Genomic DNA, 70,951 nt, shown 5'->3' with positions numbered 1-70,951 from the left:
TAACCAGAACCCATTATTTGCGGATTCATGAATTGAATCGTGAAATCCCCAATGTCTGGCGATTTTCTTCGGACATCGTTTTCTCTCAAGATCGCAGTCTTTTTCTTCATCGCCGTCACCTTCTTCTACTTCGGCAAGCATTGGTCCGATGGCTACAACCAGCTTGTGTTCTTCAGCACTCAACATTCCGACCCAGATTCGAACACGAGCCCGGTCGTTACCACGTCGCCGAATTACGCTAAATCTTTTAACCTCTCCGCGCTTATTGACCAGAACATAACCCAAGCGGTGCCGGAAAATGTTCCGCCGCCTCCGGTGCCGGAGGTGCCGATCGAGCAAACGGGGATCGTGAACAATAATGGCACGATGTCCAATGAGTTCGAGGTGGGGGATTTCGAACCCGGTATGGTGGATCAGTGGGTGAACGAGTCCCAGGTTGAGAGGGAAGGTTCTTCTTCTGATTCTGAATTGGCAAGGAAGAAGTTTGGGTTGTGCCCGCTCGAGATGAGGGAGTATATACCTTGTTTGGATAATGAGGACGCGATTCGGAAGCTGCCTTCCACAGAGAAAGGGGAGAGGTTCGAGCGGCATTGCCCCGAGCAAGGTCAAGGGTTGAATTGCTTGGTTCCTGCACCCACTGGGTACCGTACTCCTATTCCATGGCCCAGAAGCCGAGATGAGGTCAAAACGTCGCCTTTTTGTTTTTTTTTCTCTTCCAGTTTAGCCAGATGGATGTTTTGAGATTCAATTAGGAGGATTTTAAATTTGCTTTTGGTTTTTAAGAGATAAAGCTTAGATGCTGTTATATGAGGTGCTTTTGATATTGTTCTCCTGTCAGAGGTAGAATTTCACCTTAGTAATCCACTTAGCCAAGGTTTCCAATGTCATTATCGCTTCTATTTTGATAGGAGAACAGCGTCAAAAGCTCTAATATAACTTCAGATATCCTTTTCTTTAGGTTTTCATGAATATAAGTTTTTTGTTTTCGTTTTTGGTGTAGGTATGGTTCAATAATGTTCCCCATACACGTCTTGTTGAAGATAAAGGAGGCCAAAACTGGATTTCTAGAGACAAGGATAAGTTTAAATTCCCGGGAGGTGGCACTCAGTTTATACATGGGGCAAATGAATACTTGGACCATATTTCTAAGGTTATTAATTTTGTTGTTTTTGTATGCTTTGATTTTGGTTTTGCCTTACCTTTTTGTTGGGAAGTGTAGTTGCATCTAAGTGGAATCTGACATTAGATTTTTCTGATTATAGATGATTCCTGAAATTACCTTTGGTCGGCATATACGTGTTGTTCTTGACGTTGGTTGCGGGGTTGCTAGTTTTGGTGCGTACTTACTGTCACGGAATGTTGTCACTATGTCTGTTGCACCCAAAGATGTTCATGAGAATCAGATTCAGTTTGCTCTTGAGCGTGGTGTACCGGCAATGGCAGCAGCATTTGCAACTAGACGATTGTTATATCCAAGTCAAGCTTTTGACATGATACATTGCTCACGCTGTAGAGTTAATTGGACTAGAGATGGTATGTATTTCTCTTTCTTATATGATAAGCAACAGGCCCTGGTAGTAACGTGGAGACATGTTATATTGAGAGGTCTATAATGGCCAATCAACCTATAGAAAGTATAGAATCCATGTTGGAACTGCCCCTTTTCTTGGTAGTGATATGTAAATAACATTATTTGTGTTATGATGCTTAGAACTTATCTTTATTTGTGATGAAGATGGGATACTGCTGCTTGAAGTTAATAGAATGCTAAGAGCAGGAGGATACTTTGTATGGGCTGCCCAGCCAGTTTATAAGCATGAAGAAATTTTAGAAGAACAATGGGAAGGTATAGCTAAATTTTCTGAAGCTTTTTAGAAATGGAGTTTATCTAACTCTTTATTACCAAGAATGCTGTCTAAACCTGTGGTGAATGTAACCTTTGATTTGGTTATCTCCAGTGATGCTTAATCTTACAACTCGACTCTGTTGGAATTTTTTGAAAAAAGATGGATACATTGCAGTATGGCAGAAACCATCTGACAATATTTGCTATACAAACCGTGAGGCAGGAAGTACACCTCCATTGTGTGACCCAAGTGATGACCCAGACAGTGTTTGGTATTGTGTTCAGGCCTTCCTGTACATTGATGATTGTACATTTCCAAAAATGATGTGTAAAATTATTACTGTCATTCTTATACGTGATTGAGTTTTCTGGGATAAAATTAGAGTAGAAAATAGATGCATTTTGCTAACACATAGGTTTGCGTTCCTTCATGAATGTTGAAATGTTAAACCAAGTTTTCCATCATAAAGAAAGTTGGACACGATGTTCATTTAGATTAATATTATGAAGTTTTTAGCTCAATTCTAAATTAGAACTACTGAACTGTAAAAATGACGATGGACTATCTCACCACGATCAATAGATAATAGTAGCAGCCTTGTATGTCATCAATTTCTAATTTTAATCTGTACTTTCTTCTAATAGTTAAGATTTATAGGTGGATTACTGAAGCATATGCCAAGTTAGAAACAATTCAGTCCTCCACTCAACCCACCTTGGGAAAAAGTAGAGAGACAATATGATATAAGAAAAACGAAAGGAATATTACGTGGTAGTCTATATAAATGAAAAAATGGTTATTTTTCTGTAAATATGGATGTGCTGCCCCCTGGTTATATGTGTATTTTGGATTTCTATCTGGAATGCTGTATGTCTTTTCTAGTTACGCACTCGGAACCTATGTTGCTTATGGATAACAAAACATTTAGCCAGTTATATCAATCAGTTTGAGTGAAGTATCATAATAGCTTTTGATGCATTATTATTAAAATTTAATGGCTCATTATTGGCAATTTTGTTAATTAATTGATTAATCTAGGTATGTTGATCTAAAAGCATGCATCTCTGAATTGCCTGAGAACGGATATGGAGCAAATGTCACTGAATGGCCGGCTCGTTTGCAAGCCCTTCCTGACAGGCTTCAAAGCATACAGCTAAATGTTTTCTCATCCAGAACTGAGCTATTCAAGGCAGAATCTACATATTGGAAGGCAATAATAGCAAGTTATGTTCGTGCTTTACACTGGAAAAAGATCAGACTAAGAAATATTATGGACATGAGAGCAGGTTTTGGAGGGTATTGTTTCTCTTATTTACTTTCTTGTTATAAATTTGCATTTGTGACTTTTCCCTATGAGAATCTTCAATATATCTGTGTTTTGCAGATTTGCAGCAGCATTGATTGAGCAGAATTTTGAAAGCTGGGTTATGAATGTTGTTCCTGTTAGTGGTCCAAACACTCTTCCAGTTATATATGACCGTGGATTGATTGGAGTTATGCATGACTGGTATTTCACTAAGCTTATTTAAGATAATATCAGTTACAGGTGTTCTCAATTTTGTGCTGTGGTTTCTTAATTTCAAGTACCTAACAATTCTCCTTTTGTCCAAATCCTCTAAGTTACTGTCAACTTGTCAGCATGTATTAACATTTTCATTATTTTTAATGTAGGTGCGAGGCATTTGACACCTACCCAAGAACGTATGATTTATTGCATGCTGCCAACCTCCTTTCTCTTGAGAGGAAAAGGTAATATTTTCTCCAATTATGGGCATTTTATCTTTTCCTTGCCAATTATTATTATATTTGTATCAGTAGAAAGGAAAAAATGGAGTATTGCACCAGGGTTTGAGCATTTTCATCTTATTTATGCATGATGAAACATTTCATATTTCATGCGTAGCATGCATTACTAGAACAGAGGAGGAAATCTGCCACAATCAAGAACCAATAAATAAGCCTATAACCTATGATTTGATCATAATTTAAGATTTTATCCAAATCTAATTTTGAACCTATTCATTACAATATCAAATCAATACATTAATTAGGAAATACATGATACAAAATTTAAGGGCAAACTTGCAACTGCTTTAATATTTCATTAATCATTCAGAGCATGCACCATGACTCTCTCAGTTCTTAACTGCTTATTGCAAACACCAAACATGTTTGATGTCTGCTATCAAATGCATTTCTCTCTCTCAGATGCAATGTCTCATCCATTATGCTTGAGATGGATCGGATACTAAGACCTGGTGGACATGTATACATCCGTGATTCTCTTGAAATTATGGATGAACTTCAAGAGATTGGCAAGGCAATAGGCTGGCACGTGATGTTGCGAGACACAGAGGAGGGGCCTCATGCAAGTACTATGGTATTGGTTGGTGAGAAGCACTTACTACGCTCTTGAAGCCAAATAGGGTAAATTGCATGACTTTTCTTTGACCTTGCAACTGGAAGTTATCAACAGAGCATGGGAAAAATTGGTATTGGAGAGGTGCTGGAAGATGCAAGTGCAAGTACTACTAAGTGCCAGAAGATGCAGGTGCATGCACTTCCTTACAAACCTCAAGAGGTGGTTAGCGTTTATTTATCGATACTACTGTTCTTGAGATCCCTAAAGCTGGATAGGTCAGGTGCATCATCTAACTTATTTTTAAAATTCAATTTATTTGTATATTCCAAAGCTCTACGTAGCTTAAATATATATATTTTTATTTTTCCATGATTATAAGCACATTTGGTGTTAGTCTTTATAACAATTTTCCGTCTGTTTGTATCTCATTTGTTGAAAGTCCCATTTGGAACCAAGCTAGTGGGGATACAAATCAACCAAAAAAAAGTTATAGAATTCGAAATCAACAATCTATAACTAGTATGAGTTTACCCACTTTTGTCTCTACATTTTTGAATTATTTTGTTCCTTAATTAATACTAGAAATTAATTTAGTATTGTTTTAATTACATGTAATAAAAATACCACATGAACTACATTTAAAGTTGAAATTTAAAAGCAACTGCACACAATTGTCTCCTATTTAATTTCTATTCTATCCACCTTTTATTTTATTTGTTTAAAATATAGAGGCACAAGTCCCCTATTACTCAAGGATTCATCAAGAAGATCATTTAAGAATGTATTGTTGACATCTAGGTGTGAAAGATCCCACTTGTTAGTGATGGCAAGAGTAATTATAATCTTGATTGTGACTGATTTATAACGAGATAACCGTGTTGTTGATGAAAACCTTTTTGCTAAAAGTTTAGTTTTATACTTGTTAATAGTCATCTGCACTTTCTTTTACTCTAAAAGTCCACTTGTTCCAATATTTGTTTTGTTTGGAGGAAGAGTAACTAATGCCGAAGTGTTGTTTTTAAGTTTGGTGATAAATTGTAATTTTGCCATGAATTTGAATTGTTGAAAAATGGTCAAAGTTTCAAATTTACTTTTTAGTAGATTAATCCAAGTGAATGTAGAATATTCATTTGTTAAAGTAATATAGTATAGGTAATTATTTGTGGATGAAATGTTTGATGTTTCCTAAAGATGTACACTGATTCTAATGAATAAATATAAACAAATTCATGCACCAAAGATGGAAAGTCTGTGCTACTTTCTAACATAACTATCATTGCAAAAACACATTTTTACTACTAACAGGCATATTATACAATCCTAAAAGAAAAGTGATTTTTTCTATGTCGTGTGATCCGAAACTTCTAAATAGAATTAGAAATTTCTGGATTCAAAATAATAATTGTGGCGTTTGAAATTATATTTTAAATTGTACAACGTTCTAAATTTTGAATTGTACAGTTACAAACTATTAATATGCATGAAATAAAAATCTTTTAAGCATTATATAATTAAAAAAATATAATATGCATGAAAAAAAATCTTTTAAGCATTATATCATTGAGAAGACACTTCAAACTCAAAATGCATCCAAATTATAAGAATGTAATTACTTCTCATAATTTATATTATTATTATTATTATTATATTGATTTTAATATATTGTTATCATCTTTTAATATACTATATCAGTACAAATATAATTTACAAAAGTAATGCCAGAAAAAGTGAGAAATTAGCATGAAACTAGAATAAAAACATAAATAATAATTTAAGAGAATAATAAAATAAATTTATTGTTCAATTTTTAGTGTCAAGAACAAGAAAAAAAATGAACATATGATCACAACTCTTAATTTACTATAAATTATAGTAAGCAAAAGAAAAACATAAATAATAATTTAAGAGAATAATAAAATAAATTTTATTGTTCAATTTTTAGTGTCAAGAACAAGACAAAAAATGAACATATGATCACAACTCTTAATTTACTATAAATTATAGTAAGCAAAAGAAAAAAAAGAATCAACTACGAGTCCTTTATAAGTTTTTAAATTATAATATACAAACAAAAAACATATGGTTGATATTTTTTATAATATGCTGTCTCTAATACTAATTAAAAAAGCTATACGATAATACAAGTATATTAGATGTATAACGTATAACTTTTATGTTTTTTATACATGTAAAATAAATAAATATAGTTTGTCAATTTAATTTATATAATGTATGTCATAAGAAAATGGATTTTAGCTATTTAAAGTTAATAAATACTTTATAAATCAATATATATATATATATATATATATATATATATATATATATATATATATATATATATATATATATATATATATATATATATATATTCTCGACGTCAATGTGAATCTAAATTATATATATATATATTCTCGACGTCAATGTGAATCTAAATCCATTAATTTATATAGCAGTCTATTTTTCAAATATAAATTAAAAAATTTAGGAAACTGTCACCGACTTTCTATGCTCAAAAATTACAAAATTAAATATTATTTTTCAATAAAATTATAAATTATTCATCTGAAATTATATGAATCTAGCGTTTTAGTTTTTGACATTTGAAACCACTTATTTTACTTCTCCTAAAGAAATATATTTATTTTTCTTTTTTTTTAAATGTCAATACATATAAAAAAAACTATTATTAAAGAGAAAAAAAAAAAAAGGGAAATATAGCATATCCCAACATAAGCTGAATATCGTGAATTTATTAATTTGAGTGTCCATACCCAAAAAAAAATCAAAATATTAATATTTAAATTATATAATTTTAATTTTAATTATTAATATATATTATTGTATTATCAAAACTCGTTGTGAAGCAGATTTTTTTTTTCAAACTATCATTTTCCTGCTAAATTTTACACCAATAACAATTATATTAATTCGTGTTTTAATAGTTTATGAATTATGTAACTCAACTTAACCCGATCTCTTCTTTTTCTGCCTCTCCATCAAATGTTCCAAGTAAAAAATTTCTTTGAATATGGTCTCAACTTAATGTTGTTTATCTCGAGTAAAAAAACAAATAGAATTGTTATATTATTTTAAGTAATATAGTTTGTACTATATGTATAGATAGAGTCTAAAACATCCGACCACTCGGTTTAAAGGAAGGTCCATCGGTTATTTTTGAAATCGGTAAATCACTTAAGTAGTCCAAATAATTCAATAAACATATTTTAAAGGAATTAGACTCTTCCTGATCAAAAGTCCATGAAAAATAATATAAATATATATTAAAAATATAGTTGTCGAAACATTAACTATACATTTATTGTAACATTAATTGTTTTGACCGATAGATCTTAAACAAAATTTAGCATTAGATATCTTTAGTAGGTAACATTAGACTATTCTAATATAAATGAGAAGATTAAGAGATTGTTTAAGTGGACGTTTGACTTTACAACTCCAAAATATTAATATGCATGAAATAAAAACATTTTAAGCATTATATAATTAATATATATATATATATATATATATATATATATATATATATATATATATGCATGAAAAAAAATCTTTTAAGCATTATATCATTGAGAAGATACTTCAAACTCAAAATGCATCCAAATTATAAGAATGTAATTACTTCTCATAATTTATATTATTATTATTATTATTATTACATTGATTTTAATATATTGTTATTATCTTTTGATATACTATATCAGTACAAATATAATTTACAAAAGTAATGAAAAAAAAAGTGAGAAATTAGCATAAGAGTAGAATAAAAACATAAATAATAATTTAAGAGAATAATGAAATAAATTTATTGTTCAATCTGTAGTGTCAAGAACAAGAAAAACAAAATGAACATATGATCACAACTCTTAATTTACTATAAATTATAGTAAGCAAAAGAAAAAAAAATCAACTACGAGTCCTTTATAAGTTTTTAAATCATAATATACAAATATAAAACATATGGTTGATATTTTTTAGTATGTTGTCTTTGATACCAATTAAAAAAGTTATACGATAATACAAGTATATTAAATGTATAATGTATAACTTTTATGTTTTCATACATGTAAAATGAATACATATAGTTTGTCAATTTAATTTATATAATGCATGTAATAAGAAAATGGATTTTAGCTATTTAAAGTTAGGATAATAATATTATGATTCTTATGTTTTGATTCTTATCTTTTACTTCCTAACATAATTTAATGTGGATCATTGATTAATATACCATTATTTTGTATCTTGAAAAGATTAATGACACACACTAAATCATATTAGAGAGTAAAATATGAAAGTAAACAAATAGGAGTCATCTATAACAATATATAAAAATAATTTCCTCTTTTGTGTCTACATTCCAAAATACCAATTTTACCTTTTAAAATATAATTATTTATTATTTTTAAAAATTGACCGTTATTTTTACAAATCTTTTATAAAATCGTCTATCTTTGTTTATTTTCTTCTTCTTTATTTATCAACGATTATATTTAATTTTATTTTTAATAAATATAATTTAATTTTATATATTAACTTAATAACATTAGAATATCATTACCTACTAATATAATATCACATATTTAAAAAATCATACATAGTGCGATAGCGCCTATGTTTATATTAGTATAAATTAAAAAATTTAGGAAACTGTCACTGACTTTCCATGTTCAAAAATTACAAAATTAAATATTATTTTTCAATAAAATTATAATTATTCATCTGAAATTATATGAATCTAGCGTTTTAGTTTTTTACATTTGAAACCACTTATTTTACTTCTCCTAAAGAAATATATTTATTTTTCTTTTTCTTTTAAATGTCAATACATATAAAAAATTATTATTAAAGAGAAAAAAAAAGGGACAAATAGCATATCCGAACATAAACTGAATATCGTGAATTTATTAATTGGAGTGTCCATACGAAAGAAATCAAAATATTAATATTTAGATTATATAATTTTAATTTAAATTATCAATATATATTATTGTATTATCAAAATTTGTTGTGAAGCAAATTTTTTTTTTCAAACTATCATTTTCCTGCTAAATTTTACACCCATAACAATTATATTAATTCGTGTTTTAATAGTTTATGAATTATGTAACTCAAATTAATCCGATCTCTTCTTCTGCCGCCTCTCTCCACCAACTATTCCAAGTAAAAAATTTCTTTAAATATGGTCTCTACTTAGTGTCGTTTATCTGGAGTAAAAAATAAATAAAAATTCTTCTCATTATTATTTTTGACAAAATTTTAGAAAATATAAAATTGAGAATTTTTATATTATTTTAAGGAATATAGTTTGTACCATATGTATCGATAGAGTACAAGACATCCGACCACTCAGTTTAAAATGAGATTTATCAATTGTTTTGGAAATTGGTAAAACACTCAATTAGTCTAAACAATTCAATAAACATGTTTTAAAGGAATTGGACTCTTCTTGATAAAAAATCCATGAAAAATAATATAAATACATATTACAAATATAGTTGGTGGAACATTCATTGTAACATTAATTGTTTTGACCGGTAGATCTTAAACGAAATTTAACAATAGATATCTTTAACATGTATCTTTCATTGGTCCACGATTAGACTTCCTAAATATGGATGAGAGGATCAAGAAATCGTTTAAAGAGATCATTTAAGTGAACCTTTGACTCTAATTCCAAACATAATTTATTTTTCCTTTTGTTTTGATTGTTTTAGGTGTTTTCTTATGTTATTGATTGAAATAAGGAGGTTGAAAATGGATGTGACTACAAGATAGGAAGAAGAGAAAAAGAAGAGATGGTTGGGTGGAAGTGGTGAAAAGAAGTATACATGAGTAGCAAAGAATGGAGAGGGAGATGAACCTTTGAAAAACATAAATCACCAAATTCTTATTATAGAAAATAAGATACTAAATTAAATAAATCATAAAAAATATTGTAATTTAGTCCAAATATTTATAATTTAAAATTTTATTAATTTTATTCAACTCATTGTAAACTTTAAATTTTTCATCTCTTAATTTATAAGGTAGAAATTATCAATCCGCTTATAATACAAAGGTAATGCGAGAAGTTATTAATTCTAACTGCAAAACTTCTTTTTGTTAAATTATTCAATGAACGGTCTTTGTCTTGTGAAATTTGAGATTAACTAATTATTTTTGGGGTTGAATACTTAACTTTCAGTTAATTTTGGAATTAGTTTATTTTGAAATTTTGAATTAATTTAGTCCATCATCTTTTGAAATACGTGGATTTAGTTCTTTTAATCAAATTTTGTAAAGTTTATTTGACATTTCAAGCGCGTTTCATAATAGTATTTGACTTAACATTAAAGCAAAAATGTGTCAAACAGTATAAACAACTTAAATACAATCCTAAAATGCGTACGAAATATCAAATAAACCTAACAAAATTTGATTAAAAGGACTAAATCCACGTATTCCGAAAGATGAAGGACTAAATTGGTCCAAAGTTTCAAGATGGACTAATTTCAAAATTCACTGAAAGTTAAGGGACCAAAAACATATTTAACCCTTATTTTTGTGATGCAAAATAAGATTATTTACAGACTTAGGGATTTATTTATAATTTTACTTTTTCATTGAAACAGATATTCATCTGGCTAGGTTTATATTTGAATAATTTGGGAACAATAATTATCTCAAAGAAAAGGTTCTATCGTAGAAAAGTTCTGTCTTAAAAAAGTTGCATTTTTTCAAAGTGGAAAACCCCTCTTCTTAAGTTTGCTCACTGCTACTTCAACTCACTGCCAAGTTTCCTCCTTTCTCACACAATAAACAATGCCAACGTAAGTTTCATCAATGACCCTTCATTTCTCTTGTACAGCTTCCTCAAATCTGATTTTTTTTTCTTGTGCGTTTCTTTATCTCTTTATACATTCATGGTTGTTTTGTTTTGTTTCTCTCTTCAGTCGTCTTGATTGCTTCTACCATTGTTGCTTTCTATTGGGTCATGAATTTAGGTACTTGAATAGGGTAATGGATAGATGTGAATGAATTCTTTGAGATTTCTGTTATTGCTTTTCTGCTCGGTATGGATTTGAGTTGGATTGCGCTTCTGTGACGTTGTATTGGATAAGTCAGGCATGATTAGCGTATTTCTGAGTTGTTAATTGTCTCTGATGCTTGACCTAGGGCACTAAACAAGACCAAAAGGACATATGAATTTGAATTGTGTTTTTCTTTAATTTCCTATTGTTGGGTAGCTTCAGGTGTTAGCATTGTGAGAGGAAACCAACAAGATTTGGTCTTAAGGAAATTTATGAACCATCAACTATGAAAAAATATTTACTTCCGTCTAGTAATCAGCCTTTATCAATTAAAGAAAATTTATTTAATTTCTTATCTGTCTAATAATCAGCCTGTTTAAGTTGATGGCTTGGTATTTTACCATGTTTGCATTTTATGATACTCTATAAATTCTACACTATTGTTGTCCAACATGTATTTGGTATTGGTATCATCTCATATCTTCTCTTGATACATATATGTTTTTTTATTTTAAATGCCACAACAGAGATCCATTTCAAATAAACACAAACTCAAATAGATGCATTCAAATCATGCTGCAAAATTTATCGGTGGTCACTGCAAAAATTATCTTTTAAATTCTCCTTTACACTCTAATAATCCACATAGACACCCCAATCCACTGCCCCGCCTCCGAATTTGTGAACAATCTGCACTGAGCAGCCACCTGCATTTGCTAGAGTCGCTGGTGGTTCTAGCTCTTCTTTCATTTCCTGGGTCAGTGTTCACCAATTTGCTATTGGTTCTTACTACTCTGTTAGTTTTCAAGTTGTGCAAAGTTGGTTCTTGTTAATGCATCTTAGCTTTGTCGCATCTTGACCTTTTTGTTTTTAAATTTTACATAACCCCATATCTCTATTGTATCTAGACTTCTTAAGTTTTCACTTTACATATATACTTGTTATAGGACTCGTGTCTATGTATAATAACTAAGTGTTAGATAGATCACATAATTCAATTTTTTAACAACTATATCTGGTCTGGGATACTTTTCCAAGGCTTTTGAAATGCTTGTAGATTGTGATCCTCTTGCCTTCATATTTTTCCATTTGGTGTTGCAAACCATTATTGCAGACTGTCTCATTGTCGACTGCTACTCTGATCTTTTGAGGGGCAAGAATGAGTACGCATAGTATGTTGGATACTGCTTTAAATGATATACTTCAGGTGGTCACACCATTACAAGAAGATTGGCAGATACGATTTTCAATTATTAACGATTTAAGAAGCATTGTTGAATCTGTGGAAAGCTTGAGAGGTGAACTTTCTAGAAGTTTTGTTTCTGCTCTCAATCCCCTCCCCCTTTTATCACTAGTGTTAATAAGGATTTTTCTTCACTAAATTACAATTTATACACGTGAACATGTTTGCCAGCTTGAAGTGGATATCACTTATTGTAATGTTGCATGTTGTAGACCATCTAAAGGCATGATTTTTGTATATGGTGGATGAAGCTCCAGGAAGGGGCTGATTTCATTGTTCTAGTTGTTTTGGTTAGCAGTAATTCTTCCTATACATGTATTCTGTTTTTGTTTTACACTTGTGATTGAAGAATATGTTCTGTATATCTCTGCTACATACCAGAAACTGGGTAGATCTACACCAGTATGTTGTAGGGAATGTCACGGGACTCCCAAATTTTTGAAATCTCTATTTTTTCGTGTTGTATATATAATGTATATATAATGTACCGCATCCACAAGTTTCGTTTTTTCTTAAATGCCCTTAACCAATATTTAATTCCAGATCTTTCTTGATTAGTGTGCCAAACCTTTTAGCACCAGATCTTATAGAGAAAAGTTTTTCAAATTTAAATGGATTGAGTCATTAATCTTTTCATTTATTAATGGTAAAAAGAAACAAATTTTCTGCTCTTAATGATTTGCCTTGCTCTTCAAACACATCATCCATGTTTGTTGTTACTTTTATGATATAGTACTGTATTTAGTCACGTTTCAATCTATCTTACAGTTCTATCAGTATTAGAGTTACATGATTGTGCTAAATTGGTTTTTACCTCCTCTTCAAAGAGGGGAAAAGTAAAAGATGCCAATTTGTGGGGCAAGCTTTCAACGAGCACGAATGTTTCTCCAATAAAATAAGATGAATTTAATTATTCTTTATGCATAACTTTTGCATCATTTAATTTCTGTTGTTCACCTTGAGTATCACGGATGAGGTCAAAGGACATACTATGATATTTTCTGCTCTATACGAAGTCATGTCATCAGATGACTTAGACTTCTATACCTTATAGATATAATTTTTTTAATTCATTCCGTTTTTGAAATCCAAGTATTTAAAGTTGTACTTCACTTTTGGAACAGGAGCAACTGTTGAGCCATTTGGGTCATTTGTATCTAATCTCTTCACCCGATGGGGTGACTTGGATATTTCAATTGAGCTATCAAATGGTTTGCATATTTCATCTGCTGGGAAAAAACAAAAACAAAATTTATTGGGGGAAGTTTTAAAAGCTTTGAGAATGAAAGGTAAAGTTCTTATGCTTTGAAGCTTGTCACTTATAAGTTAGTATAAAAATGTGTGTATATTTTTTATATATAACAGATTTATTTCTCGGTCAATTTGTCAATTTTTGTCTCTTTATCTTCACATAGTTAGAACAATAGAATGCATAGCTTAGTTTTTTTTTTTCCCATTTAAGTGAGATGCAATAAGCAATGAGATGCCAGAAATTGCTGTGATGGATACAAACCACTGTATATTCATCATATGAGTATTCATGTGTGTACTCTCCTAAATTTACTAATACTAAGATATCTAACAACTAGGTTACTGTAAATATATTATTTGTTTATTTTAGGGAGCACTCATTAGTGGCTTGTACAGGGTACAAATATCATGATGCCACCTGGAATTGTTATTTACAAGAAACTTTAGAAATACAATTGAAATGGGTAGGGTAATGTATTTACATGACTCCTGTTAAAGATTATGATACGAGGAGGTGATTTCTGTTCAAAAATTTTACTGGATTGGTATGATGGCTATGCCTTTTCTGTTGACTTGCTTTAAATCCATACAAAGTTATGCTTCAGTGACTGGAGAAAAACTGGGTGAATGCTCTTATATGGTTGAGTTGTTCTATATTATCCATTTTAAATTTAAGATTGAGTCATGCCAGATAGCATGATAATTTCACATATGCTGTAAAACCGTGTATTTACTTGTTGAACCAATCAATCAGGAGTTCAATTAGTGTTAGCAGTTCAATTAGTAGTGCTTATTAAACTCGTGATAGCTTTCCTTTTACTTTCAAATTTTAAGAAATTTGTGAGTATGTTTAATTTGTGCATTCTGTAATAACATAAATTTACAGGTGTAGGGAGCCACTTGCAGTTCATCCCCAATGCACGAGTTCCCATTTTAAAATTTAAAAGCAACCGTCAGGGTATATCTTGTGACATTTCAATTAATAACTTGCCAGGCCAAATGAAATCCAAGATTTTGCTTTGGATGAACAAGATAGATGGCCGCTTTCATGATATGGTTTTACTGGTACATTCTTGAGTCTAGAGAAAGGTTGTTGTGCTTGGATGTGCTTGTGTTTGTTTCATTCTTTCTGGTTTGCGTAGGTCAAGGAATGGGCCAAAGCACACAAAATCAATAACTCTAAAACTGGAACTTTCAACTCCTATTCCCTAAGTCTACTTGTCATATTTCATTTTCAGGTATTTCTTCTTTTTCATAATTCTTTTGTGGTGTTATTTTTTCCTTCTTTTATTTGGAGGTGGGATGAGGGGATGCTGCTAATTATTATCTTGTGGAAAATATTAGACTTCCCCCTTTTTTTTCCATTATTTATTTTATTCCGTTGGGTCTCACTTTAATAAAAGTTCTAATAAACTGTCAATTTTTAAAATCGCAATAATGTAACCACTTTCCATCCAATTATCAGTAAAATCGTAAACAAACAAATGTTAACCATTTTAATTTATGCACTATCAATTTGTATAAGCAATGCTTAGTGACAATATATAAAACTAACGACATCCATTTCAACCAATGAAAGAGTCACATTGTTGAGTTTTTAAAAGGTAAGGAACTGATTGAACCTTGAAAGGGTTATATTTTTCATTTTTTGAAATTTTGAGGACTTCATTGAACCTTTTATTATTATTAGTGGTACCAAATTGAACAAAAGAAATAAATAATGGGACCAAAATAAGTAATTAACCCAAAAATTTACATGGTGCTCATTTCAGTTTGAACATTTGACATTAGCCTGGGCTTATTTGGTTTGAGAAAATGTTTCACGTTTCTGTTTCCTGCTTTCATAATACTTACAGACGGGCCACCCTATTTTCACTTTATTCACTGTTAGCAAAGATTTCTATTGGAAATGATAATTTTTTCCCTAATTTCTTATACACATTTGGAAGGAGGAAAAGCAGTGAAAGTAAGGTTACATACAATTGTAGATCTGATGGACCTAATATTTGCCTTCTTTTTCAGACATGTGTTCCTGCAATCTTACCACCACTCAAATATATATACCCTGGCAACATGGCTGATGATCTTAAAGGTACATTTTATCTTTTGTTTGAGCATGAAATGAAATGTCACTATTCTAGAAATTGAGATATTGAGGTGAGCTATGTAGAAGCTAAACCTATTCATAGAAAGCTATATTATTCACTCTCTTTGGTTATCCTTTCCTTTTGCTCTCCCTCATGGCTGTGCTACTTTGTCTATACAGCTTGAGGTATAAGTTAGGGGTGCTTAAAGTAACCGGTTGGAACTGAAGCATTTTGAAACTGAATTGGTTTAAAACAAAACCTCTTATAAAAAAATTAACTGAACTGTTTTTTTGAAACCAGTCCAATTTTATCCCAACTGTTTATTTAAACAGGATTAATACTACTGAAAACAAAGCTTTTTTTTTTCTCAGACATTGTATATTTTGCTTATCCCCACAAAGTATTTACCCATTTTTATGCTAAATTTTCCCATCTACGGAAGAATCACCCATCTATGCTCACAGTTCTATTTACTGGCCAAGTATTTTTAAGCTGTATAGGTTGTGCTTATTGTCACATGGATATAGCCTTTTTGTTTTTATTGGGCTAATTTTAAGTTGTCTAGGAGTGTTGACTTTAGACTCATGTTTATCTTTTCGTCATTTATTATCCTTAAATTTGCAAAGCTGTTACAGAAGGTGTTATATTGATTTTTTTGTGTGAATTTAAAAAAAAAAACTTTATTCATGTGCAATAAATATGATCTCATTCAATCATGGAACTAAATTTAACTAAATATATAAGCTAGCTAAATGACTAAGTGTAGCTGGTTGTCCTTAATTAAATCAGGACTTAACTTTGACTACAATGTTGTATACTAAATAAAAATGTCAATTTGAGGTGCTCCTACGAGCTGGTGCTGCTTGGTTTTCAACTAGCGTGGATTATAAAAACGGGCCTCCTTGTGGGTTAGCAGATTGGATATAACTTTTATGGGGACAACTAACATTTTCTGCTGTGTAAGTTTTTAATTTTCAGATAAACATTGAACCTTGTATAGTTATCCAGAAGCGAGAGCATTCAACTTTAGGCCTTCGCAGTCATGTTATCTTTTCTGCAGTTAGTGATTATCCATTAGAAAAGAAAACTAGTTCAGTTTTTAAAACTGGTTCTAAAACCCGTTTGGTTCAGAACCGGTTTAAAACTAAAACTGAATAAAACAATTCAGTTGAGAACCAGGTTTTTCAAATGATTTACATGTGTAGATCAATAACTGAACATTTTTGAAATAGTTCTGTACAGATTGTTTAGTAACTATTTTTTTCTCAACCTATAATAAGTACAAAACACTCGTTCAACATGATTCCCAGACAGCAACCTTTTGCTTTTTTGTTTGAATTTATGAGTTTGGAGTGTTGAAAATGCTTCATGGGTCTAGATTTGTCAATTTACTTGTATATTATACACTGGAATTAGAATTTTCAGTTAACTTGTATAAAAGAGTTGTGTAATCTTTACCTTGTTGTAATTTATTCAGGGGTTAGAGCTGATGCCGAGAATCATATTGCAGAAACATGTAATGCTAGTATAAACGAGCACATATCAAACAAGGCAAGGTCAATTAACAAAAAATCCGTGCCTGATCTTTTTGTTGAATTCTTACGAAAGGTAAATATTTCTTTAGTTGATTTTTTACTTTTTTGCATTGGTATAACATGTTTTATGCTGTGTTGAGTATCTGGTATTTTTGTGTGCAGATCATACACTTTTAAGCTGTGATGCAACATTTTACACAACGTTTTTTGTTTATTTCTTTCAGACATTTATTATATTTCATAATTCTCTCACTTAGTTATGTAATTTGTTGTTGTCCAAGTGCAATTTCTCTTTTAAAATTGTACCCTCTTCTCCCCGAATAATACCAGCGAGAATGTTGTAGCGATGCATATGATGTATTTTTAATGATAACATGAGATTTTGTAGCATCTGTTGTTGAGGTTCTCTGGCAGTGAATTTTCTGAATCTATAGCACTGCCCTCTAGCATTATTTACACTAAACAATTATTACACCATGTTGTATGTTCGTGCAGTATGCTCAGATGGATTCATGGGCCTCGAATTTGGGAATTTGCCCGTACACTGGACAATGGGAGCAGATAGAGAACAACACGATTTGGTTACCCAAGACTTACTCTATATTTGTAATTCTCTGCATATGTTCATTTCTACTTTTTGGAGACATTATGGTTTCATTTTGGGGATAGCCTGTGTTTGTTTATTCCCATGACAATGCTGTGGTGGCAAATGCTAGATTCTACTGTGCATATTTTCTTTTGCTCTGTTCTGATATTTGTATCCGAATTTTGATTGATTAGGTTGAGGATCCCTTTGAGCAGCCGCAAAATACTGCAAGATCTGTCAGTGCAGGACAACTGAAGAAGATAAGCGAGGCCTTTTCAAAATCATACTCCTTTCTTTCTTCGAACAATCATAATTTAAATTCACTTTTGACCATGTTAGCACCACCACATGTAGTAAAATCTATCACAGGTATCCAAAATTACAACGGAAGTTACTTTCACCCAACTCAGCCAAAAGTACAGAGAGTGATGCGCCCTCCACCGCAGTCACAACATCATTTTCAATATGGCAGTCCAGGAACAAGCTCCAACAGTTCAGCTTCAAATGGACATATGCAGATGCCTAGAGGAACAAACTTTAGCATTCCATCTTCAAATGGGTATACACAGATGCCTAGAGGAACAAGCTTCAACATTCCATCTTCTTATGGGCATATACCAATGCCTAGAGGAACAAGCTTCAACATTCCACCTTCAAACGGTCATATACAGATGCCTAGAGGAGCAAGTATGAGCAGTTCATCTTCAAATGGGCATATACAGAACCCTAGAGGAACTAAGAAGCCTAGAGGAACCAACTTCAACATTGCATCTTCAAATGGGCATGTACCGGTGAATAAAGGCCAGCAGATGTGGAGGCCAAAGAGTTAAAGAGGATCTTTATATATCATTCAACAGGTTTTGACTATTTTCTCGCTGTACTTGTTAATACAAGTGTTTGGAAGAATAGGATTACGGTCTTTTTGCGCCCATGGGGATCAAAATTAAACGTGTAAATATTACATGAAGTTTTGGTGGGCATCATATTGACATTTATACAACTCTTATGTACTTGTTGTAATATTCGTAGCATGCACAACTTTGCATATGAAGGAAGCATTAAGTGTTTTGCTAGTTTATCCTGTGTTGCATTACATTAGCATTGTATGTAAACAACAAGGATATAATACCGAAATAGAGGCTTAAAAAGGTCGTGCTAGTTTTAGGAGAATTAATGGGAATCTTTATATAATAATATGGGCCGAGAGACCTCGTGAAAATGATTATGGATTAATCAAATAATAGTAGTGTTCCAAATTGTGTCAAAAAGGTTTATCATCATATCCTTTGTAAAGATATGATGATTATTTTCAAAATTGAGAGTTCAGGTACAAATTATGTGTATGCAGGAAGAAAAAGTCATAAATTTTGGAAAAGCCCATTCTGAAACGAGTGGAGGTAACCCAATAATTTAGTGGGTATTGCTTCCTACATCTATCAGGTATTGCTTCCTACACCTATCATTTTTTTTCCTAAACTCTCACTTTCGAAATTTACTTTCCTGAACTTTTGAAAATTCTTTTCCGGAAAGCAACCACTCTTCCCTGTCCGTAACTTTTTTTATAGGGTGAGACAGAAATTTGATAGGGTGTTGAAAGTAATATCCTAATTTAGTAGGTCGAAGAAGTTAAAGAATGTCAATCTTAATTCAAGCCTCACTTTTTTTTTTCTTGTAGCTTGCAGACCTTTTCTCAATCATTGCAGGCTGGCAGCTCTCAAATCAATAACATTCACTTTCAAAATCTTTTTATAAATATTAAATTTATCAATTTAATCATTTTATTGAAAATTTTCATACACAGTTTACAAAATAGTTAATAGTTCATCACTCAGTTGTATTTTATCATGCACTCTTTTGAAATTGGAAAAAAATGCATTACTAGATTAGAGTTATTATCCTTAGATGTCTAATTGTACATACATAAATAATATGCATGGATCACCTTCAAGTTTTAGATATATTGTTACATAAAATATTAAAAATAGGGTTTTATTACCTATAACAATGACTGACTGATCAAATAGGATTGTTTATGATTTGTTAAAAAATAATACAACCATTGTAACTATAAATTAAAACTTATAATTAAAGAAGTTGCTATAGAAGTTTCATCTGTGTTAACTTGAAAAAAATTTAATCTTTAAACCTTTTGCAGTGAATGTAAACAACTAGAATTGAATCCTCAGAAAGAATCTCTTGATTTTCATAATGATGAACAACACTACTTCTAAGAAGTGGAATTTAAATATAACAATTATTTTAAGATGAATTACTACCATTTTATATACGGTAAAGATAAACTTTAAATAATTTTATTATTAAAAAAATTAAATTTTAAATTTAATTCAATTCTATAAAATTAATTGATAAAATGAGTTTTATATTCACACATATATTATAAATGCGTCTTATTCTTTCTAATTGATGTGAAATTTCTAATCACTATAAAAATAAACATGTGATAGAATCAAATAACCACATAATTGAATGGGGTTGATCAAATGACCTCTGATTTTGTCTTCAACATGCATCCTAAGAGAATGTGATACTTCACGTACTTTGTAACCAAATACGGGTCCTCAAAAGTTTCTTATTTATTGATTATCTGATGATGAATGTTTTTTTTTTTTTTTTTCCTAATGCTTTAAGAGTTATGATGACATTATTCTTTGTGATGTTATTATATTCAGAAGATCTGAAAAGTAGAGCATTATTCATGGTCAACCTCAGCATATATATGAGCTCAGCAAAATTTCAGATTAGTGATTGAACTTTTGGCACCATGCTTAGGGGAATAAAAACTTATCCATGATTCTGCCAAATTTATTTCTTTTGAATCTTGACTTCGAATGAAGTCGCGTACATTTTTCTTCTGCTGTCAACCTTTGGATGCTGTATTGTTTTAAAAATATTTCACAGTATCAGATTCTCGTTAATTTCCTACACAAACAAATAATGTTACTATTTCTTTTCTTAATTTTCGTAGGTTGATTGGGACATAATGTGGGAAACTGCTGAAGAAAATTATAAATCATTACAATTTGATTATATGCCAAAGTTCTTTGGATAGGATAGCATTATTGTAGGTTACATCTTATCACTTCTACCTTATCCTCTCAAGGATCTCACCCAAAGACATTATATTATTAGGAGACAGACAACTAAATTTCTATGATGACTATGATTATTTGGGTTCCAGGACAGGACATGGTCCTAGATTCTTGAGTCCCAAGAAAAACAATAAACATAGATTTGCAGTATCCAGTAGCTTTGAAATGTAATTCAAGATTCTAACGAGAAATGTGCTATTTGTGATTAGCTGAGGTTGTAAAAGGTACACAGTATTGTTAAGAATTATTAGGAATTCAAGTATGAGTCTAAGTTTCACATTAGTTAAAAATGAGAAAGTAAGGCACTATATAAGAATAAAGATTCATAAATTCATTTCCTTAAAATTTTGGGTTGAGAGTGATGTCAATACCTTATGTAGTTAGGTTCAGATCTTCATTAGTGTTGTATCTCTGCAGTGAAAGAAAGTGAAAGAAGATGCATGAATTGTTATAAAATTATTTTATACTGATATTGTTTTGGATTAAAGCTTGGCCCTCTGTAGCAATCCATGAAGCTAAAAAGTAGGAGAAACTATTAAATGTTTTTACAGTCACATGTTTAATTTTTATTTTATATATTTCAAAAATGTGATTACATGTTATAGGGAGAGTGGCTGGAAACACATTATGTCTGATCATACAATAAATTTTGAAAATTAGATGGGTCCACACAAGTTTAAAAAATGTCTTATGTCATAAAGCACATGCCAATATTGAATAGGTGAAGTGCATACCAAATTCACTGTTACACATCACACATTTAAACTGTATAAGTGAAACATCAAAATCGTTATAATGAGTGAACTCTCAACCTTCTGAATAACACTTAGGTAAGGAAAAAATAAACGAAAAAAAATTATACTATAATTCTTATTTTTGACATGATCCAATGTGAGTTATCGATCTTAAAAAAAAAAAACATTAATCAATAGTCTATACTTAATAATATTAAAGAATAAAAGATGAGAAAAAAAATAAAAATCATAATATTTTTATCCCATAAGTAAAAAAGACAAGAGAAGCAATTGAGAATGCATAAACTTTTAATTGAGTGTGGAATTACGTTAAATTAAATAAAATGACTTATTTGATATAGTATAACACGATCAATAAATCTTCAAATGGATCTTGAATGATGAGTGTGCCGTGATGTAAGTTCTTGAAATTTTTATTTACTTATATATAAAACCTTTTATGAATATCTTATATGTAAATACAAACTTTTTTTATATTTCATACAAAAAATCTTATATGCAAATATTTCAACTATCTATTTTACATTAAATTTTTAATCAGGAACTCAAACTATAGAGGTATTTAATTTTCAAAAGATCAATTTGAGTCCAATCATATCACTTAAAATGTAAAAAGTTCTTTTGAGTTATAGCATAGTTAACTATAAAAATTCATAATTGATAGGAATATGAATAAGATTTTTTTTTTTTAGGATTTTACTGTTATAAACAATAAATTAGTAAAATATACTATTAATAATAAATAAAACTATTGATAAGAATAATATTAATATTATAAAATGATTTATTCTCAAAAAATGTATTTTATTTTTTTTAAACCAAATAACCTTAATTTTATATATTTTTCATTTCCTTTTACTTATTTTCTCTCTAAATTCTTTTCCATTAAACATATAATGAGAAAAAAAAAATCAAATAGATAAGTTCAAATTTTGAGCTGCTTAAGTTTTTATGTTGTCCGAATATTAAAAATACACTAATATTGATATATCATTCTAAAACATTAAAATTAATGTTTATCAGTATAGGTAAAAATAATATATATATATATACCAAAACTAAAGAGAAAATCTAAATTTCAAATATACCTTCATTTGTAATATGAAATACATTATGACTCACTCAAAGAGTTTGAAAAGAGCAAATATCTATAAGAAAATATCTCACTAAAACAAACACTTTGCATGTGAAGCTACTAAGAGCAACTCACATAAGTACTTGAAACATTTTCATCCCACACACGAACAATGTTTCCCAATTAGTAGGTGCACTCTCATTGGTACTACACAATCATTTTGTCAAAATGGACGCAATTACGATGCATCACCAAACCCCAGTACCTTTGACCATATCAAGAATGTCATAAAACTTAGGCTAATATCCATATTAGGTAAACTAATCGTCTTTAATTAAAAAACACTAATGTTTAAGAAGCAATTGAATGGTTTTTCCAGAAATAATTAGTAACCGATTCTGAGATGTAACAAGTGATAGGGTTGAGAGGAAGCAATCAGCATCATATCCAACCAAATCTCCTCCAGCTAAGAGATGTTGACACAAAAGAAGGATCAAATGCTACGTGTTCATCTTTCATTTACTATCTCTGCGACCCCACATGTTTATTTTTTCATGGAATTTCTATCAAAAATGCTGCAATAATATACCAACAACAACCCAAACCAAATATCTTTTTCCTTTCATTCTGTTTAAGAATTGTGTTTCCTTTTAATAGAAAACTACTTCCAATGACTACAACATCATCATTATACTATTTAAATATATATGCAATCACAATAATGCACGTGAATTTCTTCAAATCTAATCTCCCAAAAATACGTAATTCGGTCTTCAAGATTATTATCCGTAATTTGTTAAATTTATTGAATTTCGGGTATTTATAGAAACACGGAAATGATTAAGAATTTAAACGAAAAGATGTTATTATAAAAAAAACATTTATTGATGTGTCTCTTTTATTGCATAAAGGGTGTACGGAGAAGAACTACAGGAATATAAGTATGTAGAGGAACAGCATTTTATCCATTCCTGAGTCGACAATTTGGGTCCCAAAAAAAGGGCACTGTCATCAAATTACATCTATTGTTGTCGACTTTCAAATGTGACTCCTGTGTCGTCTGCAACTTATTGCTACCCAACACATCTTCTTCATCATCATAATCATAATAACATTTCATAATACATCAGTCATGTAACACATCAATAACAATTAAATCTTTTATTTATAATAATAATAATAATCTTTTATTTACAATTCTCACTATAACCTATGTTTTGTAATGAATACACAAAATCATCCTTAGTCATCTTTTTATTTCCTCATAAGATACAAAACAAAATATATTTTTAACGGTGTCACATATGATTTTCCCATATACTTTATAATTGTCACTTTTGTCACAATAAAAATGTTGTTTTATTGGTTACAAGGACAACTCTCACGAGAGAAAATATAAATATCTTGATAGAAGAAAAAGAGTGTTACATAGTGAAGATTTTTTAAATAAATAAAAAAAAACTTTCGTTGTCATCTTGTTAAACATTTTAAATATCTCACATTAAGATAAGTTTTCCTAAAATGGATAACAAATTGAACATATCAACGAGTTATCCTATTTGTTAAAATTAATGTAATTGTGTGAGTCGAGTGAGTAAAAGGTAAAAAGTTTAACAAATTAAATTTTGTGTTTTATTTAATGTCTACTTTTTGTTGTTGACTGACATTTTATAATGGTTGTCGCTTAATCGTTATATATGATCTAAACATTTTTTCTTTTAAAGGTTTATATGGTCTTTGTTAAGCTTTGCCTTGTTTTTCTTCAAGTATAGAAACTTACTTTTCCTTATTCATATAGTCTTTGTGAAGCTCTGTCTTCCTTTTCTTCAAGTATAGAAACTTTTCCTTATTTTCACTTATAGAAGATATAACTAAATCATAAAAACTTAACATTATTTGTTATATATGATCAAAATCGTGATATAATCATCAAAACTTAACTATTTGTTGTATATATATCAAAATCATGACATGTGTTGTTATATATGATCAAAATCATGACATGTGTTGTCTTAATAAAATAATATTGCTTGATGCATCAAATAAAGAAAAATATTTTTTTTATATTATCATGAAAAATAGTTAATGAAAGGCTCATTGATGGTTTTATTTATTTTCAATAAAATCTTAAATGGCACCATCAAAAAACACTTTCAACTTATCCCAAAAACTTCCTTTTAAAAACTTTGTATGAAATATCACAAATAAGAAAAAAAAACTACAAATCCTTTGATAAATTAAATTTTAAAGTTATTTCATTTCATCTTTGAATGGCTCACTAAAAAGCTTGAGTTTAGTTTTTAGATCTATCTATCTAGCTTAGACCCTTTCATTTGTAATACTCTTCATAATTGTAAAAGCTTAAACAGTTAGTGGTTTTAAAAAAAAAAATACTAAAAGACAAACTAATACAATAGTAATTTTGTATTTTGCACTGTCTTGTTCTTCTAATGAAAAAGAAATTTATCTTTTAAAGAAGTAAAAGTTTTAGACTATTCTCTAGGTGACAAATGCAATTCATCCACATTCTTATATTCTTTTTTAGTTTAAAAAAAAAGGTAGGAATTTCATAAAGACACATATGAATACTAAGAAAGAAAAAAAAACTAATAAAATCATTATCCATTTGTAAATTTCATATTAACTAAGCTTGATTACTCAAAGAAAGAGAAATATGCTTACAATGTTGTTTCAAGGATAAATGTTAAAAAGATGTAATTACTCTAAGCAAGACCACCATATTAACAATGTGCTTTCGGGGATGGATATTAAAAAAATTATTTGAATACGTTGATGTAAGTTAATCGGAATTAAGATACAACCACAAAATATTCCACTTTGAATTCCCATAATATGTATTTTCATAATAAGAGATGAAAGAATATCTTCATTTACAAGAATAGAATATTAGTGTAAGAGGCAGAGAATCTAGTTAAAAAAATTGAAAAACATTTTTTATAATAGAAATATATAATTGATTTTTCAATGTGCTTTTATATAATTTCTAATAACAGAGTTGTATTCTGTTTAACTTCTTAAACAGTGTCCTTGTTATGTTATAACTACCAAAAGTATGTTCAGAATTATCCAAACATGCAAATTCCATTACCTCGTTGATGTAAGAATTGAAAGATCCGCATTATTAACCATCATACAAAAACATGAAATAATAGAACATTCCTTAATATTAGTTATTAAAGTAATAATGAAACTCAATTCTTAAAAGCAGAGGAAATCATTGGAAAAGTGGTATAGATGCATTTGTTGGTGTCCCCTTTTAAATTTTGACTAAAGCATTATTCAAATTGTTATTGTCAAGAGACTAATCATGCAACTGGTTCTACAAATTCACACATTGATCGTTTTTTATGATGTCGTGACTTGCTCAGTACCATGTCGTATCTCGTTTCCTTCATGTTATTATTATTATTATTCTTGTGTCCAGTTACACACTTCAATAAACAATAATTAGACGAACTCGTTAAAATCACAGAACACTCATTAAAATCACAGAACACTTGCTTTAAAAACTGGTTAAGATACTAAAGTGCATCTCTTTCCCAGTATTTTAAAATTTCATCAAATATAATTATTTAAAGATGAAAGTTAATAACTTGATTTAGCTTAAAGGATTCGGTTAAGATCATTTCAATTTTTGATTTCCACGTAGAAGAGTTTGGGAGTTCCTAACTCAATTTCGACATAGAAGAGTTTGGGAGTTCCTAACTCATTCAACATCTAAACAGCTATGTTGCAAAGTGACTATTTTTCTGCTGAAGAATCAAGAGTCTTCCTTTTGACTTTTTAGTACTATGATGCTTTTGTGCGTGGTCGTGTGAAAAAATTATGCAGATGACTCTATGTTGTCCATTTGATGAAGATTGAAAGAATGAGACCAAAATGGGATACAAGTTAAATTAAGAATAACAACAATAAATGCTTCTGGCAATGAAGTTTTTTCCAACATTCCCAAGAAGAAAGTTAAAATAGAATTGATCATAGATGACGCAAGAACCAAAGGAAAATTCAATTTATAGAGTCTATGGACAAAAGAAAAGGTGCCGACGGGTTCATTGAATCCTTAGTCGACACGAATTTCCCCTACAACGAAATTTCCCTATGATTTTGTTTCATTTTCGAAAGTTACAATTTTCCTCCTCCTTTTTCCTTTTTCTGAAATCTAAAAAACATTACACTTGGAAAGAAAAAAAAAGAAAAGAAACAACATTATTATTCAGCAAAAGGCAGACCTCGGAGATTGTCTGTCTGGAAACAGAGGGTGTGCAGTGCAGTGGAAGTGCCCATTATGCTGCTCTAGAGAGGCACTCGTTCATCCATTCTTGTTGCATTCATTCGTTTACGCTGGAAGTGGGAGTTTGTTCTTGCTCCTTCCTCAAATCAAGGACCACCACACTCACATTATCGGCACTGTGCCTTGCCAAAGCCAGCTTAGTCAACAGAATTGAAGCATCCGAGCAAGCACGGTCGGAGCCGTCCGCCGTCACATAACCACCCGGAGACCCTGGAGGCGTTGGAGGTGTCTGCGACTTCAGGCACATCTTCACCACCCCACAAGCAGTTTCGTTTGACACCACATCCCACAGTCCATCACTTGCCAGTATCAAACACTCGTCGTCATCACTTCGATCCGTCACAGTCACCTCGGGCACCGAAATCACGAACGGCTTCAGATAGTAGTCTCCTGGACAAAAGCAAGTAACACTACAATTAGAACTTAACAAACCTCAACCTAAGATGGGGAACAGTAACAATAATAAAAAAAAAGCTGCCATCTTGCGCAGTCGTTCATTCACTTGCCTATGGCTCGAGACATGGCCAACACACCCAGCACTCTTGGGCCGTCCCAGTAAATCACACGCCCTCCCTTGGATTCCACTCGAAGCAATTCGTCAGGACGGTCCGGCTGAAAAACAGTTAATGAAACGGATCCAAAAAGACGGTTATACGTACATTATTTTGTTGTCTTGTTTATTGGTGTTTATTGGGAAATGAAATGAAAGGAAATTAGTACAGAGAGAGAATGGTACCTTGTGATCTGAAGAGAGAGGAATGGCAACTCCGCTACGGCAGAGGACGGCACGGGAGTCGCCGCAGTTGGAGACGACAATTTTGTTCCGGGTGAGGATGGCGATGACAGCAGTGGATCCAACTGCGTCGCAGTGCGGAGTCTGGAGCTCGCACCTACAGTTGAAAGTCTGGCTGGCCTGACTCCGGCGGAACACCTCTTCATCCATGCGAGCGAAACCGCTCTCCATCAATGCTCTCCAGTGCAAAGTGTCATCCCCCTCGTTAATCTCTTCGTTCAGAATCTCGTGTAGCCGCTCCTTGCACATAGTGGCAACCTGTGGAAAGAACAAATTGAAAGGATTAAGAGGAGAAGACAGAACCAGATCCATTAGCAAACACTGAGTTGAAGAGTGGGAGAATACAGACATGAGAGCAACCATGACCGTCAAAAACGCCGAAGTAGTGGAAGCCTTCCGGCGAGAAGAAAGGGCGCAGGGAAACAGAGTCCTCCATGTCCCTCCTCCTGCCGCAGACAGAGGTGACGCCATACTTGGGACACTCTTCATCTTCGGAGGATTCATCGTCTGTTCCGGATTTAGTGTCGGAAGCGTCATCGTCTTCTTCGTTCTCCATGGAATCCTTCTTCATAACCTCGGTTCCGGAGGATTCCTGGTCAGTTTGAAGCTGAGTATCAGCGTCGTTAAGATCGAGCTTGGGACGCTTCCGGGAAGAGTCGGAGACGGCCATGTCAGCGATGTACTTCAAGGGAACGATATCCATGGCTCTGCGGGTGGAAGGACGAGATGTTGGTTCAAGAGGAGTAGGGGTGTCACCTTCTCCAACAACTCTACAGCAAATCCCAGCCATTGAGTGTGGCTTTTATAGGCGCGAAATCAACAGAGAGAAAGAGAGAATTTGTTGCAGTAGTAGTAGTAGGAGTAAATTATGGAGATAGTTAAACTGGGGAAGCGAGGGAGAGAGAAAGAGAAGAACGCTAATAGGCGGAAACGGAAGGCTTTTGAGGAAGAGGACAGTGCCACTGAAATGGGATTGGGGGAGAAAGGTTTTCTAGGCGGTGAGAATGAGAGAGAAAATAGAGAGAAGGAGAGAAAGAGAGAGAAAGAGCGATTGTTCACTTCAGCTGGGGGCCACACGGGCAGCCTGCCCGTCACCGTCAGGGGCACCGTATGCCATCTCCACCCTTCATCACATCGCCCCTTCTCTTCCCTCTCGTACACGTGGTGCGTCCTTTTTCTCAAATCCCTACGTGGCACCAATCATTTCCATCCACGCTAGCTCCAACCCTTCTTCTTTTTCGGACACGCATGTGGTCCTCTCCTTCTCTCTTACCTTCCAATTCCTATATCCTAACTCTATTTTCTCTTCTCTCTTCTTCTGCTTCCCCTTCCACCCGCAAATTATAATTACTATTGCATAACATCCTTTTATTATTATATATCTCTACCTTATGTCTATTACTACTAATAGTTAATTAATTATACATTATGTAGCCACACTCTTGTTTACACAGCAGATTTGGGAGAAATGTTTTTTCTGTGTTTTTATTTTTTTTGTTCACTTTTCGGTCTCTTAAGACGCTCGGCCGGGGATGTCACCACGTGGCTTCATAGTAGAATACGAGATTCTTTGTTTGAGAAAGCTAGTCACGGTGGCTCCTTTTTGTATACACACACCACGCGCCTTCGATATTTACTGTTTTCTTTTATTAAAGAGGGAAAGAAAAATGGCAGGAGGAAGAATAATTTAAATAGAAAATAAAATAAGGTAAAAGTAAATAACCTTTTACTATTAAAATTTACAGACACAAAAAAAAAAAACACTAATGCATTAGACTCTTCTTGTAAATATGAATCAAAATAATTGATTAATTTTGTTTGAAGTGATTAATGATTAAAATAATTGAATATACACTTTTAATTTTTAGTAATTATAATGTGTTTATTAAAACAAAGATTAATGATAATATACAATTTAGTTAAATAAAGATTAATAGTAATATGTAATTTGTTAAAGCAAAAATTAACGGAAATATCCAATTAACCTTTAAGAAACTAATCAGAATTTTAAATTTAAAAAAAAGAAAATATAATTCTATTGGCGATAATAGTATATTAATGTTAATTTTTTTCTTTGAAAACACATGATAGCTACTAAATTCTAATCATATATTTAATTGTTAATCATTAACCTAATGAAATCAAGATATTTGTACCAAAATAATAAGTTTTTATTATTAAAATATATTAATATTTATTATATGAAATTAATTATTTATCTAAAAACCCAAATCAAAGAGTAGAAGAAATTTTCTTTTATTATGAATTTGGGAGTAAAGGATTTTGGTATACTTTTTTATTTTTATAAGATATTTTACCTAAATTATTTATGAATTTAATTTCTTATTAAGTTTTTAATGTATTATTAGTGTAAAATACTTCTAAATTATTATATTCAAATTATTAAGGATTTATTTCATACTTTATCAAAACTGGAATGCAATATGCATGATAAATGGTACAACACTAAAAATCATTTGAAAATTGAACGTATAATGGTATAATATAATATTATCAGAGTTACTTTTAGAGTGAATGATATATTTTATATATATATATATATATATATATATATATATATATATATATATATTTTCAATAATACTTGGTATTATTAATGTATTCATATACTCTTCCATTCTCACCTCATGATATTTTTTATTTCTATTTGTTCTATAATCTTCATTTTTGATTCATCTCTCATAATGTGACCAAAGTATCTTAATTTTGGGAATTAGAAGTTGAGCAGCTATATGTCCTCAGCAAAGTTGAGAGAGGAGCTTCGCTTTATGTAGCGATTCCAGTTGTCCAATGAAAGCGATCTACGTAAGAAAGGATATTTGGACACGTGTGGGACCGCATGTCAAAGCCGACGCTTGCAGAATATCTCAGCTTCTTCTTATTCAATGTGGGACGCGTGGCCTTTTTTTACGCATTCCAACCTCTTCAAATACCACTCTCACCTCTCTAATTCTCTTCTTTCTCTCCTCCCTTCGACTCGATTACTAATCCTACTCCCCTAACCAATATTATCTCAATATTAAACTTATATAACATAGCCATAGCGAAAGTCTTATATTTAATATTTAATATATTATCTCAAGTTAATGAGAAATAATACAAATATGTAAATTAGCTTTTAAAATTATAGAATTAATTTTATAAAATTTCATTGTATCAACAAAACTTTCAAAATTTCTTAAAACTAAGGAGGGTGTTATCAAAGCACACTCCCGTACAGATCTACACAACTGCTTAAGATTTGTGACGTATTTTGTTTTCTTTTACCAAAATTTAAGCATATATCTATCACGGTATGATATAAATATTTTATATTGTTAAGAAGTTGAATAAAAAATAAATCCTAAACTTTCTATGGCAAGATCTGAAATTATTGAACAATTAAACAAACAGTAATATGCAATATGCATGATATGAGAGGATAACATAGTTAACAACATGAGTGGAAGATGCAAAACAATATCTAGTCATTGCTTGCAAAGACCTTAATACAACTAAACAATAGGTGGATAACTAACATAGAAAGATATCAGTTTACAATATTTCATAATAATAAATTATAAATATACTTTTTATTTATAATTAATTTGTGATAAATGATTATAAAATAATAATTAATATTGTACCAAATTGAACATGGTGTATAGAATTAACTTGAGAGAAACGATTATATAATAATATAATGATAAAGTTTTTACCTGAAAGATTGAAAATCACCTCCATTTTGATCCTTCCTAATCTTCTCTTGTATTTTTTAACTTGGTCTCTATATCTTTCTGATTATCAAATCTTTCTTTGTAAGCTGAAAGACAAATCTCAACATGATCAATTGTATAGATATAAATAATCAAATAATTAAGAATAAACATAATGTAATCTTCAGAAGAAAAGAAATATGTGATCTAAAAATGACTAAAATATTTACAATTTGTTTAATTGATAAAAAAAAATCATTTATTGACTTATATTTATTGATTTCAGATAATTGGAACCTCAATTTTTTAATCGTCACAAGGTTGAGAGACATAATATGTTTTTAGGTGTTTTGGGAAATTGTGTGAATTTTCTATTCCCACCATTTTAGTATAGACCAAAGTAGTCATCAATGTTAAAAGTCATGCAATAAAGAGTTGATCTTGTTACTTATATTTCAAGAATGCAGGACTAATCAAGTTTCATCTTCTCTAACATAAACTTTGTTGGTATTGCATTTCCTGTAATGGAGATTGGAGTAGTAAAAGTTCAAAGAGTTAAAGAAGATGAGAATGAAATTGGAGACATTGCATAAGAGATTAATCACAATTTGCCATGTATGATTATGAACAAAGATGAAAACAAAAAGAAGAAAATATCATGGATGAAAATATCTACATTTATTTTAATTGATTAAAAAATTCATTTACTGACTTATCTTTCTTGATTATTGGTAGTTGTAGTTTCAATTTTCCAATCTTGCCCTGTCTTTGAGAGTCTAAGAGGCATAATGTGTTTGTAGATGCTTCTAGATTTGGTGTGAATTTTCTAATCCCACCATTTTTGTAAGGATTGATGCATACATCGATGTTAAGAGCCATGCAATCAAGAGTTCATCTTGTTGCTCATATTTCAAGAAATTAGGATTAATCATGCCAAAAATTTCAATTGAAATGACCTAAACTTTGTTGGTATTGCATTTTGTGTAATGAATTTGTGACCTTGTAACCTGCGATTATTGCTTGAACATGTTATTTCCACATCACAAAATTTTGGTGGATATTGGAGTAGTAAATGTTTAAAGTGTTAAAGAAAATCAGAATGAAGTTGGACATATTGCATAAGAGATGAATCGTGATCTGTCATGAACGATTATGAGCATAGATGAAAACAAAAAGAAGAAAGAATAACAGAGAAGAAAAATATAATTGATTAAAATATCTACAATTTGTTTAATAGATAAAAGAATTCATGTATTGACTTATCTTTCTTGATGACTAGTAGTTGGAGCTTCAATTTTCTAATCTTGTCTTGATTTTGAGAGGCATAATCCCACCATTTTTGTAAAGGTTGATGCAGTCATCGATGTCAAGAGTCATGCAATCAAGAGTTGATCTTGTTGCTCATATTCAAGAGTGTAGGATTAATCGTGCCAAAAGTTTCATAGTCTCTGACCTAAACTTTGTTGGTATTGCATTTCTTGTGATGAATTTGTGAGCTGGTAACCTCGAATTATTGCTTGAACCTGTTGCCATATCACAAAAATTTCGATAGAGATTGAAGCAATAAAAGTTTAAAGAGTTAAAGAAAATCAGAATAAAGTTAGACATATTATAGAAGAGATGAATCGTGATTTGCCATGAACGATTATGAGCATAGATGAAAACAAAAAGAAGAAGGAATAACATAGAAGAAAAATATCATTGATTAAAATATCTACAATTTTTTTAGTAGATAAAAGAATTCATTTATTGACTTATCTTTCTTGATGGCTAGTAGTTGAAGCTTCAATTTTTTAATCTTGCCTTGGCTTTGAGAGACATAATTTGTTTTCAGGTGCTTCTAGATTTTGGGTGAATTTTCTAATTCCACCATTTTATTAAAGGGTTGATGCAGTCATTGATGCTAAGAGTCATACAATCAAGAGTTTATCTTGTTGCTCATATTCAAGAGTGTAGGATTAATCATGCCAAAAGTTTCATCTTCTATAACTTAACTTTGCTGGTATTGCATTTCCTGTAATGAATTTATGAGCTGGTAACCTCGAATTATTGCTTGAACCTGTTGTTGCCATATCACGAAATTCCGATAAAGATTGAAGTAGTAAAATTTTAAAGAGTTAAAGAATATAAGAATGAAGTTAGAGACATTACAGAAGAGATGAATAGTGATTTGCCATGTACGATTATCAACAGAGATGAAAACAAAAAGAAGAAAGAATAACACAGAAAAAAATGTCATTGAATAGATATTTACAATTTGTTCAATATATAAAGGAATTCATGTATTGACTTATCTTTCTTGATTGGTCGTAGTTGGAGGTTCAATTTTGATCTTGCCCTGGCTTTGAGAGACATAATTTGTTTTCAGGTGCTTCTGGATTTTGGGTGAATTTTCTAATCCCATCATTTTGTTAAAGGTTGATGTAGTCATTGATGCTAAGAGTCATGCAATCAAGAGTTGATCTTGTTGTTCATATTCAAGAATGCAGGATTAATCATGCCAAAAGATTCATCTTCTTTGACCTAAACTTTGCCGGTATTGCATTTCCTGTTATGAATTTGTGAGCTGGTAACCTCGAATTATTGTTTGAACCTGTTGTTGCCATATCACGAAATTTTGATAGAGATTGAAGTAGTAAAATTTTAAAGAGTTAAGGAATATAAGAATGAAGTTAGAGACATTACAAAAGAGATGAATCGTGATTTTCCATGTACGATTATAACAGAGATGAAAACAAAAGAAGAAAGAATACCAAAGAAAAAAATACCATTGAATAAATATCTACAATTTGTTCAATATATAAAGGAATTCATTTATTGACTTATCTTTCTTGATTGCTCGTAGTTGGAGGTTCAATTTTCTGAGCTTGCCCTGGCTTTGAGAGACATAATTTGTTTTCAGGTGCTTATGGATTTTGGGTGAATTTTCTAATCCCACCATTTTGTTAAAGGTTGATGCAGTCATTGATGCTAAGAGTCATGCAATCAAGAGTTGATCTTGTTGTTCATATTCAAGAATGCAGGATTAATCATGCCAAAAGATTCATCTTCTTTGACCTAAACTTTGCCGGTATTGCATTTCCTGTTATGAATTTGTGAGCTGGTAACCTCGAATTATTGTTTGAACCTGTTGTTGCCATATCACGAAATTTCGATAGAGATTGAAGTAGTAAAATTTTAAAGAGTTAAGGAATATAAGAATGAAGTTAGAGACATTACAAAAGAGATGAATCGTGATTTTCCATGTACGATTATAACAGAGATGAAAACAAAAGAAGAAAGAATACCAAAGAAAAAAATACCATTGAATAAATATCTACAATTTGTTCAATATATAAAGGAATTCATTTATTGACTTATCTTTCTTGATTGCTCGTAGTTGGAGGTTCAATTTTCTGAGCTTGCCCTGGCTTTGAGAGACATAATTTGTTTTCAGGTGCTTATGGATTTTGGGTGAATTTTCTAATCCCACCATTTTGTTAAAGGTTGATGCAGTCATTGATGCTAAGAGTCATGCAATCAAGAGTTATCTTGTTGTTCATATTCAAGAATGCAGGATTAATCATGCCAAAAGATTCATCTTCTTTGACCTAAACTTTGCCGGTATTGCATTTCCTGTTATGAATTTGTGAGCTGGTAACCTCGAATTATTGTTTGAACCTGTTGTTGCCATATCACGAAATTTCGATAGAGATTGAAGTAGTAAAATTTTAAAGAGTTAAGGAATATAAGAATGAAGTTAGAGACATTACAAAAGAGATGAATCGTGATTTTCCATGTACGATTATAACAGAGATGAAAACAAAAGAAGAAAGAATACCAAAGAAAAAATACCATTGAATAAATATCTACAATTTGTTCAATATATAAAGGAATTCATTTATTGACTTATCTTTCTTGATTGCTCGTAGTTGGAGGTTCAATTTTCTGAGCTTGCCCTGGCTTTGAGAGACATAATTTGTTTTCAGGTGCTTATGGATTTTGGGTGAATTTTCTAATCCCACCATTTTGTTAAAGGTTGATGCAGTCATTGATGCTAAGAGTCATGCAATCAAGAGTTGATCTTGTTGTTCATATTCAAGAATGCAGGATTAATCATGCCAAAAGTTTCATCTTCTCTTACCTAAACTTTGCCAGTATTGCATTTCCTGTTATGAATTTGTGAGCTGTTAACCTCGAATTATTGTTTGAACCTGTTGTTGCCATATCACGAAATTTCGATAGAGATTGAAGTAGTAAAATTTTAAAGAGTTAAGGAATATAAGAATGAAGTTAGAGACATTACAAAAGAGATGAATCGTGATTTGCCATGTACGATTATAACAGAGATGAAAACAAAAAGAAGAAAGAATACCAAAGAAAAAAATACCATTGAATAAATATCTACAATTTGTTCAATATATAAAGGAATTCATTTATTGACTTATCTTTCTTGATTGCTCGTAGTTGGAGGTTCAATTTTCTGAGCTTGCCCTGGCTTTGAGAGACATTATGTGTTGTGACACGCTTCTGGATTTCTGGATTTGGTGTGAATGTTCTAATCTCACTATTTTAGTAAGGATTGATGTAGCCGTACATACAGAGCCAAACAATCAAGAGTTGATCTTGTTGTTCATATTTCACGATTGCATGATTAATCATGCCACAAGTATCATCTTCTTTGACCAGAACTTTGCAGGTATTGCATTTCAAAATGAACTTGCGAGCTTGTAACATCTAATTATTGCTTGAATCTGTTGTTGCTATATCACGAGATTTCGGATGGAGATTGAAGTAGCAATAGTCTAAATAGTTATAAAAGGATGAGAATGAAGTTGAAAACATTGTAGAAGAGATGAATTGTGATTTGTCATGTACAATTATGAACAAAGATGAAAAATAAAATAACAAAGAAAAAAAAAGAATATACTAAAATAAACTATATGTATCTATTACAAAGAGATTAAATTATTTATATATTAGTCCACCAACTATACAAGAATTAGTTACTAACTAAAAAATATAAAATTATATCCTATATCTCTTATATGTTAGAAGGTAAATTTTGTAGGTGTTTTACCAAAAATTCAACTCAATTCGTCAATACTATTAATTGAGACGAAGTTCTCCTTATTACAATAACAAAAAAATAATCAATTTATCGTTTAATGTTTTTTTTATCTTGAGTGTGTATATCTTTTATTTAAATAAATGATTTCTTAAAGAAATTATATCCACAATACAATACAATATAGTTTAAATGTGCTTAATATATATATATATATATATATATATATATATATATATATATATATATATATATATATATATATATATATATAATAGTTAGTGCTTTTTTTATCATTTTGGTTTATTTTAATTCTTATAAAAAATGCATATGTTCTTTGATTTAGTTATAGATAGCTAATTAAATTATCACTTGTTATTTAAAATTTAAAATATTACAAGTAGCACTTTTAATTTTTTTTTTCAATAGTAAAAATATTTACACATAGTTGCGTGCTTATGAGGTGACTTTAAAAGTAGAGGGCAATTGAATATTAAAAAATAAATCATTCTTAAAAAATTAGTTATGTTTAGTCATAAATAATGTTTCAAAAGTTGCTTTATAAACTAAATGATTGAATACAAGATTGTTTAAAAAAAAAAGACACTATGTTATCAAGACATGTAATCACCGCATTTATCAGAAAACAAAAATAGAATAAAAAAAACATATTAAAGTTTGGAAATGACTATTATTCAGACAAGTGAACTATAACAAAACTTGTAATAATAATAATAATAATAATAATAATAATAATAATAATAATAATAATAATAATAATAATAATAATAATAATAATAATAATTATTATTATTATTATTATTATTATTATTATTATTATTATTATTATATAGGCTTAAATACCTTTTTGGTCCTTATTTTCGTAGTGTTTGTTGTGGATGGTCCTTATTTTCACATAAAGTTTAAAATGGTCCTCATTTTTACCGAATGTTTAGAATGGTCCTCATTTTCGCAATTCGTGTTTTATTTGGTCATTTTCTGTAACGCCATTTAAATTATTAACGGAACATTGTACAGGTGACACGGTTTGTATTAGGGTGTGTTACGTGTACTGTACAGGTGACTAATTAACGTTAATTTTTTAATTTAGGGGAAATTTTGCAATTAGGGAAATTTCTTTATCTTCGTCTTTCTTGAGTTCAGATTTGTAGAAGAAGCAGCTAATACTTGTCATTTCATCAACAGCTCGTAAAGCAAGGGCAATGGTTGCAGATATAGTAGATGGGTCATTTAAAGAGCAATATAAAAGAATCTACGATATGCACATGAATTACTAAAATGTAATCCTGGATCAACTATAAAAATCAAAGTGGAAAATGATAATGATGAAGCAATTTTTCAGAGGTTTTACTCCTGTTTAAAAGTATGTAAAGATTATTTTGTCTTCTGTAGACCCATCATAGGTTTGGAGGGTTGTTTTTTAAAAGGAAAATACGGAGGAGGTGAGTTGTTGAGTGCTGTGGGTAGAGATGCTAATGATCAATTACTGCCCTTAGCGTATGCTGTTGTGGAAGTTGAAAATAAAGAAACTTGGACATGGTTCTTGGAATTGCTTATTGGTGATCTTGGAGGTATTGACGTGTGTAGGACAATAGTGCACGAAGTGATACAACACGGTTGCCTCCAACGATTACAGCTAGAGGTAAAGGAAGAAGATTGGAACCGTAACATACCTATATAATGGGATTGTAGGAAGAAGAAGATTGCAGCAATACCAATTGGGAATGGAGGAACAAGATTGCAAAAACTCACCAACTGCCCAAACATTCCCTACCAAAACCCTATCTCACTTATTTATCCCCAAATATCTAATTAAGTCACCTGTACAGTACACGTAATACACCCTATTACAAATCGTGCCACATGTACAATGCTCCGTTAATGATTTAAACGGCGTTACAGAAAAGGACCAAATAAAACACGAATTGCGAAAATGAGGACCATTATAAACATTCGGTAAAAATGAAGACCATTTTAAATATTCTGTGAAAATGAGGACCATTCGCAACAAACACTACGAAAATGAGTACCAAAAAGGTATTTAAGCCTATTATATATAATCATTTTATTATTTTTAAATATAATATTAACATAATATTTAATGGAATAAAAATAAAAGATGATATAATTAATAGAAGAAAACATACAATTATATTATTTTTTCAATTTATATAAATTTTTAGTTGATTAAATTAATCTTATTCTTTATTTAATAATAAAATAAATTTGCATACTTTTTTTTATTAAAAAAAATACATAAATATTTCACATTGGTAAACTTTTTATCTTCTGTAAAAGATCAAAGGTGTATTTGGACCACTCTATAGTGCATTATTACTATCATGTCTCTATCACAAAATGTGAAGAAAACTTTATCACAAGAAAAAAAGTAAAAAATTGATGGAAAGAAATACATAATAAAACAATATTGTGTACAGATTAACTTCACACATGTAAACATGAGTATAGATATCTCTCTAAAAGTCACAAGTTTAAGAATTTCTAGTACACTATCTATTTCAAAATATAGAATGTTCAATTCTCTTAGTCTTACATTAAAAAAAATATATTTTTTTATTTAAAGATAGAGTAGAACTTGAACATCATTAAGAAAAAATCAGGAAAATGAAGTTATAAACAGTTATATCATTCTATTGATGATACTTTTGAGTCTAGACTCCACCTGCAAAGGTAATGAAATGACAGATATTCATTGCCGCTGCTGCTGCAACTTGCAATACAGTGTTTTGTTTAGATGCTAAAAATAAATAGAGTGAGGAAATATAATAATAAGAAAAAAACAAAAATATATGATGTGTCTAATTTCTTCAGACACCATGCATTGTCCTCATATTCATCAACAGCAACAGCTATGAAAATGACAGAGCTAGCAATATTACGTGTCATGGCTAATTGGGTTGGAATGACACGAGGAAGACATGCGAGAAACTCTGGATCAACATCAGCAAAAAGAAATATATGCACATGACACGAATAACCATGCCATGCTTATATGCATAGAGCATCAGCAGAGGAAAGAGATGATGCACTCAGTCTTAGCCAAAGGGAAAACATGCATATGATAGCTCAAGCAAATGGCACCTTCTTCCTGCAATTTCAAACTTACAGTGACGCGTGTTTTTGAGATGAGCTGCATTATGTATACTGTTGGCGCCCCTGTGAAACAGCTTACAGTAGTTACTAAAACCAGGTTTCTAGGTTGAGGTTTTGTACGGGTCAAGACAACAGATGTTGTTTCCTAGGATCCATGATGTCGTGTCAAAAAGTACAGAAGGGAATGCTGAGTGATCTAGTTTTGAAGAGTAAGGTTATATCCTCTGAAATCTTGAGGCCCAATGAACATAAAAAGTAGTCAGAGCTGGGTTTGCATTTCGAGGTAGAGTGCAGAGAGGGGATGGTTTTCAAAATTTTCCTCTTTACCCACCCTTATTTATTTGTCTCACACACTGACACACAAAAATCTCTCTTTCCCTCATAGCCATCACAAAAAACAATCTCTGGGTAGAAAAGTTTTAAACTTTTGTTTTTTCGTTTAATTTAACTGACTTTTATTTAATTTAAATTTTTAGTATTTATATTGCTTAGCAAAAACTGAAAATTTCCTTTTTTTTAATGATCAAACAGACTTTTTGAATTTCTATTATTATATTCTGCTTAGATTATATTTTAAAATATTTTCAATTAAATTTCCAACTAATAATATTTCAAGATAATGAAGTATTAAATACAAGGTTATTTTAATATTATTAATTGTATATGTGTGACTCTCTGATTATTGGACACTGTATTAGAATCTAGAATTGTGTATTTAGAGTTAGGATACATCATAGGTCATTCATAACACTAGAATTGAAATTTTGATCACTAATCCGAACTTATAATAAAAACTGTTACGACATTATATTTTTATTGTTCAAGTTTATATTTGTTGTTAAAACTTGAGAGCTTGTTATGTGAATGTTACATTAAGAATTGTTTGATGTTTTTGCTTTGAATTGGATCATAAAACTTAATTCAAGTGAATCTTTTATCATATATTGTTGCACACCATAATGTTTGATAAAAATATAAAAATACAATAAGAGTATATGAAAGAGGGGCTGTGTGTGTTTTGAGAAGGAATATATGAAGGGGTTGTGTTATAAGAAATATATGAAACTCTTTTTGTATACTCCTCATGTGAGAAGTATATATTAATAATATGTTATTATTATTATTTAGTATTATTAACATTATTATTATTATTATTAATATATAATAATATAATTAAAATAATAATAATAATAATAGGATATTGTTGTGGTTGAATGAGCCATTCATTTTTCTGTACCCCATATTTACTATTTACACTTCCATATGTTAGATTTTAAACTTTTTTTATTATGAAAAGTGTGAGTTAGATCGACATTGGAGTTTTATTTTATAAAAAAACAAATAATATGTGGTGCACCGTTTGTCACATAGGATAAACTTTGACACAATTATAAAAATAGGGACAAAAATCAATATTTTTAAAAGTATAGGACCAAATGACATATAAGTTTCCACCAAGGACTATATTCAATTTAAAATAAAACTTCAGAGATCAAAAACATATTTTTTCCTATATTATTCTAGAAAGTGGAAATCTATCTTCCCGACCAAAACATTATATCTAACATGATTTTAAAAGCATTGTTCTTTTATCGCAAAGCTTCCAAAATCAATCTAATTATCTCAAGTAATAGCTTGGACAATATCAAACATTATGAAATTAATATACTTATATATTTAACAACAGAACTCTCTGCCTTTGCATTTATTGTAAAATTAATTAAATACCTTCAACTTAATTATTACACTTTTGATATTTGTCTTAATTAAAGAAAAGAGATTGTGATAAGTAAATTTCCTTGATTCAATGTCAAGAGTAGAGATGGTAAAGCGGGCCAGCCCAGTCCGTTTTGGCCCGCAAAGTGCGGGCCGGATTGGCCCGTTTTGCAGTTTAATTTCGGGTTCACTTGTCCTGCGGGCTGACCTGCATTTGTGATGAGTGATTTTTTTTTTGTTGAGCAAAATAAATTTTTTTCATAATAATTTATATTCATTTTCTATCAAAATAAGTCCAATTAGTTTACCTAATCAAAGACAAGAAAAATAACAACGAAGATTATAGCTAAAGTACAATAGCAACATGTCACCTTACAAGACATCTACTTAAAAATGCATAGAAAGATATTCCATATTCAAAAATTAAAATCATTATCTTATATATAATGATTATACATAAACATAATAATAACAATAATAATAATAATAATAATAAAAGAAACATTAAAAAATAATATGATGAATGATGTAAGAACTAAAAAAGTGAGAATATATAATTTTGTAAGCAGGCCTGCAGGCTAGCCCGTCCCGCCCCACCTTTAGCTCGCGCGGGCTACGGCCTATGCGGGGCGGACCATTGTGGACCAGCGGGTTCAACATTCCAACCTGCCCCGCGTTTTTTTGTATGGGCCCGTAGATCAGCCCGCCTAGCACGCCCCGAATTGTCATCCCTAATCAAGAGTCTCTTACTGAAAAAAAAAATGAATGGATAAAAGATAATAATGTCTCCCTACCTCATTCATTATCAACACACCCTTTAGATTTTGATAGCTCATACATAAATATTCCTCACCAAAACCCCACTCTACAAATCGTAATCAATTAGGTATTTTGACAACCTTCGGCCACATTTGGGTCATATCTCTCATCGAGCCTTTTAACAGAGTTAATTCCAATATTTGGCCTGTACAAAATAAACAATTAACGAACTGTCTAATACATTTATAATATTTGATAACGACACATTTCTAAAGGACAAGAGGAGTTTTTACTCTAAAATTTGACTCTGCTTCTCATATATATATATATATATATATATATATATATATATATATATATATATATATATATATATATATATATAAATTCTTATTAAAAATTAATTTTAGAAACAAAAATATTTATTATAATAACTAATTTAAATATAAATTTATAAAATTAAAAATTATTATTTACTAAAATAGTCATAATTATAAATAAAAGGTTATAATTTATTATTAATTTGATTATTAATTAATTAGAGATCAATTTTAAAACTAAAACCTAAACAACTAATTTTTAGTGACCAATTTTCCTTGATATTAATGTCAAGATCATGTAACTAATTTTAAAGATCAATTATAACTTTTTATTTGTAGCATTGATTATTACAAATTTATATAACACAACAGTAATTTACTTTCAAATTCTTACATATTTATATGATCTCCTATAGGGTGAAATAATTTATTTTGTAATTTAACAATATTATTTCTTTGTTAAGTCTTGATGCGGAGAATATTAGAATTATACTATTTCTTTTTGCACCTCCATAATTTTAACTTATATATATTTATGAATTTTAATATTTTGGAATATATATTTTGAAATATAAAATAAAATTATGTTTTAAATTATATGATTCAAAATATAAATATACTTTAGATTATGTAATTAAAGTGTAATTAATATAATTTGAATTAAACATTTCAGGATATATTTTTTAATTAATATTATACCTTTAAAAATATAAAACAGAAAAATATAATTTAGATTATAATTTTAAATTACAAAATTTATATTTAAAATTACACAATTTACAATTAAAAAGTGCAGAAAATAATATATAAAAATACATGAAAAAACGTGCAAGAAATATGATGTGTTTGTTTTCATCTTTAGAAGTCCAAACCCCTGTTCATTCTGCACACCGAAAGGAAAGTGATACCAAAGTTTGACAAATTTTTTTTTCCATTCGATTTAAAGCATTGGTAAATTTTAAAGTAATTTCAAAATATTTCTATGTTTGACAAGATTTTTAGTTTTGTTGGAAGAAATTTATTTTGTTGACTGCATTTCAAGCACACTGATCATTTCCTTTATTCATTTTGCACAATGAACCTAAGGTCTCGGCCCAATAGTGACTAACAGAAGAAAAAAAACATTTTTTTTCTAACTGATATCACCTCTCCGGTAAGAGTATAAAGATAAATCACAAATGTAATCGAAAAAAAAGTATAAAATAATACATAAAAAATAAATTGAGAAAACAAAATAAACACATGATCACAAATGATAATTAATTTACTGTAAATTATAATAAGTAGAAACCAAAGAAATTTCAAATAAAAGTTCCATATAACTCTCTCCACAATAGTGTTCTCAACCTTTAATACTATTTAGAAGTGTCCTCAACCTTTAATTTGATTTCTCTATTTTTTTTACATATTAAAGTCAGTGTAATTTAATTATTGTGTTAAACACTTTTATTAAATTTATAATGTACAATTTTTATATTATCAATAGTTTTAAATACTTTTCTGAATATAGTTTGTCGTTTTAATTTATATAATGCATGTCTTAAAAAACTGATGTCAACAGTGAATAGATATTTTATAAATCAAAACAAATAATCTTAATGATTGATTTATTAATTTTCGTACACTTGTAATATTCAATGCATACGATGAAATATTAAAACTTAGTTCTAGAACTAGTCATCAACACTTTCTTATTTTAAAATTAAAGTTAAGATAAGGATAAAATGTGTCATTAGCTTGAATAATAAATATAAATAAACAAAAAATAACACATTCTAAACAAATATTAAACACTTTATTATAGAGAATGAAGTTTCAATAATGGACTAATAGTTGTTTTAGCTAACAATAATTCTTCATATATATATATATATATATATAATTGAATATTTATTTTCATCTCAAATTTGAGAAATAAATACTTTTCTAAATTACGGATTTCAAAATTTTATATATTAACTTTCTGATTAATTCTATTAGAATACCTGTACGCTATATTTCTTCAGTGTTCAATGTTATATAAAAGGATATGAAAAAAACAACATTTGCTTATGTTAGTTCTTGATCAGATTGACGATATTCATTAAGATTTTATTTTATTATTAATTACTAATATTGGTTTGATTAAAGTAGAATAACCTCAGTTTTTTTTTTCTTTTACATTATATAACCGGACCTTGAGCCCAAAATAAATCGATATTCTAAAATTAAGAGGCACAAAGTATATTGGTTTAATCAGAGTAAATAAATCTCAGTTTTTTCTTTTGAGATATATATTGGGCCTGAGCCCAAAACGAAATCTACAATATAAAATTAAGAGAGGCCCAAAATGTCACTAGGGGCCTAAATAATAAACCATTTCTCATTTGACAGTCATAAAGAGATCCTCCAATTAGGGTTTCTGATTTGCTGTTTCAATGGTACTACAACTTCTTTCCCTTACTCTCTATAGATCTACGGTAAATTTGATTGTGTGATGAGTCTGGAGTCTGATGATGTTTGGGTTTCGCATGGGTGCAGGGGAAGGGAACAGGGAGTTTCGGCAAGAGGAGGAACAAGACCCACACGCTCTGTGTGAGGTGTGGCCGTCGCAGCTTTCACCTTCAGAAGAGTCGGTGTGCTGCGTGTGCCTTCCCCGCTGCGCGCACCAGAAAGTGTAAGTTCTTTTACTTATTAAATTTTAAGCGATTGTGTATAGATTCGATTTTGAGTCTCTGATGGTTTCAGACAACTGGAGCGTTAAGGCCATTAGGAGAAAGACTACCGGAACCGGAAGGATGAGGTACCTGCGTCACGTGCCTCGCAGATTCAAGAGCGGCTTTAGAGAGGGTATGTGTGGGTAATTATTTGAGTGTTTAAATTTAGGGTTTGGTTTAGGGTTTTTTCTTTAATGTTGTCGTTTTGAATCAGGTACCGAGGCAGCACCAAGGAAGAGGGGGGCGGCTTCCACTACCTGAGCTTTGAAAGGAAGCAATTTTTCTGGGTTAGTGAAATTATAGGAGTTGAGCGTTTTGTGCTATTTTTAAAGAACATTTTTTGTTTCTGTCATCTCAATTTCATTTAATATGTAATGGATTTTTGTTTTATTTTTATTCCGGCACTTGATGGATTTGATAGCCCTGTGTTCACTTAATCAATATTGATAACACTTTGAGAGATAACCCCTTAAGAAATTTCATGAATTTAATTTTAATTTTGTAATTTGTTGCTAATATTGGTTTGATAAGGGTAAAATAACACGAGTTAGCATAACTACCTGAATTAAGCCTAGTTTGAATTCTGATCGATATTGCTATGATCACTACATAAAATAGTCTCTGCCATTTTTATAGATCTTTTAAGTATTATTTCATTATATTTAGTTATATTAATTATCAATTATTTTCGTTATCGTATTAGTTTTTTTATATTTAATCACTTTATTTCGTATCTCGTGTTTGTCAATACATATGAAGGAAGAAAACAAAATATATTACCACTCTAATTATTGAAGAACCTTACTAGTGTAATATTACGAGTGATTCTACATTCATATGAATCAACATGCCAGCAAGTGTTTTAAAAATAATAAATTAATGTGTATATATGTGTACTTAATAAATAAACAATAGTTCTATAAAATTTTCTCTATTATAAATGTTTATTTAGTTCAAAATTGAACCTATGCTACTTTGGTTTTGCATGGGCTTAAATTTAATTAATTTTGTATGAAATTGTGAAGATACAAATTTATATAGAAGATTTGTTGTGTTAAATTTTTGAAAGATGCTTTTAAAACAAATAAAAGGATAAAACAAGTTTATCATATTACTGTAACTTTCTTATAAATATCTTTGAAGTTTATTTATTTTTTCGAGATGTTGTACTATCTGACTGATAAATTATTCAAAGTAAATAAAAAGAAATATATCTTAAGTTAAAATGGCTTCGTTATTTTGTTACTTTACTAATTCAGTGGAGTGCGTGAATATTTTTAATCTGCTGTCTATTCTGCATTAGCTTAGCTCTTTTATTTTTTAAGTTAAAAGTTAAAGAAGAAACAATTCGACATGTATCAATCAAATGTCAAAATATTAAAATTTGGATAATTAATATTTATGTATTAAGCTTTAATTTTTAACTATAGCAAAAGTTATTTAATTTAATATATGAAACTAATAAGTTTAAATTTATATTATTAGAGAGTTAGCAAATTTATGAAAATATACTGGTGGCTGTACCGTTCATTGACGGAGTGGGCTGAGATTTTTTGTCAAAATGTACTGTACTAAAGCGGATTAATTGATCCGTTTTACAAACCGTAATATTTAAATAAATTTTCTCGTGTCGACATTCAAATATTTTAAGAAGTACTTGCATTCAATAATCAAATTGTAATCTCTAATTGAATTAGATCAAATAAAATAAATATAATAAATGAAAGTTTATTTTATTTTAAACTGATAAATAAAATATAAAAACTTATATAATTAAACCATATATTCTATTTTCCAGTTATACAAAAATTTCATAAAAAATCTAGAAAAAAAGTAATTGATATATATTAGTGTAAGTTATTTTTTTTTAATGCGGGCTAGTAGCCCATGCAATCTGTAAACTTATGTGGGTTAGACATTTTTGGATTAATGGGTTTAATATTCTGACTCACCTCATGTTTTTTCAGCCGGTCTATGGGTCGGTCCGTTGGATCAAATTTACATTGTCACCTCTAATTTTAAAAGAAGAATAATTAGATGGACTTGAAAGCATTGTGTTTTGAAGAGATTTAGAGTGAGTGGATTTAAAATTAATATATAATGGATTGGTTTTATAGGAGAGGGATCAAAACCCTTTTTCCATACTCTCGTTTCAATTCCAAGGTGATGAGATCGGATCCTCTCTCCGTATTATTGTTTGGTTCTAAAACATGACTTGATTTGAAGTTAAAATGTTATTCACTCAAGTTATCTCCTCAAATCTACTCCAACAATACATGAATAAAAAAACACTCCATCCCGTAAATTATCGTATTTCCTCGCTTTTAAATTCATCTAAACGAATGTTCATCTCACCCCTAATTCATATTCTTAATTACTTTGAAAGAGGTAATTCCCTCAAACAAACACATCATTAAATTTGTCCAAAAATACTTTAATGATAGTTATATAAATAATAGTAAAATGGAAATATATGACAAAATACAAGTATAAAAACAAAGTTGGGAAAAACGAAACGAAATAAGTTATTGAATTCTGAATACTGAAGTCATCTGAATACTAAGGCAACCAAATGAGAATGATTTGTTCCACAGAAAGAAGAGAAAGAAGTTCAAGTAATTCTAATGCTGGGTTGAAATCCATTAACAGTGACTCCTCCATCAACACAAATAACTTGTCCAGTAATATACGATGCAGCAGGCAAGCAGAGGAAAGTCACCAAAGATGACACTTCTTCGGGTTCTGCGATGCGCTTAAGTGGGGTACGAGACATCACATCATCCACAAAACTTTGATTTTGGAGCAACTGCAACCAAAATGTAAAACAAATTAATCAACACAACACACACACTTTCATAATTCCAACAAATACTATAACCACAACATTCGATTAACCTAATTTCTAGTCCACAGACACATAACAGAAATAAATTTTTAACTACTTATGTTCTGTTTTCAACATAAATAAGGACAAAACAAGCAGCCATCCATCTTGTTCAATGTATCTGCCAAACTCTACCTATCATTCAAACTTGGACCGCAAAAGCATTAATGAAAATAATTTCTTGATAGAGCACAAGTTCATCATCAATTCACAAGCAGCCTTACAGATTCTAGAATCTTCAGTCCAGGTTTGGGTTTTTCACAGTGGTTTATATAATGCAGTATACGTATGTAAATTGGTTATGATATTGAGAGTTATAATATATAAAACATGCAGTAATTTTCGTGAAAGTTATCATGGATGCAACTAAGATCTCTCCTTTTCTGTATAGTTATGAAAATGGTACAATTGATTCAGTGATTCTTACCAAACATTTTCCCAGTCTTGCAAGAGTTGAATGGGTTACTAATGTCTTAAGTAATATTTGTTGGTAAAAAACAGCTAAGAGAAAAAAAAAATAGGGAACAAGGAAATTACATGTTGGATAAGTGGGGTTCTGGTGGTCCATGGTACAACACAGTTGCTTCTTATGTTGTCTTTTGCCCATTCACAAGCCAAATTTTTTGTAAGCTGATTAATTGCGGCTGAAAATTGAATGAACAAGAAATGTCAATATTGTCTTTCTGGTGGTCCACGGTACAACACAGTTGCTTCTTTTTTTATAAGAAAAGATGCACTAAGTTTGGTACTGATTACTGACCTTTACTTGCTGCATAAACAGATCCAGTACCCATGCTGGTGACACCAGCAACAGAGGAAAGGAACACAATGCTTCCCTTTTCAGATGCTTTGAGAAGAGGGTACGCGAGTTGACACAGATGGAATGAGGAATCTAAATTAACTGTCATAAGCTGTGAATATTCTTCAGCACTGTACTCGATTGTTGGTTTTCTGAAGTTTGTTCCAACGTTGTTTACCTATAACCACAAATTCATGCATATTATGGTTGATGACATGAAAAGGTGGCTTATCATCTCAAATTAGGAGCATTTTCTCACATCATAATTGTTCATATCTACCTACAAACAACGTGCTTTTTAGATATATCATCAATGTTTTTGAGGATGATTCACTAGCTCCCGCGAATAATATCATTCATGGGTAAAAAAAAACTATTTTTGAAAAACATATGTCCTTATCACTATTTAAACAATTTAATTCTTTGAATATTTTTAAAATAGTTTAAATTTTACAAAATTATTTACTAAAATCAACTATTATACTTGAAAAAAACTTAGGGTTAAAATGTTCCTTATCCCTTAATTTTCAAATTTTAGGTTAAATATTTTTTTGATTTCTTAACTTTAGTGAAAATTAGAATTAGTTAATTTTGTAATTTTTGAACGAGTCTAGTCCACAACTTTAGAAATACGTAAATTTGATCATTTTAACTAAATTTTGTTAAGTTTATTTCATATTTCAAACGCGTTTCATAATAACATTTGAATTGATTATATCGTTTGATATATTTCCGCTTCAATGTTAGCTAAAAAACGTGTTTGAAATATCAAATAAATTTCACAAAATTTAATTAAAATGATTAAATCTATACATTTCTAAAATTGATGGATTAAACTGGATCAAAGTTTCGAAAAGAAACTAGTTTCACTTTTGACTAAAAGTTAAGAGAAAAAAAATAATCCAAAAATTTATTATGTGTTTCTTATATAAATAATCAAAAGGAGTACATGATATTAGTGATAATATGATATATTAAAAAATTGAAATATCAAAGTTGTAGACACCGTAAATAATTACGTATTAATACCTTTTCCTCTGAAAAAAAATCACATATTAATACAAACTTTTAGTCCTTTTGGTTTTATTTATAGAATGGATTTTATAAGTATAATAAATAATGCATAATGACCAATTAATAAAATGATCAATTCAAATATTTATTAATGAAACTAATAAAATCATAAATAAATGCACAATATTCAATTAATGAAACTACTAAAATCATAAATATTCATAAAAAAATATCAAATATTAGTGAATAAAATTCATTGCCATATTCCCCGATACCTAACAATAAAAAGTTTATTTTCTTCTTGATTCTGTAAATTTCCACCACCCCTATAAAAAGGGAATATTAGGAATAGTTTGGCATTACCAGATGGAAAGTATTTGCAAACATATAACTAAAAAAAGATTACGTAGAAACAGTTTTACACAGAAGAAGAATTAAAAAATAAAGTGGATCTAGATCTAATCCGAGTTATGCAGAGATTTATCTTACATAGATGTTAAGCTTTCCATCGAAGATTGATGCAACTTTCTGCAGAAGCTTCTCTCTGTCGTGTGGTGAGGTCACGTCACACACCGATCCAGTAACCTGAAAGCCTTCACTCCGCCATTCTTCTAAGCACTTGTCGAGCTCTGTTTGAGTCCTGGAACAAGTGTGCACGGCGGCGCCAAACGCCGCCAAATCACTCACAATGGCGTGCCTATAACAGAGTTTGGAAGGAAGAAAAATATGAGAAGAAAGGCAAAGCAGAAAATGAAGAGTGGTTTTAGAAGAGATGAAAAGCAACCCTATCCCACGAGTGCCGCCACTGACGAGAGCGGTCATTCCCTTCAGACACCATCTTCCGCCTCTCTTACTCTTACTGCTGCTTTCTTCCAACTCCGCCATTTCCACTGTTTTTCACTCCCAAAACAATATACTATGATTCATTATGTTTTGAGGATGGTGCACTCCAAAGTTATATACATATTTTAAGAAAAAATAATTTATACATATTTAATTATATAAAGATCTCATTTTATGATATTTCTTTATTTTTTACGTAGAAACTGATACGACACTTAATATTTTAAATTTAATGTTTTAATAGAATATGAGTGGAGTTCTCTTAGGTCATGTGAACCACGCTGCCGTTAATTAAGTAAACGCACGCTGAAGGATTATATTTAATTAATAGCACACTTATTATTATTATCAAACGTCTTTTTATCTGTTAAATTATTTCTATCTCTGTATTCATTTTTTTTTAAATGTTACTGTATTAAGTTAAGAAATAAGAGAGGAAGAAATGAGTTAAAAAAAATATACAAAAATGAGAGATTATTTGCTTGAGTGATAAAGAAGGACTGTTTTTATTATAATAATATTATTTAATGTATTTATTTGTATCTTATTACCATGAAAAAACTAAATGAATGACAAACTCCTATACTGAAATATCATAATCGATAAATTGAGATTTTTAAACGTTATAAATCTTAAAAATAATATATTAGGTTTAGTATTTTTACTTTTTCATACTCATCTTCTAAAACCACAAATGATGAACCCATATTAATTTTTCTTTTCTTTTACCAAACAAGTACTTTTCTTTTCTTTTTCTCTTATTTTATTTCATCATGTATTTGAATCCTATTCAACTAACCATTAGTATTTGGAGGAATGACATTTACTTCTTTTTAGACTAAATCACACCACTAATTTAATGCTATTTGTTCATAGAAAAGTTATAACAAATAATTAATATAAGGGAAGAGAAGGCTAATTGGTGGCCTAAAACATTTAGTATTATGCTAATCAATGCTTGGACATCGGTTAAGGAATAATTAATACTCATTGGTTACATCATTTTTACATTGGAAGCTGAAATAAATAATTTTCTAGTTTGCGTCATCTTGGAGAAAGTAGGATTCCCGCTTTGTTAACTGTCGAATCAAGCTGAATTTTTGACATGTTTTAGACACATGGATCTTTGATTTGAATGTTGGGATATTTGTTTTGATGTACATAATGAAAATATTGTAATCGAATATGATGAATTGAGCTTATACGAGAATATCATAGATGAGTTATGTATGATTGATGTTGGTATATTGAGACTTGACTTGATGTGTTTTTGTATAATATGTGAATGATTCTGAGATAAAATGTGAAAAATAAAGGAATTTCATGGAGAAAATCCTTTGGTTGTAATATAGTGTATGTATGGATCTATGAATTCAAGTAAGGTTACATCCTGACACTCTAATGATCATTCAAACTCATATAAAGTAGAATAGTTCATATTGTGGGAGTAGGAGGAGGTTATAGTCTAAGGTAACATAATGGTCTTACATAATTATGGATTATCCTTGTGTGTGGTAGGGTGAAACCCATTGGCTATGGCTCTGTAGAGACCACCACAAGTGCAAATTTTCAATTAATCTGATTTCATTACATGTATTCGGATAATTGAATTAAAGTGTGTATCATCCTTGGTGATACACGTCGCTTGTGTTTAAATGAATTGATTACTGTTTGATTAATTTAAATTCAGTAGCTTACACTTATTCTAATGATCACAAAAATTGGTATAAACAAACGATGTGACTTTTGTTGATTTTGATCGGGTAGAGAGAGATGTTTCGATTTAGATTAGATATTATAGGTAATTCTCTTTCATCACATCCTTTTGAAAAATTCTGGTATTTATGTTCATATGATATACCTTGGGTTGTTTTGTGTCGTTAATTATCATGTTTATTTTTGTATACTCGGATGACTGTAATCTAGTATACTCTTATATGTTACTCATTTATATTAAATTATGTAATATTTTATTTAATATTATTTTCTATATAAATGAGATGTTACATATCTCATCTATTTTTTTATATATTTGTAATAAAAATATCATATAAATTTATATACAGCCTAGATAAATTATTTTTTCGACCCTTCTTTGAAGTAACCCTTTCTAACATCAAATGTCAAATTATCTCTGTCTAAAGGAACTGGATCTTGTTATTTCAAGTTTTAACAAAGAAAATATTTTTTAATACTCTATAACCATTGATAATATTTTTCAATGAATATACATTATTGACTTATTGACTTCAAAGTCTACCTTATTAGGCACATAAAAACCCACAAAAATGAAAATGTCTATTCTTTTATATGTATTATATAAATAGGAAGAAAATACCATCTGTTAATGAATCGAAGAAGACCATTTTATTTTGGTATGCAACTAGAAAGGAGAGAAAACCAAATCGCACATCACTTCTAACACACTTGTTGTAATCAAATGAGAATCATTTATTCGAAATAGTGATTCAGGTGATTATCATGCTGGGTTGAAATCCATTCACTGTTAATCCTCCATCAACACATATAACCTGTCCAGTGATGTAAGAAGCACCAGGCAAACAAAGGAAAGTCACCAACGATGACACTTCTTCAGCTTCTGCTATACGCTTGATTGGTGTACGGGACATAATTTCATCCACAAACTTTTGGTTTTTCAACAACTACCAAAATGAAAAAAAATTTAACAAACACTAAGACAGTTATACGCAGGTAATAATTTAACACAGTACGATAGATCTAACAGAGGTACTTAACAAACACTTTATAATCTAGCTGGGACTTGAATGCTTCGGTAATCTCTTGTCGGTATTAATATTGTTTTAAGGATTTGATAGAGAGGAAAACAACCAAGGGAAATAAAAAATGGGTATAAGTAAATTACATGTTCGACAAGCGGGGTTCTGGTAGCCCATGGTACAACACAGTTGCTTCTTATGTTGTCTTTTGCCCATTCACATGCCAGATTTTTTGTGAGCTGATTAATTGCAGCTGAAAATTCAGTGGAGCAAAAGTGTAAGTACATTTGTTTTTCACATGTTCATGAAAGAAAAAACGTACCTTTACTTGCTGCATAAACAGCTCCAGTACCCAAGCTGACCACACCAGCAACAGACGAAATGAACACAATGCTTCCATTTCCAGATTCTTTCAGAAGAGGATATGCAAGTTGGCACAGATGGAATGAAGAGTCTAAATTAACTCTCATCAGCTCTGAGTATTCCTCAGCACTGTACTCAATTGTTGCCTTTCTAAAGTTTGTTCCAACGTTGTTTATCTAAAACAAAACAAAACTCATGCATATTGTAACTACCATGAGGCTGGTGCCAGATAACGTTAATTAATTTTTCTTAACACTATGAGAAGAACAAACTTACATAGATGTTAAGCTTGCCATTGAAGGTTGATGCTACTTCCTGAATAAGATTCTCTCTCTGAGGAGGCGATGACACGTCACACACCGACCCAGTAACCTTAAATCCCTCACTCTGCCACTCTTCTAAGCACTTATCGAGATCTGTCTGGGTCCTTGAACAAGTGTGCACAACCGCACCAAACGCGGCCAAGTCACTCACTATGGCGTGCCTAAAACACAGTTTGAAACAAGTGAATTTATCAGACAAAAACAAAGTGAAACGAACAATGATAAAAGAGAAAGTGCGTTGAGATGATGAAGAGAGAGTGATGAAAACGAACCCGATCCCGCGAGTGCCGCCGGTGACAAGAGCCGTCATTCCTCTGAGAGACCATCTTCCTCCTCTCTTACTTCTACTTATTTCTGGCTCTGCCATTTTTCTCTGTTTTTTTTTTCTCTAGAAGCGCGTTTGGAGATTGATCATTGAAATTTTCTTGAAGTTGAGGAAAGTTCTTCACCCGTGATCTATATTATATAGTTAAACATTCAATAAGAATAAAAAGCTTAAACAATAAATGCACCTTTTGAAAGAGATATTCTTAAGTAGAGACTTATTTTGACTTGATGCACTGCAGAACAGGACCATGGCTGCTTAGGACTATTAGTGAGAGCCACCGTGGATATTTTAATTTATTTTATTTACTTATTATTATATTATTATTTCGAATTATTTATTTTAATACTTTACAGTAATATGATAGTAATATGATGTGATTATTTAATTGCGAAAGTGAATGAAATAATGAATTAAAAATAAATAAAAAAATAAATTAAAATATCATTATTCACGAGAAAAAGACAGGTACGTGATATGTAATATTACAGCTGTTTAGTGTTGGATTTTATTGACTTGCACTATAGTTCTATTTTTTGGATTTTTCTCCTTCTTTTTTTTTCTAAATTTTCTTTCTAAATTTTATACACGATTTTAAATCACCATTTTTTCTTAGAAAACCTCATTTTCTTATGAATTAAATATTGATCGATTTAGAGCAACTAAAAATATTTTTTTTCAATGAAATTTAAACTTTTTTAACTGTGATGTGGTTATCCTTGTATAGTAGCAATTAACATTTTTTAGTTTTTTTTTGTCATATAAAATCATTCCCAATCTCTGTCTCTGTGAAAGATGATATGAATGATATTATGTATACTTTTGAAAGTTTGATCAATAGTATATTCGTAAAGCACTAACAAACAAAATTCCAATTGAAAATTTGATAATTCTATTTCTTCTTCTTTTAATAATGGTTTTATGACACTTAGATACGTGTTAATTCCCTAGTTTTAGAAGCTTAAACATTAAAGTTGAATTCTTTTATACAAAATACAGTTAAAGATCAAATAGTTGTTTGTCGACCTAAAGAAACTTTTCAAAATTGAGTAAGATTAATCCAATTTCTCTCACATCCACAACATTTTGTCCTTTTTTAAACGCATCATGCTTATTTTAAAATATAAAAAAAAAATCATACTTCTACATAAACTCAAAATAATGAAACCAATATTATATTTTCCACTTTTTTTTTTCATCAATATTTTACAATAAAACATAATAAATGAGTATACATTCTGCATTGCTTAGGATTTTAAATCAAATGAAAGGTTAGTTTGAGATGATTTTAGAAAAAACAATGATAGCGATAGCAAAATTATATTCTACACCAATATTCAAGTTTGTCAAAAGACGATGAACTTTTTTTACAAAACAAAAATGAATTAAACACCTTCATTTTAATTTCAGAATTTTAACATTTAATTTTATATCAGGCAACTAGTGTTAGACTAAAAAAAATTATCTTTTCTAGTCATGCTTATAAAGTAATTTTTTGAAGTTAAACTATTATTGATATTAGTTTTTTTGTGGGAAGCAAATGTTTACCCGTAATGTTTCTAATCATCACGGTACAAATTTTAAGATTAAAAATTATACAAGAATTATCTATGAAATGATGTTTTTTTAGTACAGAAATAAAAAACTGATAATCAATAATATATACAAAGAGATTTTCTTTTTTTATCTATATTTTAAAATATCAATTTTAATTTTTAAAATATAATTATTTATTATATTTTTAAAAATTAATTATTATTTTTATATTTTTTTTAAATCATTATTTATGATTCTTATTTGATTATTAATAATTATTCTCATCACATATTAATATAATATTAAATATATTTAAATAATGTGCATACAGCATCCGTTATTACGTCTGTGTGTACACGCTGATTATAAAAAGAAATAGAGAAAATAAGTTATTTTAAAAAAAAAAAAATTGCACTTTACGTCTTAATTAACTAAAACTGAAATTTTTTACAATTAAAAGATATTATATAATAGTTTAGGTGTTAATTTGATGGCAGTGGAGGAAAATAATGTGATGATGAGAGTAACATTATCTACATGCCAGATGGTAGCCATCACAGTTGCATCTGCGTGTGATTTCAAGAAATGGCTCTTGTTCTCAACGTCTCCTTGTGTTCAACTTCTAAGCCAAATCTTTCTCTCTCAAACTCCAATTTCAAACCCACCACTCTTCTTCATCTTCCTCTTCTGGTTCGTATACTCTACCTATTACCTATTTCTCTCTTATTCAACTTCAACACTGTAATTCCCTCCGCTTCATTTCACAGGGATTCAACGCAAAGCAAACTCGCCAACCACTTCAGAAACTTGCATTTTCATTGGGTGAGTCCGTGTCTGGTGCCACCCTCGTTGCTCTCCTCTCTGCTTCTTTCATCTTTGTTGATCCCGCACTTGCATTCAAGGTAATCAATAACTCAACTTTTGATACTTTGTCGATAAGAATCTTGACCCCAGTTATTCAAGTTAAAGGCTTTTTGAGTTAATGAATGATGGATGTGGTGAATTCAGGGTGGAGGACCATACGGGCAAGAAGTGACACGGGGACAAGATCTCACTGGGAAGGACTTCAGTGGCAAGACTCTGATCAAACAAGATTTCAAAACGGTGTAATTTTTTTTCCCCTTTGTTTTTAATTTTCATAGGAGCTTTACTTTTAATACATTTTATCTGTCAACTTAATTTCTTTTCAAGCAAATTAACTTTTAAAGTAATTGTTATAAATAAAACGAACTTATTGAAAATATTGAAAATAGCAATCCATAATTGTATGGCATTCTAATTAAATTCAAGTTTAATTTCTGTACAGCACAAGATTTTTACATTCTTGACCAATTAAAACTCAGGATAATCTTGACTTTAGGTAGTGTCTGCATGAAGGTGATAAACTTACCTATGGCAATGTCTAATTGGATCGTAGTATGAAAACTTTTTACACTGCAAGTGCAAACATTATTTTCTCATTAAACTCTGTTTAAGCCTAAACTTATTTGAAATTTGATGATGGAGTCATTCAAATGTATGCTTTTGATCAAAATTTAACAAGTTAACTAACGTTGCCTGTTACAGTCCATACTGAGACAAGCCAATTTTAAAGGTGCAAAATTAATAGGTGCTAGCTTCTTTGATGCTGATTTAACAGGTTTGTCCAACACTTCATGTTATAATAATGAATGTAATGTAAACATTTCGAATCCTGTTTACCTTTCACATTTATATTCTCTTCCCATCTGCTGTCTTTGTCAGGTGCTGATCTTTCTGATGCTGATCTTCGAAATGCTGATTTTTCCCTGGCTAATGTGACGAAGGTAATTGTTGTGTTGTGAATTGTACTCATATCATCCCAAAACTTTACGTAATGGCAATGATCAAACATAGGGAAATTGTGTGAGTGAAGGGAAGATGATTAATCCTCAAATTTCTCAACATCTGATTAACTGTTTCCTCATCCCGTCCTTTAGTTATATTATTTGAAGAGAAATTATAAATGTTGCAGATAGATACAGAGAAAACGCGGTACTAAATGACCCAATGGAAATATGAGGGATATAATAGTGTATGCAGATGAACATGTTCTAAAAGAAATCACTAGTAAAGAACTTGGACTCTTCTACAATCTCATTTTTGTAGAATGTTTTGCGGCATGCTGTTTTCCTATTTGAAGAATTCACTTCCAATTATAGCATAGAAGCTGCAATCAAGTTAACTTAAAATATCATGATGCATCATTAACATAATTGTTAGCCATCTGCAATTAGACAGAATGATAAATTGCATTTAAATACAATCAGATGGGAAACGATTAACAACTTCAAATTTTCTTTTAGCCTAAGATGAAAATATTCCTCCAGTCCACTGTAACTACGAATTTCTTTTCGGTTGTGTTCTGCATGAATGACCACTTTCTGCAGGCAAATTTAAGCAATGCTAACTTGGAAGGTGCACTTGCAACAGGAAATACATCTTTTAAGGGATCAAATATTACAGGCGCTGGTATGTAGTAGTATACCACTTACACTAGAGTAATTGAACCTGTATATGCAATGTTAAGAGCGTAAATGAATTTGTTAAGATATGATGACACCACAAGAGTAAATTTTTACATCTTCATTTGATGGTTTGTTTATTGTCTTGGTTGGAATCAGACTTCACGGATGTACCACTAAGAGAAGATCAACGTGAATACCTCTGCAAAGTTGCTGATGGGTAAGATTATATACATAAATGAAGATTGTCTAATTGATATGCTTCATCTGTAACCAAGTTGTTTCTGCTAACAGAGTGAATCCAACAACTGGAAATGCTACGCGTGATACATTGTTCTGCAATTAGTATTCCATTTCTGAGGAAAACTCACTCCAAGACCTTCAAAATATATGCACTAAATATTTGTATCTCCATTATCCTCTGTGCAGTCTATAAAGTTAACAGCTTGTCATGTTGTTGGAATCTTGTAATGCAGAGCACCAAAAGCTAGATTATTCCAAATTTTCATTCACCATACAATTGACAATAAGATTGTGATGTAAGGCTCGTAACCGTACATATTTGGGTCATATAGCTCAACTCCTTTCATCTATAGTATAATAATACACTGAGGAATACATGGAGTAGCCTTGCGTAAGACTTAGGGTATATTATGAATAAATTTCTTAATCGAAAAACAAAAAAGTTAGTTTTTTGGTAAGCTAAAATTAGTTTTATTTATGTGTAAGATAATTTATTTCATATAATTTTTCTAACTTTTTAAACATGTGCACAAATTTTAATATATGAAATTTTTTTTCTCTCCTAAAATATTTATAAAAAAGTTTTGTTCAAATTTACCCATAAACACAATGAAATGGATTGGAAAAGTTATATGTGAGTATGATTGCAAAATATAGAAGTAAAACTAAAGGAGTTTGACACATGAAAGAATATTGTGCAAAAGGATGTTGTATAGTATTGTGTTGCCTCACTAAAATAGGTCTCCAATTCATACCTTATCATTTACAAACTAGTAAGTTGTTGTACACGTTCATTGGTAAGTTCTATGTTTTGGCATGAAGCACTATTATTATTCATATACTTGTCTCTCCTTTCTTTCTCACAGAAAAGTTTCACTCAGAAAACGTATTTAAAGGTGTTGTGAAATGTACACTCCCATTTTTCACCACCCTAGATATGGGACAAAGGGAGATCATCAAAAGAGGAAACCACATTCATTCCATTGCATGGAAAAAGAAATGACAGACACTATACATCCGTGTCCATGCCATACAGGAGTCTTAACAAGTCATTGACTTCGAGTATTGCGAGAGAAATTACTCATCAAGTAAAAAGATTATTTGACTCTGTTATTGTTTGTACCACCTTTGATTCCAGCAGTTTGTTTGCCACACTATGTTACCATTTGCTTCTTATCCTAGTAATTGAGTTTTTTGTTCTAATAGAGGTTGTTCCCCCTCTTCAGGTTGTTAAACATCAAGATTAAATAAACATCATTCCAAGTTTATTTATAAAAAAATCCCCAACATGTTTTAAGCTTTGTGTACATCACTGATAATTTCGTTTCTTATAAAAAAAAAAAAAACGGAATCAACATATTCAGCACTTGGGAACATTTCAGAAAAATGTGAATTAATTCAATTATTTGAGCATTACATATTATCTTTGTAATTTATGCATATCAAATTTTACATAAATGAGTCGTTTACGTATATTTTGACTAATATATTATCTATCAAAGTAGAACCTTTCTTTTATTCATATGAAATGTATAAACTTAATCTATTTTATAAAAAAAAATTATTTCGAATATTACATTGGTTTCATATTCAATGAAGCTATGAGTACAAAAATTCGACTCTTAATATCAATTGTTCTTTTAATTTATACCCAAAAGACATTCATCATAAATCTTTCATAATTTAGAAAAATAAAAAATACTCGCTGAAATTCTCTTCTGCTACTCTAGAAAGCCAGCCATTGTTGAACTAAACAAACTTGTTCCTGCTCAGACTTAAAAGCCAGGTTCCACTTCACACCTCACACTATGTTTTTCTCTTCTTTTTTAGCCTTGCATGGAGCAAGAAGCAAGAAGAAAGAAGCAAGATGGGCTAGTAAAGAAAGGCACTGGCACAACGGTAAATTTTATTTCAAGCTCAATCGTTTTGGAAGGATGGCAGAAATATTAAATATACTGATAAACAATCAATATCCGACGTGTATTGATGAGCATCTGGAAAGGCAGAAAAGGGTGAGAGAAGAGCAAGCCAGTATGATGAATGATTTGCAAGTCACGGCGGAGGAGTCCGGTGTCCCCGACCACGATGAGGTCTATTATCAGAGCCTCCATCTGAAGATTCGTTTGCATCATCAGATCCAGACTGTCCATCATAATTTTCCCCCAGAGTGTCGCTGGTCTTCTTATTCGCATCTGGAGTGTGGTGCCCCTGGACACAGAAGCAGGTTGAAGAATGAGGAAAAACACAGCTAGCAGACCACCATCATCTATGGGATCATCAACCCCAAATGAAGTTTGAAGTGTGCTAAGGAGGTCACCGAGATCCCTCTGCCGCTCTAACCTCCTCCAGTTACGCTGACGTTCTGGGTCTACTGCAGATGGGCGCTCTAGAGGATGTTCAAGTCTTGCATGCTTTCTAAGATCTGGGTATGTGCCACTGAAGTTGCAAGTCTCACAAGAACAGCTCCTTGATTTTTCATTCATAAAATGCCGAGCCGCCTCCACTACTTTCCACTCTTTTATTTGCCCTCTACATAGAGGGCATACTAACTTTGACTTTGCCTCATTGTCACAGGATAAGGCTTGCATTGTAACCAAACCTTCACTTCTGTCTTCAGGCACATCAATTCTACTTTGGACAGTCACCTCACTTATGTCTTCCGGTACATTAATTCCACTTTGGACAGTCACCTCCTCATTTCTGTCTTCTGGCACCTCAATTATACTATCGACAGTGTTAGAAATTTGACTTTCTACTTGAGCAATGGTTGGTGTGGTGTCAGAAAATGACTTGCGGAACTGATCAAGACAGTTTGAGTGGCGATAGCTAGTGTTACACATGTAAGGGCGGCATCCTTTCTCATGGGATGAACATATAAGGAGAACAGCATTGTGAGGGTGTTCCATGCACACTGGACACCTGGCATCTTCCCATTCTTTAACGTTTTCCTCTGACTCTCTAAGAGCAGATCTTCCAACTCGACTAGAGCTGCTCGGGTAAGGTGATGCTCTGCTACTTTCATGTGACAAAGACCTATCCCTTCTCTCCTTTGGCATCTTGAATTGTCAATACTTTTTAAACACGCTAAGACTCCACCACCCAGAGGAATAACTGAAGCAACTGGAAACCTACATACAGGTAGCATGAACATGAACAAAACTGAATTCAACATCAATACACGCACCGGAAAAACTCATGTCAAATACATCACACATCAGTGAAAAAAAAAAAGTCATCCATGAGTAAAGCAACAGAACCTACAAAACGATATAGCTGGAATTCATATTCATAATTATTCTACAAACAAATTTCATTCCAAAACTCCATGTAAATCTTGAAAGTATAATGGTTATCATTAATACAAATCCATGAGAGGAATTGGTTTACGGAAAATACAGAAGTTATGCACAGAAGACTTTAAAAATAAATGCACTACTGTAAGCTTTTGCTAGTGAATGCTAACGAATCCTTTCTTCTTATTTCTCCATTATTATCATGACCCAAATCCAGTGTCCATGACTAGAATAGATTAGAGTAAATTGAAACCTTATTTCCACCCATTTTACACGAGACTTTCCCAAAGTCGATAATATCCTTCTTCACGATATCAAGTGTTCAAAACAAAATCAATCATATCAAATTTTATGGCAATTTAAAACAAAAAGAGTTCAGAAAACTACTATAATCTTTTTATAACTAAAATTGGAATGATAAACATTCTTCACATCCCTAATATAAAAGGGAGTCTCCAAAGACACAGCGAGGTCAGCCCAAAATACCTTAATACAGGTAAGCATTCAAATAATTATATATTTTTCTATCATTTTCTCATAAAAACTCAATATTATGAAAATTTCCAAAATAGAATAGCTTGTTCTCACTTCTCGTTATAATTTGGAAAAATCCAAAGCATCAATAATACCACCATCGCATGTATAATTATATACACCATAATAAGCAAGAGATAAACCACAGACCAAGTAATAGATATAGGATCCGTTCACCCAGTAGCTTACATATATAATATATACTATGTGCGCATAGAGTATTTATTTTCTCACTATGGTAAGGCATTGTCTCCGTTTCAGTAAGAGCAGGTGTTCTAACATAGACCCCATGAAAAATTGCAATCAAACAAATCCTAGACAATAACAAGTGATGTATTCAACGTATCACATCTCAACAACTTCATACCATATCTGTTCACTTTGTTACTACGGCACAAAAACTTTGCCAGAGCATTATTCTCAATACACATTGAATAAAAAACTAATATTTGTATACTATAGACTACAGCATGCAAATTTTAAAATATAAGAACCAACACATCGTAAATCCTAAAATATAGAAAAAAATAAACGCCTAAATAAACTACTCCAATCCTATCGTGTAACTGAATTGAAATGGATCATATTTGAGATTTTACCACAAGAAGCTAGATTTTCTAAGCTTTCCAACAAGCTCAGGATCACACATAAGAAAGAATTCGGCAAAACTATCGTATGAATTTTAAGAACCAGGAGGAGCCCCCGTGGTTGAAGAATTCCAAAACTTAATAGACTAAAATTTGCTGATCAAAGAAAAAAAGTAGACTAAATAATTATTGTCTTCCAAACCCCGCTGATTCATTCAAAAGCAATTTTCCAAACTCATGTTATGAGCAATCAAATTGGGCATGGTTTATCAAAATACTGAACAGAAAAGTTAATTTCACGAAGTTACAGTTACAGGGAGTTCTATAGTCATCAAGACATTTTGAAAATTTTCAGGATCAATGAACTGCATGAAAGCTTCCAATTAAAGTTGTTTCCAATTCAAAATCATTGGTATAGCTTAAGTTATTCTCCTTTAAAGTAGGATGACTCATCAAAACCTACAGCAGATAATCATGTTCTAAAATTTATTATGAATTTTGTTGTACGCTAATGAAATTTTCCGGTTAGATACTTCATTAAAAGTTTTCGAAATCATCTACATAGCTTTAGTTATTCTCTTTAAAGTAGGTTGACTCCTCAAAACTTACAGCAGATAATCATGTTCTCAACTTTATTTTGAATTTTGTTGTATGCCAATGAAATTTTCTGGTTAGATACTTCATTAAAAAGCTTTCAAACCAAGCATCCCTTTCACAGCATGTAGACCGGAAAATTTTCGTAAAACAATTATTCCAACATCAAACCAAGCATCATAGATCTCATTCATGAAATTTATAGAAAAATAAAACATGGTAGCAAAATCCACGCTTAAACCCCAGTTTATCGCATGACTCGAAGGCTGAACTTCGGCCAAACACTTTGTGAGTAAATTCTCCAACTTTCACAAGTCTTCAAATTTTTCAATCCTCTCAGCCCCTCTATTTGCAAAGCTATACAAGTCGAGCCAACAGCTTATTTATCACAGAAAACTCCGCAAGAAACAATATTCCATTTCAAAACCCTAGTTTACGGAAACCAAACATACAGAAGCAATTCAACGAATCCGACTCCACAGATCAAGAGAAATAGCAATAAATTGAAGTTTAATCTCTAAATCCCTCACCACTTCGATCTTCTTCAACCTCCACGAAAAAAAATTAGATGTGCTGAAACCCTGAAACTTGTGATACCGTCGGGTTTCTCTCGTTCTCCTCTACAATTTCTTCAACTGTGAACAACGCAAGGGAGATCTCGATCGATCTTCCTCTTTTTCTTTGTGTTTCCCCTTTTTCTTCCTCCCTTCTTCCTCTCTTTCTCTCTGCTTCTTCTGCACTTCCACGTTGGAAACCCAGTGATTCCTCCCATTATATAACTTTCATTATTTACTTTGTAGGACCTACACTTCCCCAATTCCCATATTCTTTTTTCTTCCACCTTTTCTTTAAAACAGAACTATGAATCTTCCTACCATATTTTTAATTACTAATCCTTCTTATAGTAAGTATTAATAACTTTTAATATTTTGAAAATATTAGATTTCACATAATACTACTCTTACACATTAAGCATTAAGGATACTGTATATTTCAAAAGCCTTTAAATCTCATCAATTACTCTCTTTATAAATCTTTAAATAAATTACATTTATCACTTCTAAAAATTTGGAAAATTACATAAATATTGTCTAGTTTTTAAAAATATCTAACCACTTAAATTTCTAAAAATAATTTTACTACACACATCCCTATAACCTCACAATTTCAAATCCAATTTACATAATATCATCTAACACATGAAAATCTCTAAGCATGTAAGATTATTATATACAACAAATTCTCCTTTCAAATATTTAATAGTAGTAATATATTTCAGTACATGTTAAAACATTAAGTAATATATTAGTAGTTTGTTCTTTAACATGAACCGCCATAAGGAGAATTATCCAATGAATTGTGCAATTTCTGAAGTTGATTTGTCCTGTTGTTGATTCTTGCAAAGCATGAGATCCACAATTTAGACTGTTCCATATTTCCTCATTCCCCAAATAATCATAGCCAATAACTTTTCAGGGAAATTGTGAATTAAATTCATTGCACTTAACCCTTTTTCATTTTAATAGCTTTATTTGTTAAATATGGAAAAAAAACAAAAAACTTCACCTTTCCCTAAAACAACAATGTAAACTGTGCATGCATATTCATTGTCTGAACTTCCATATACATGCATGATGTATATTAATTTTTAGTAGAAGTTGTAATTTAAATTTATGAACGAAATATAATAAAAATCTTGTTTAGAACTTCCATATACATGCAATAAATTTTTAATAAGTAAAACTAAAAATCTTAATTTTAAAATTTTCATCACAAATTATACAAGCAGAAATAAAAAATTATAACTGATATTTGTTATCTGTGGTTGAATTGGTATTCGACAAGTAGCACGTGGACTTGTACCTGTATGTTGTGTCCAACTATCAGTTATTATTAACCCAACTGTTTGGCAACAAAATATTTAATATTTTAAATGAATTAAATATTCATGAAATTGAAAAATGAAATTAAACGATTATTAATATATATATATATATTTATTTATTTTTTTCAAAATTTTCATTCAATTTGGTATTTTGTCTCTTTAAAATCGATGTTAATAATTTTAACACAATCATAATTAAAAATATTAAAAAATATTTATTGGTTTTAATGTGATTTTTTACTCAAGAAATTAGCTTAATAATATTTTTTAATCATCACAATAAAAGTTAAAAACCTCTATGTATAAAATTAAAACTTTTCGTGGATAATTATACGGCTTCCATGAATTTTAAAATTGAGAGTTCGTTTAGACCATGCATACTAATCAAAATCTAAAATGGAATTGCAACAGGTAATTGTTTATTTTATTAGAAAATAAGAATACTATTATGAATGTTAATTGTGATTTAGTTTATCTGTACTAGATTCTATATAGAAAAATTTATTAGATTTTAAAGAATATGATGAATGGTTTTCTAAGTAAAAAAACCTAATATTCTTTTCATTCTTAAATTATGTATTTTTTTATGTTTAATTTCACGTTAATAACAATATAAATAATAACAAATTTCACGTTATTTCACGTTAACTAAATATCAGATCAAATCTTAAAATATAAATAATAACAAATTTCACATTAATAAATTTAAAGATTAATTTATAATTTAAATTTATCATAGATAATTTCAGTGAAATGATTTTGGTATAGATTTTTAAGTAAGTTAAGTCTCATTTCACTATTTCACTCATTATTTTTTGTAGTATTGAATTAGAGATAAATTCATTATTTTGATAATTTTTTCCCTCATTTATTTTTTTTCTTTCTTCCATGTAATCCACCTTGTTTGTTAGAAGTAAATATAAACTTTCAAATTTTGTTAAGATTTTCCTGCTTCATGTTCTTAATCTTTCACCCCTTTTATAACATATCTGTGAGACTTTGAGACTTGTCCAAATATGTTTTCTTAGTTAACGTCTGGAAGATCGTTAACTAGAATTATAATATTTAAGTAAATAAAAAAGAAAACTATTTGAACATTATATTTCTGATTGTCTTTTTTAAGTCTTAATTTTTATAATAATTTAAGTGAGGAAAGTTGATGATGTTTTACACTTTTAAATTGCATAAAAAATATAAATTCAATTAAATATGATTAGTTATAAGTTGGTATATGATAATGGAATATTAGATATAGTAAATAATATTAACATAGAATGTATAAAATTATTTGGTTAACTAAGTATATTTTATAATGAGTTTAAGTTATAGAGACTTTTTTAAAGTTAATTTTTGAGAAAAAAAAATCATATTAGATGGAATTAACAAAGAGGTAAAAAAAAAAAACTTAAAATCTTTTAAGGTTTGAGTTGAGTAAGATGTCTTATTATGACTTTATTTGATAGAGCTAATTTTTAAATGTTTGAATTATTTTCTATTGTAATTATTGTCATTGATGAGATATATTACTTTATTATAAAAATTACAATGGAATAAGATGAAACAAATACTTCGACACATATTAATAGAGTATAAAACTTTATCCAAATTATATAAACAAATATATGATGTACTAAGTAAAGAATAAATAAATTATCTTGTAGTCTGTTTAAAGAAAAAAAAAAGTTATTGTAACTTTTAAAATATTATTATAATTTTGAAACAATACAGTTGAATATAAAAATACAAAACATATATATATTTGATAATTATATATATATATATATATATATATATATATATAAATCCATTTTGATAAAGTACTACAACAGCGATAAAGTGTGTATATACTTTATATATATATATATATATATATGTATATATATATATATATATATATATATATATATTTTTTTTAAAAAAAGTGTTTGAAAGCAATTATAGAACTAACACATAATTTCTCACGTACTCGTGGAAACAGATATTTATTATTTTCCTACTTTTGGGCATTGAGAATAATAAATCGTGTTACCAAATTATTTCCAAACATGGTTATTATTCGACTAAGTTAAAAAATTGTTTTAAATGAAATATCAGAAACAAACAGTGACGTTTTTTTTTACTACATATTCTCCGCATTAGATTAAAAGAAATCACGAAGGTTTATGAATCTCATTATTTATTTAATAATCTCACTGTAATTTATAATTTATAATGAGATTTAATTGCTGAGTCTCACCATGTGATGACGTACGAAGCATGCAATGAAACATGGTAGTCAGAAAGGAATGTCAAAATAGAAAGATTGTTGCAGTAATTTGTGGTTAGTAAAAGGATACACACAAAATTCAAACGGAGATTTTATTCTTTTAGAAGAAACAAATAGCGAAGGCTCCGACAACAACAACAACAGCACCGAGGGGGTCTCCGAGAAAGGAAGTGTGACACAAAACACAATCCTTGATTTCCAATTCTACGCTGCAAACAATGGATCCCCGTCAGCTCTGATTCACGCCCTTTACACGCTACCCTGTAAGTTATCATTTTTCTTATTTTTCTTCCATTTTAATTCTCAGCATTTCTTTGGGGTGCCATTGTATGAATTTAAACTTCAACCTAGATTTAAGGAGGACCGGGCTGTAGAAGTTCGTTTAATTCAAAATGGGTTGTGTTGTGTCATTGATTTGATCATTGTTACCATGCCAATCAAATTGTCTATGGAACGGGTTCAATGAGAAGGGTCAGATTTCATGGTAGATCTAATGTTTTATCAACTTCGTGTTATGGGTTTAAAGTTGGATTACGGTTCCATCTGGATTGATCTCCATCCTCAACTACTTCACTTTTTTCATAAATTATCTTTCTTTATCTGAATGTGTATCTTTTGCGCCACTAATATGATATTTCTATGAATTGTTCTTTTTCAGAGAGAAAAACGCCTTTGAAGTTTCAGCTCACGAATGAAATATTTGATTTTGAGTGAGAGGAACCAAATACACGTTCATCAATGTCTAATCTACCCGATTCAACGAGGAGTGTGGCTGTGCAACTTATTTTCTTATTTATTTGTAAGCATGAAAAACACAGTAACCAAATTGCTGGATTTTTTTTTTTTGGTGATGGAGAAGGTTACTGTTGATTATAATTTTTCAATTGAGATATAATGTTAATCTGCTACTGATCTGTGTTGCAGGCCAAACATTTTGTGCTGCTGAAAGGCTTGAAAACGTTGTTTAGTTTGCTTTGAATTCAGTGAGTCATTTTCTTTGGGATAAGTTCTTTATTGTATATGTATAACTGAAAATATTTTATACGTCCTCTCTCTTCCTAAATGTGTTTGCATGTGTGTTTATTGTTTGTATGGATAATATTTTCACCGTGCATGCTCTTCCTTTCTTCCTTCACAAATCTCTCTAGAGTTTTACTGGGTACTTGTGTTGTGTTTCATATGTATTTAATTTGCATTTGATTTGAATTTGGATTATTTGTGTTACAGAATATTGATGCTTGATTGGAGTCATTAACACGTGGGAGTCCTTCTCACTCTATTGATTGTCTCTTCCTACATTGTCTTTGTTAGGGCCTTTGTTCTTCTCATTCTCAGCATTCTTTTAATAAGTGAGAACCTGATGCTTTCGTCAAAATAAGATACCAAAAGATGCAAATGCAAACTGGTGTTAATGTGGTAGAGGATCAATATGAGCAATGTGAGGCTGGATATCCAAACAAAACTGCTATAGCATGCATGATAAATGCAGAGATTAGTGCTGTGTTGGCAGTTATGCGAAGAAATGTTAGATGGGGAATTCATTACATTTCAGATGATGATCAATCCGAGCACTTCCTTGTTCAGTCATTAAAGACGTTGAGGAGGCAAATTTTCTCATGGCAGAATCAATGGCGTGCCATCAACCCTGCCTTGTATCTCCAGCCTTTTTTGGATGTGATACGATCAGATGAAACTAGTGCGCCTATTACTGGTGTTGCTTTGTCATCTGTTTACAAAATCTTAACTCTAGATGTGATTGATAAGCATACTGTCAACGTTGGGGATACCATGCACTTGGTGGTTGATTCCGTCACTAGTTGCAGATTTGAAGTGACTGATCCTGGATCAGAAGAAGTGGTATTAATGAAGATTTTGCAAGTTCTTCTAGCTTGTGTTAAAGGTAAAGCATCTGTAATGCTGAGTAACCAACACGTTTGCACCATAGTGAACACTTGTTTCCGAATAGTTCATCAAGCAGGAACCAAAGGTGAGCTGTTCCAACGAATAGCACGGTACACAATGCATGAACTGGTTAGGTCTATATTTTCTCACCTTCAGAACTTTGACAACACAAAGTGTGGATTCATAAATGGGAGCGCTACCTTAAAGCAAGTGGTATAAGATTTGTGTTTCCTTTGACCTTTTTGGTTGCATTTCACACTTGTTGATGCGATTAATTTGCCAGTTATAAAAAAATTGAAAGGAAAATTCTATTCTGGGCCGGATAAAATTTCTTATTTGCTCAAAAAAAATTGCTATTATAAGTTTTCCCAGTCTACAAATATGAAATTGTTAAAAAAGAAAATATCCTTAACTTCTTCTTATGTTACTGCATATTATTTATGTAAAATTTCAATTTCCATTAATAGGGATTAAAGAAGGTCAAGTAAATGACTACGAAATCTTTTAGGTAGATTATCCGAAACTTATCGGGAAAGAAGGAAAAATGCTTGCAATAACGTATGTTAATAAAATAAAATCTGGTGGGGGTGGGGTGGGGGTCAAGGAAGAAGCAAAGTATCTTTGCTTGAGATGCATATATTTTATATTTAGTTAGGGGTAGATATTTGTCTAGTATATTATTAAACTTTCAAATGCCAATATTGTATAGTCAAATCTATATTCTCTCAGTTCAATTGTCCTGCTGCCATAAACAACCTGAATTTTTAGACTTAGGACATGCATAAACTTGAAATTAAGTAATGATATACATATAGTGTTTTTGCAGACCAATGGACTAAATAATGACCATGCTTTGGCAAGCAGAAAATTGGAAAATGAGAGGCTTAATTCTGCACGTGATGCTCAACCATTGTCTACAATCATTGCTTCCGGTGCTGCACCTGTTGGGGCAGCAAATGC

At 30.5% G+C, this 70,951-nt stretch overlaps 8 protein-coding genes and 1 pseudogene across 12 annotated transcripts in view; 5 read left to right on the top strand and 4 right to left on the bottom strand.

Moving 5' to 3' along the window:
* Positions 1–4,590, top strand: part of LOC114194554 (probable methyltransferase PMT11) — a 4,720-nt gene extending 130 nt beyond the window's left edge. Inside the window, exons 1-9 of the mRNA XM_028084874.1 lie at positions 1–681; positions 1,001–1,150; positions 1,263–1,533; positions 1,736–1,846; positions 1,959–2,118; positions 2,886–3,143; positions 3,232–3,354; positions 3,519–3,596; positions 4,056–4,590. The exon at positions 1–681 is cut by the window's left edge and continues 130 nt beyond it. Of these exons, the coding sequence (XP_027940675.1) occupies positions 52–681; positions 1,001–1,150; positions 1,263–1,533; positions 1,736–1,846; positions 1,959–2,118; positions 2,886–3,143; positions 3,232–3,354; positions 3,519–3,596; positions 4,056–4,263 (1,989 nt within the window). The 5' untranslated portion in view covers positions 1–51 and the 3' untranslated portion in view covers positions 4,264–4,590. The remainder of the gene's footprint in view (positions 682–1,000; positions 1,151–1,262; positions 1,534–1,735; positions 1,847–1,958; positions 2,119–2,885; positions 3,144–3,231; positions 3,355–3,518; positions 3,597–4,055) is intronic.
* A 6,305-nt stretch (positions 4,591–10,895) lies between these two features.
* LOC114194444 (protein HESO1) lies at positions 10,896–19,023 on the top strand. 2 transcript variants are annotated; one of them, XM_028084662.1, is made up of 9 exons: positions 10,896–11,042; positions 12,358–12,541; positions 13,611–13,775; positions 14,624–14,802; positions 14,880–14,975; positions 15,760–15,829; positions 17,302–17,432; positions 17,855–17,965; positions 18,140–19,023. In XM_028084662.1, exons 2-9 carry the CDS (start codon positions 12,403–12,405, stop codon positions 18,773–18,775), a joined length of 1,527 nt encoding a protein of 508 aa, XP_027940463.1. In that variant the 5' UTR covers positions 10,896–11,042; positions 12,358–12,402; the 3' UTR covers positions 18,776–19,023. The 2 variants fall into 2 exon arrangements, with proteins under 2 accessions (XP_027940463.1, XP_027940472.1); XM_028084671.1 differs by lacking the exon at positions 10,896–11,042 and adding an exon at positions 11,082–12,000.
* Positions 19,024–26,887: 7,864 nt separating this feature from the next.
* LOC114183917 (protein phosphatase 2C 37-like) lies at positions 26,888–31,836 on the bottom strand. 2 transcript variants are annotated; one of them, XM_028071110.1, is made up of 5 exons: positions 31,710–31,836; positions 28,340–28,760; positions 27,934–28,248; positions 27,704–27,809; positions 26,888–27,587 (listed from the first exon to the last, which is right to left on the bottom strand). In XM_028071110.1, exons 2-5 carry the CDS (start codon positions 28,691–28,693, stop codon positions 27,235–27,237), a joined length of 1,128 nt encoding a protein of 375 aa, XP_027926911.1. In that variant the 5' UTR covers positions 28,694–28,760; positions 31,710–31,836; the 3' UTR covers positions 26,888–27,234. The 2 variants fall into 2 exon arrangements, with proteins under 2 accessions (XP_027926911.1, XP_027926902.1); XM_028071101.1 differs by lacking the exon at positions 31,710–31,836 and having other exon boundaries at positions 28,340–28,997.
* A 13,178-nt stretch (positions 31,837–45,014) lies between these two features.
* LOC114194388 (60S ribosomal protein L37-3-like) lies at positions 45,015–45,876 on the top strand. The gene is made up of 4 exons (XM_028084576.1): positions 45,015–45,103; positions 45,204–45,339; positions 45,411–45,512; positions 45,594–45,876. The coding sequence occupies exons 1-4, from the start codon at positions 45,101–45,103 to the stop codon at positions 45,638–45,640; spliced, it is 288 nt and encodes a 95-aa protein (XP_027940377.1). The 5' UTR covers positions 45,015–45,100; the 3' UTR covers positions 45,641–45,876.
* Positions 45,877–47,880: 2,004 nt separating this feature from the next.
* LOC114185468 (tropinone reductase homolog At5g06060-like) lies at positions 47,881–51,096 on the bottom strand. The gene is made up of 5 exons (XM_028073206.1): positions 50,861–51,096; positions 50,566–50,773; positions 49,024–49,240; positions 48,801–48,907; positions 47,881–48,185 (listed from the first exon to the last, which is right to left on the bottom strand). Exons 1-5 carry the CDS (start codon positions 50,959–50,961, stop codon positions 47,991–47,993), a joined length of 828 nt encoding a protein of 275 aa, XP_027929007.1. The 5' UTR covers positions 50,962–51,096; the 3' UTR covers positions 47,881–47,990.
* A 2,147-nt stretch (positions 51,097–53,243) lies between these two features.
* On the bottom strand, positions 53,244–54,844 carry LOC114185478 (tropinone reductase homolog At5g06060-like). The gene is made up of 5 exons (XM_028073218.1): positions 54,616–54,844; positions 54,297–54,504; positions 53,980–54,196; positions 53,804–53,910; positions 53,244–53,582 (listed from the first exon to the last, which is right to left on the bottom strand). Exons 1-5 carry the CDS (start codon positions 54,708–54,710, stop codon positions 53,388–53,390), a joined length of 822 nt encoding a protein of 273 aa, XP_027929019.1. The 5' UTR covers positions 54,711–54,844; the 3' UTR covers positions 53,244–53,387.
* Positions 54,845–56,734: 1,890 nt separating this feature from the next.
* Positions 56,735–59,314, top strand: LOC114185486 (thylakoid lumenal 15 kDa protein 1, chloroplastic). Its single transcript, XM_028073230.1, has 8 exons — positions 56,735–56,894; positions 56,972–57,106; positions 57,213–57,308; positions 57,771–57,843; positions 57,948–58,009; positions 58,613–58,694; positions 58,847–58,907; positions 58,982–59,314. Exons 1-8 carry the CDS (start codon positions 56,790–56,792, stop codon positions 59,031–59,033), a joined length of 666 nt encoding a protein of 221 aa, XP_027929031.1. The 5' UTR covers positions 56,735–56,789; the 3' UTR covers positions 59,034–59,314.
* Positions 59,315–60,574: 1,260 nt separating this feature from the next.
* On the bottom strand, positions 60,575–64,716 carry LOC114184004 (annotated as a pseudogene). The gene is made up of 2 exons (XR_003604533.1): positions 64,469–64,716; positions 60,575–62,058 (listed from the first exon to the last, which is right to left on the bottom strand). The product of XR_003604533.1 is annotated as an uncharacterized LOC114184004 (transcript).
* A 3,428-nt stretch (positions 64,717–68,144) lies between these two features.
* LOC114193095 (ARF guanine-nucleotide exchange factor GNOM-like) overlaps positions 68,145–70,951 on the top strand; it is a 6,770-nt gene continuing 3,963 nt past the window's right edge. Inside the window, exons 1-5 of one of the 2 annotated variants that reach the window (XM_028082804.1) lie at positions 68,145–68,352; positions 68,748–68,888; positions 69,014–69,072; positions 69,401–70,204; positions 70,818–70,951. The exon at positions 70,818–70,951 is cut by the window's right edge and continues 3,963 nt beyond it. In XM_028082804.1, the coding sequence (XP_027938605.1) occupies positions 69,479–70,204; positions 70,818–70,951 (860 nt within the window). In that variant the 5' untranslated portion in view covers positions 68,145–68,352; positions 68,748–68,888; positions 69,014–69,072; positions 69,401–69,478. Of the gene's footprint in view, positions 68,353–68,747; positions 68,889–69,013; positions 69,073–69,316; positions 70,205–70,817 lie in introns of both variants that reach the window. The other variant, XM_028082796.1, reaches the window with a different exon arrangement.

This window comes from Vigna unguiculata, chromosome 1 (assembly GCF_004118075.2).
Source record: "Vigna unguiculata cultivar IT97K-499-35 chromosome 1, ASM411807v1, whole genome shotgun sequence".
Taxonomy (NCBI): Eukaryota; Viridiplantae; Streptophyta; class Magnoliopsida; order Fabales; family Fabaceae; genus Vigna; species Vigna unguiculata.
The sequence above is the reverse complement of the archived record's forward strand: the minus strand, read 5'-3'. Positions and strand labels throughout refer to the sequence as shown.

What these genes read in the sequence shown, in the direction of transcription:
- LOC114194444 (XM_028084662.1), top strand. Translation starts at nt 12,403, where the DNA reads ATGAGTACGCATAGTATGTTGGATACTGCTTTAAATGATATACTTCAG. An exon ending in ATCTGTGGAAAGCTTGAGAG is followed by an intron (nt 12,542 to 13,610) that starts GTGAACTTTCTA and finishes CTTTTGGAACAG; the next exon opens with GAGCAACTGTTGAGCCATTT. An exon ending in CATGGCTGATGATCTTAAAG is followed by an intron (nt 15,830 to 17,301) that starts GTACATTTTATC and finishes TAATTTATTCAG; the next exon opens with GGGTTAGAGCTGATGCCGAG.
- LOC114183917 (XM_028071101.1), bottom strand. Translation starts at nt 28,780, where the DNA reads ATGGCTGGGATTTGCTGTAGAGTTGTTGGAGAAGGTGACACCCCTACT. An exon ending in ACGGTCATGGTTGCTCTCAT is followed by an intron (nt 28,249 to 28,339) that starts GTCTGTATTCTC and finishes TTCTTTCCACAG; the next exon opens with GTTGCCACTATGTGCAAGGA. An exon ending in CTCTCTCTTCAGATCACAAG is followed by an intron (nt 27,810 to 27,933) that starts GTACCATTCTCT and finishes ACTGTTTTTCAG; the next exon opens with CCGGACCGTCCTGACGAATT.
- LOC114194388 (XM_028084576.1), top strand. An exon ending in CGCTGCGCGCACCAGAAAGT is followed by an intron (nt 45,340 to 45,410) that starts GTAAGTTCTTTT and finishes TGATGGTTTCAG; the next exon opens with ACAACTGGAGCGTTAAGGCC. An exon ending in CAAGAGCGGCTTTAGAGAGG is followed by an intron (nt 45,513 to 45,593) that starts GTATGTGTGGGT and finishes GTTTTGAATCAG; the next exon opens with GTACCGAGGCAGCACCAAGG.
- LOC114185468 (XM_028073206.1), bottom strand. Translation starts at nt 50,961, where the DNA reads ATGGCGGAGTTGGAAGAAAGCAGCAGTAAGAGTAAGAGAGGCGGAAGA. An exon ending in TGTTTATGCAGCAAGTAAAG is followed by an intron (nt 48,908 to 49,023) that starts GTCAGTAATCAG and finishes TTCAATTTTCAG; the next exon opens with CCGCAATTAATCAGCTTACA. An exon ending in GAACCCCACTTATCCAACAT is followed by an intron (nt 48,186 to 48,800) that starts GTAATTTCCTTG and finishes TTTTGGTTGCAG; the next exon opens with TTGCTCCAAAATCAAAGTTT.
- LOC114185478 (XM_028073218.1), bottom strand. Translation starts at nt 54,710, where the DNA reads ATGGCAGAGCCAGAAATAAGTAGAAGTAAGAGAGGAGGAAGATGGTCT. An exon ending in TGTTTATGCAGCAAGTAAAG is followed by an intron (nt 53,911 to 53,979) that starts GTACGTTTTTTC and finishes CTGAATTTTCAG; the next exon opens with CTGCAATTAATCAGCTCACA. An exon ending in GAACCCCGCTTGTCGAACAT is followed by an intron (nt 53,583 to 53,803) that starts GTAATTTACTTA and finishes TCATTTTGGTAG; the next exon opens with TTGTTGAAAAACCAAAAGTT.
- LOC114185486 (XM_028073230.1), top strand. Translation starts at nt 56,790, where the DNA reads ATGGCTCTTGTTCTCAACGTCTCCTTGTGTTCAACTTCTAAGCCAAAT. An exon ending in CTTTGATGCTGATTTAACAG is followed by an intron (nt 57,844 to 57,947) that starts GTTTGTCCAACA and finishes TGTCTTTGTCAG; the next exon opens with GTGCTGATCTTTCTGATGCT. An exon ending in CCCTGGCTAATGTGACGAAG is followed by an intron (nt 58,010 to 58,612) that starts GTAATTGTTGTG and finishes CACTTTCTGCAG; the next exon opens with GCAAATTTAAGCAATGCTAA.